The sequence below is a fragment of the Lissotriton vulgaris genome, chromosome 1_2, assembly GCF_964263255.1.
Source record: "Lissotriton vulgaris chromosome 1_2, aLisVul1.2, whole genome shotgun sequence".
Classification (NCBI taxonomy): Eukaryota; Metazoa; Chordata; class Amphibia; order Caudata; family Salamandridae; genus Lissotriton; species Lissotriton vulgaris.
In genome coordinates this window covers 201,589,366-201,661,454 of record NC_141686.1, presented here as the reverse complement: position 1 = coordinate 201,661,454, position 72,089 = coordinate 201,589,366, and the positions used below count along the sequence as shown (strand labels likewise).

General features: G+C 44.3%; 2 protein-coding genes across 2 annotated transcripts; both read left to right on the top strand.

Moving 5' to 3' along the window:
* Positions 1-43,767: 43,767 nt before the first annotated feature.
* Positions 43,768-45,075, top strand: LOC147734933 (proto-oncogene Mas-like). The gene has a single exon (XM_086953691.1). It carries the CDS (start codon positions 43,776-43,778, stop codon positions 44,766-44,768), a length of 993 nt encoding a protein of 330 aa, XP_086809817.1. The 5' UTR covers positions 43,768-43,775; the 3' UTR covers positions 44,769-45,075.
* Positions 45,076-59,034: 13,959 nt separating this feature from the next.
* On the top strand, positions 59,035-60,027 carry LOC147734932 (proto-oncogene Mas-like). Its single transcript, XM_086953690.1, has one exon. The coding sequence runs from the start codon at positions 59,035-59,037 to the stop codon at positions 60,025-60,027; it is 993 nt and encodes a 330-aa protein (XP_086809816.1).
* Positions 60,028-72,089: the final 12,062 nt, after the last annotated feature.

The following is a 72,089-nucleotide window of genomic DNA, read 5'->3' as shown; positions in this document are numbered from 1 at the left end:
AGCTGATTTTTGAATATCCAATATTTCTGCTCTAGCATCGCTCCATCGCTCAGCCTGCGATTGTGTCACATACATGGGGGAGCTAGTCCGGGACATAGCCGTTTGTCTCGCTATGCTGTCTGCGAAAGCATTTCCTTGGACCACTGTATCCGTAATCTTTTTGTGGGCACTGCATTTTACTATCGCTACTTTCTTTGGGCAAAGCAACGCGTTTAGGAGATCACGCACTAGCTCTCCGTGCATAATGTGTTCTCCATGAGACGTCAAAAACCCACGTTCTCTCCAGAGTAGCCCGAAGTCATGCGCTACTCCGAAGGCGTATCGGCTGTCTGTGTATATGTTCACACATAGGCCAGCACTCAATTCACAGGCTCTTGTTAAGGCTATCAGCTCTGCTGCCTGAGCCGATTTCTGTGGTATCCTAGCTGTTTCTACCACTGTCTTAAGTGTCGTGATCGCATAGGCTGCGGAAGTCGTACCATCTGGCAGCCTTAAACACGATCCATCAACCCACAGTTCCCCATCCACATCTGGAAGTGGCACATCCTGTAAGTCGACACGACCCTTTGTCTGTTCCTCGGTCAGGAAAACACAGTCGTGATGTTTTTCTTCCTGACCCTCCTCGACCGGATAGGGCAATAAAGTGGCGGGGTTCAGGGTAGCGCATCTTTTCAGTGTAATATGTGGCGCCAAAAGTGTCAGCTCATATCCTGTTAGCCGCGCACTCGTAAGGTATTGGGTCTTTGTTTGATTTAGCAGAGCATCTACTGCGTGAGGAACTAACACCAGCAGTTTATGTGATAACACTATTCCCTTACTCTGCCGTATGGCTACTGCTGTTGCTGCTACCGCTCGAAAACACCCAGGCAACCCTCGTGCTACAGGATCAAGAATGGCAGAGAAGTATGCACATGGTCTCTGCTTGTCCCCGTGTACTTGTACTAACACTGACAACGCGCACTCATCATTCTCGTGCACGTACAATGTGAAAAGTTTCGTGTAGTCTGGTGTGCCTAACACGGGTGCAGAACAAAGGGCCTGTCTCAACTGTTCAAAAGCCTTCTGACATTCATCTGTCCATTCAAGGGGCATTGGTGTGGCTTTGGACAGTAACGCTAGCAAAGGTTTTATGATGTGTGAAAAACCCATGATCCACTGTCTACAAAAGGACGTCAACCCTATGAAGGCACGTACATCTCTCTGCGTGCGGGGGACTGGTGTGTCTAAAATTGCTTGAATTCGATCAGATGTTAATGCACGCCCCTCCTTAGACAACAGATGACCGAGGTAGGTCACCTGAGGTCTACAGTATTGGAGCTTTTTCTTCGAAACCATATGATTGTTCTGTGCCAAAAAGGAAAGCAACGCAATTGTACTTTCTTCACATTGTGCATAAGAGTCTGCAGCAAGCAGAAGGTCATCCACATACTGGATGAGGACAACGCCAGTCTGTAACTCAAAAGAATCTAGCTGTCTTTTCAAAGCCTGGCTGTAGATGCTCGGGCTCTCAGTATAACCTTGGGGAACACGACAAAATCTATACGATTTATTATTTAACGTGAAGCCAAACAAATATCTGCTATCAGGATGGACAGGAATGGAAAAGATCGCGTTTTTCAAATCAATAACACTAAAGGTTGTGGCCGTTGGTGGCACCAATGTAAGCAAGGTCGTAATGTCGGACACCACCGGGTATTGGGGGATGACAATTTTGTTGATCTCTCTCAAGTCAATAATAAACCGATAGACTTTGTCGTCAGTATCTCTCTTAAGGATCGGAAGAATAGGACTGTTACAAACATTATAAGGAACCTCCTCCACTACTCCTGCAGAGATCAAATCCTGAACAATATGTGTCAATGCAATTTCACCTTCTTTCGAAATCTTATACTGTGGCACTCGTGGTAGAGGGGCCCCCTCCTTAACAGTAATGTGTATTGGTGGAATACGCATCTCTCCCACATCCGTATCTGAGGTCGCCCATAACGTGTGCGGTAGAGAGGCCAAAGCTGGAATGTCTAAAATAGTGCAAAACCTATCTGGGTCAGGATAGTTGTCATTCAGGATAACCCGCACTCCCTCAGGAGCGCACCGTATCGTTGCTCGAAAATATTTAAGCAAATCAATGCCCAGGATATTGTCTGGTGTATGGGGCGATAACAAAAATTGACCAAAACTGAAAAATTTATCAAGATATAGTGCAAGGGGCTTTGACAATGGGCTAGGGGAGGGTGTGCCATCGAACCCTACACATGTTATCATTTCGCCAGACAGGGGAGCCCTCGGAACCAAGTTTTTCGACAAGGCGCTACGAGTAGCCCCTGTGTCGACTAGGAATTGATCAGTAGAACCCAGAATACCCGCTGTTACATATGGACCCTGCTGATCTACCGGCACTTCAATTGATTCCTTACCCCATCCTACGCAGTCCTATGCATGCACATAATCCTGGTGCTCCACATTCTCACCCTCCGAAATCTGATATTGATTCCGTCTATCAAACGTGTTTCGTTCATCCTGGTTCCTCCACCTCTCACTCCCGTATAACCTCCTCTCGACCTACCACCTCCTCGACCACGCTATCTACGCTGCTCACGAAGTACCGGACAATCATCAGCCCAATGCCCAAACTCCTTACAGTAGGCACACTGATCCTCCGCTATATCCGTACGACCATACGATGTATTCCCTCCACCTCGTCTACCTCTATCATTCCCTCTGCCCTGTGTTCCCCGAACCTGCGCCAGCATCACCTTCGTTTTCAATTCTTTTGCCTTTTTATCAACACTTTCTTTAGCCTCCAATTCCTGCCGCTCATAATACTGAGCCATAGTTAACAAAGACGCAGGGGTCGCCGTGGCCCAGGAACTTTCACTCGATTTCAATCGTTTTGCAATCTCCGGTAGGAGATTAGCCACATACTTATCTACGAACAAATGCCTACCCGTATCGTCTGTTAAAGATTGACCACTGTAATCATGGAATGCCTCCTCGAAGCGTGTAAAGAAATCTGAAACCGTTTCATCAGGCTTTTGTTTGCACGAAGCTAACATAGTCCAATCGATCTTTTTAGAAGGAACAAGCGTTTTTAATTTAATCAAGATAGCCGCCGGAAGATCTAGAATCAACTGACAAGGCTTACATGCCGGTTCCCTATCTAAATCGGCAGCATTTATTTCTTTCCATGTCCCCCCAAGTATTGTTTCATCATTATTTTTACGAATTTGCCTCCACATATCAGGTGGAAGAATTAACCCAAAAAACAAATCTATGTCAACAAGAGTCATCACACAAGACGAGATAGCCCCTTCCACCCCTTCATAAAATGTCGCCGGATTTTTCCGAAGGTCAGGTAGAGAATTTTTCAATGCCATAACATTTGCTCTATTCCAAGGCGTATACACCCAGTTATATATAAAATATCCCTTTGCATCCTTGGACAGTTTATCATCATCTGTACCGTCCCCTTTAGGAGGGACATACAAAGGTGCGGCTTCACGCATAGGCTTAACATGCAATGCAGAACTCTTATCTGAACCCCGGAGAGAACACTCCTTAATCTGCTCGTTAGGCTCCGGCTCGGACTCCTTTTGCCTCCTTTTCCGCTCCTCCCGCAATCTGGTTGTTTCATCCCACAGCTGGATCAGTTGCTTGAAAAGGTCGTCAACATCTGCAAGATCAAATAAACCTTTATCCAAATTCTCACGATGTACTGACACAGCTTTAGGTTCTAACGTGTCTGAAAGTTGACGATACGCGGCAACAACTTCATCCGCCAAATTAGACAGAAAATACAGTAATTCAAGATCCGTCCACCTACTCCTCTCCGCAACCACCTCACCACCTCAGCCTGAGAAACACAATTCTTATTTATTTTACGAGCCCAACTACGTAAATGTGCGGACCTCTCCGTAGTAAACCTGAGAGCGGATATACCCTTCTTTTCCGACTTATCCTGCCCATCATCTCCCGAATCTTCAGCTGGAGCCGTTGGCGAAACGTACGGAGGCGGTGACCGATCTAGCAATGAAAAATCATCAATTTCATTATTAAGGACAGGATAAAGCGGTCGGCGAATAGGAAATTGACCAGTCGTTTGCAATTTACGTTCCCGTTCCTCCCTCTCTCTTTTCTCCTGAGCCTCTTTTTCCTCAAGCTGTAAAGCCTTATCCCGAGCAGCCTTGCGCTGCTCTTTGTCCGCCAAGGCAACTTCACGTTTCATTCGCTCGCGCACCGCTTTCTCCCACATTCGCACACAATCTAACATGTTTTGTCTAGACCTGCGTTGAAACAAACATTGCTCCACAAACTGTACTTTACGTAAATCGAACGACCCATGTAGAGGCCATTGCAATTCAGGATCATTTTTCGTGTACTTATGCCATAATTTGCTGTACATAATAGGGGGAAAGCCAAATTTAATATACATCTCCCTGTTCGGTGTTCCTTCTAGGGGAGCCGGCTGTGCTTCTGCTAACCTAATTGTGGTACCATTTCCAAGACAGCACATCCCTCGGAGTGTGCTGAAAACAGGCATGTTCAAAAAGTATCACGAAAGCGTGGCACCGTATAAAATGGCACTTACAGTACTTCACACAAATGTGCCGCTCAGAGGAAAAAAACAAAGTTAGAGAAACATCTCTACATGCCTGCCTATGTGAAGTGCACTACACACATGAGTTCAAAGGTCACAAATTCACAAACGTTAGCTAACTCAAATCAAATCATAGATCATAGGACTTCGGCAAGCGTCCGAAGACTACCTTACCGATCACAAATCATAGAACTTCAGTAAGCGTCCGAAGACTACCTTACCGAACACAAATCTTACCCAAATTCTCAAATGTCCAGATTCCAACTGCCAAGGTCTTGTGATCAAATCAGCCAAACGGCACTTTCCCAGCAACGCAGACACTCGAAAACTCAGTCGGAGACCGGCGCCACCTCGAAGGTCAGATCGGAAGGAAAGTAAGAAACACCGTGGGAGCCAAGACTCGGGTCACTCAGTGGCAGCGCGCGTCCATGGCGAGTTTCCAGTACTAAAAATAGCCTGTTGCTGGGCAGACTGAAGTGGTCAGTGGTACGGACAACGGACTAAAGGGCACGCCAGCCACGAGGCCGCTTATGGTCTGAGATGGCCGCCGCAACATTTAAAATGGCGTTTTCATATATAGCCAAGTTAAGGAGGAAAACGTGTAGTTTCAGCTAATCGCTAACGCGGCCATGCCAATTACGACACTTCCAGGCAGAGGCCTCTACTGGGCTTGCTCGGGAATACAGAAAAAGGAAAAATTACCCCAGCACCCGTTAAGGATGTAGCTACCCGTGAGCATGAGGTACAGAGGCTCACCATTACAAATGGCAGGGCCCGTCACCACCGCTGCCCAGGGTTAAGCTAAAGAGGCTCAGCCCCACTCAACACTCCTTGGGGGCTCTGCAAGATAGGACGCAGCCTTCTACTGCAACTAGCGACCAGCTGTGACTGGCGGTATTCCGAAACCCTTTTCTCTGGTTGCTGCTGCAGCAGGAGTTGGGACATGGAGCAAGGTCTCCATCTGCTTCTTCCGAGGAAGGTGGACCGCTCACAACCAGGCTTTGCTTCTGCCTCGCTTCCAGGGAGTTGCTGGGCAATGCTGGGGAACTCCTTCCAGCCACACCTCGACCAGTCTGAGGTAACAACAGACAACAAGGCTCTGGTTCTCCTGCTGGCACCGCCCACAACCAGGCAACCGGCACCTGACTTCCGATGGCAGGGGTACGGCAACATGAGCCCACACCAGAGGCTTGCATACATGGGGCACCTAAGGAATCATGACGCACTCCCTGCACTCCACTGCAGTGGGGGGCTAACTCCTTCAAACAAGAGGTTTGTCAACGCCCCCAAAGCATGCTTATTGGAATGATGAAGTAAAAGCGCTTCGCCTGTACTAATTTTCAGAGTGCTCAACATTTCTCCCTCCTGAAGACCGCTCTTTTCCCAAGGCCACAGGGGCAGAGCTGGGCACAGGCAGGCCAGCACGTAGGGCCTCCCAGCAGAGGGCAGTTTTGTAAGTAATAACCACAGGAAGCAGATGTAGGTTGGTAGTTTATTTGTAGATTGGACCCTAAGATGTCACCAGTAAATGAGCTCAGCTGCAACTGACTCCTACATTCCTATGTACACACAGTGGTCACTAACATTCTACTGGAATTAAAGGAACAGTAATAAAGTAGGAGAATGTAACACATCCTTCTTCTTAAATAAAAAACAAAATAAAAAAAAAACTATGTACATTGCATTGACGCATTCTAAATATATGCAGAGTCACATAACATAATCTTTAAGCTTGACAGGTTTCACAATGATTCGTCCAGATAATCTTCTGGAACTGGAAACATCCACCTTTGGAAGATCAGATGACGTGGGTAGAACATGCGGAGAATGAATAGAACTTGGAACAGAACTGGAACCAGACCCCCTTTCTAACCAAAGATCACGTTCTAAATCATTGCACTTAACAACATTACAAATATTCCACTTTTGTCCATCATCCAGCAGGACGCAATTACCCAAAACCCTCAACACCTTCTTGGGACGAGACCATCTGGAAGAACCATCCTTGGATAACCCAAAACGAGAAGACCTTACCAAATCACCAATTTGGAAACCACATGCACGTTTCATAATTTTATCGTTATGCCTGTCCACATACTTCTTTTGGTAAAAACTCATCCTACTGTTGAGATTTTCTTTATAATTGCGACCAGCAGAAATCTTGAGCATCCAAGCAGGAGTCACCTTATTACCAGCAGAACGCCCCTTTAAAAGATGAAATGGAGATACCATGGTAGCAGAATGTGGAGTATTCCTATAACTCCAAACCAAGTTTTTGACAGCAACTTTACAATCATTGCCCCCAGAAACAGCTAATTGTATACAATCCTTTAAAACACGGTTGAACCTTTCTACCATGCCGTTCTCCCTTGGGCAATAAACAGCCGTAGTAATGTGTTTAATTCCACATGAATGCAAGTAACTTTGGAACTCTGAAGCAACGAACTGCGGACCATTATCAGTAGTAATGCTCTCAGGAAAACCTTCCCTATGAAAAACCTCCTCGCAAAAGTTAACAATGCTGGAAGCTTTAACCTCTTTAACAAATGCAACTTCAGGCCATTTGCTATAGTAATCCATCAATACAATGGCAAATTTACCAGTAATACTACCAACACTGAACGGGCCACAAATGTCTATAGCAAGTTTCTGCCATGGCCCATCCGGAAATGGAACAGCAGAGATTGTGGTTTCCTGAGAAACATGAGATTTATCACTACACGTGCAAGCAGCGCAGTTCCTTACACATCTATCAATATCTTTGTCCATACCTGGCCACCAGAAATCACACCTGCATCTTCTTTTCATCCCAGACATGCCTGAGTGCCCTTCGTGCATCAGATCCAGTAACCTATTTCGTAAGGAAGACGGTACGACAAGCTTGTCAGCTCTTCTAACCACACCCACCACAAGGTCATAAGAAAGTTCAGGCCAAACGGTTTTATATTCGGATAGGTCAGAATCACTCCAAGAAAAATTATTGTGTGGTGATGCTAAGCGTGCGATTACCTCCTTCAATATCACATCATCCTGAACAGCTTGTCTCCATACCTCCAAACCTATAGCACCACTGCAAGCTTCATCTACAGAAGCAATTGACCAGTCTTCATCTTGATCAACCATAACATCTTCACCTCCGATAGGAAGTCGAGATAGGCAGTCAGCATTGACATTTTTGATTCCAGGTACATATTCCATTGAAAAGTCATATTCTTGTAACTTATAGATCCACTTGGCAATTCTAGGCGTGGCTTTCCCTGCACCCTTAGTGGAAAAGATGTCAACAAGGGGTTTATGATCTGTTCTCAACTCAAAGTTAGTGCCCCAGACATAGTTCCTGAAATAATTAACACCCCAAAAGCATGCTAAAGCCTCTTTCTCGATGACAGAGTAAGATGATTCAGCACCCTTCAATGTTCGTGAGGCAAAAGCTACCACCCACTCAATTTGTCTTTCCCTTGCATCAAGACAGCTCCAAGCCCATATGCACTTGCATCCACCACAATGATCGACCTCTTGCTGGGATCATAAGGTTTAAGAGCAACAGCATTTGCAATTTCTTTTTTTACATCATCAAACACAGCTTGACACTCAGTGGACCACAAAAACTTCGCATCTTTTTTCATCAACAATCTTAAGCAGAAGACCTTAGAAGCAAAATTTGGTACAAATTTCGAGTAATACTCGGCAAGACCTAAAAAAGATCGGAGCTGGTCTTTATCAGATGGTGCCGGAGCGTTCTTGATGGCATCCAATAAATTCTTTTTAGGTTTAACACCATCTGCAGATAAAGTGTGCCCAAGATATTCTATTTCGTTGGTAGCAAATTTGCATTTCTCAGCAGCTACAGTCAAACCAGCCTTTTGAAGTTTACCCAATACATCATGCAGAATCATATCATGGTCACACTTATCAGCACCCCATACAAGTACATCATCTTGAAACACTAACATGTTAGGTATGCCTTCAAGGACTTTGCACATGACTCTTTGAAAAACGGCTGAAGCAGAGGATAGCCCAAAAGGCATTCTCAAAAACTGAAATGCACCCTCAGGAGTGATAAAGGAAGTCAGATGACGGGATTCTGGGTGTAACTTTATCTGATGATATGCATTTGACAGATCAATAGACGAGAACAATTTTGCATCTTTAACAGAAGCAACCATTTCATTAATCTTGGGTAAGGGAAAGCGATCTACCCAAATATTTTTGTTTAAATCTCTCAAATCAACACACATGCGCAATTTTCCGTTGGATTTGCGTGCCAAAACTACTGGACTAAGCCAATCAGATGCTTCGATTGGTTCAACAATGTTCAAGTTACAAAGGCGATCTAACTCCAATTTGAGTTGAGATCTTAACACTAACGGCACATTACGTACTTTATGAACAATAGGAGTACAATCAGGTTTAAGAACAATTCTGTGTTCAAATTTTTTGAGACATCCTAATTTGGGATTAAACAAATCAGGGAACTTTTTATGCAATTCTAACACATCATTGTCATCTTGAGTTACTAAAACTTCTTCAGAATTGTTTTTATGCCAATTAGGAGATAGTAAGACTTGGTCAGGATGATTTGGATCAAGGGTCAATCCTAAATTCCATACTTCTTTCCAGCCTAATAAGGCTCTTCCCTTTTCTACCACATAGACAGTTCCAAGAGTGCTCCTATCTTTAAAAATGATTTCAGATGAAAAACATCCAATCACAGGTAGTCTAATGCATAGTAATAACCACAGGAAGCAGATGTAGGTTGGTAGTTTATTTGTAGATTGGACCCTAAGATGCCACAGGTAGAGAAGCTCAGCTGCAACTGACTCTCTTACATTCCTATGTACACACAGTGGAGTCACCAACATTCCACCAGAATTAAAGGAACAGTAATAATATAGAAACAGGAGAATGTAACACATCCTTCTTCTTAATAAAAAAAACAAATAAAAAAAACTATATACATAACAATGACATACAGGATCATTCTATATATATATACAGAGTCACATCAAATAATCTTTAAGCTTGACAGGTTTCACAATGATTCGACCTGACAATCTTCTGGGCCTGGGAACATCCACCTTTGGAAGATCAGATGACGTGGATTGAACATGAGGGGAATGAATAGAACTCGGAACAGAACTTGAACCAGACCCCTTTTCCAACCAAAGATCACGTTCCAAATCATTGCACTTAACCACATTACATACATTCCATTTTTGTCCATCATCCAGCACAACACAATTACCCAATATTTTTAACACCTCCTTGGGACGAGACCATCTGGAAGAACCATCCTTGGATAACCCAAAACGAGAAGATCTCACCAAATCACCAACTTGAAAACTACATGCACGTTTCAAAATTTTACCATTATGCCTGTCCACATACTTCTTTTGGTAAGAGCTCATCCTACTGTTGAGATTTTCTTTATAATTGCGAGCAGCAGAAATCTTGAGCATCCATGCAGGAGTCACCTTATTACCAGCAGAACGCCCCTTCAAAAGATGAAATGGGGATACCATGGTAGCAGAATGTGGAGTATTCCTATAACTCCAAACCAAATTCTTGACGGCAACTTTGCAATCATTGCCACCTGAAACAGCTAATTGTATACAATCCTTTAAAACACGGTTGAACCTTTTTACCATGCCGTTCTCCCTTGGACAATAAACAGCTGTAGTAATGTGTTTTATACCACATGAATGTAGGTAACTTTGGAACTCAGACGCAACGAACTGCGGACCATTATCAGTCGTGATACTCTCAGGAAAACCCTCCCTATGAAAAACCTCTTCGCAAAAATTAACAATGCTAGAAGCTTTAACCTCCTTAACAAATGCAACCTCAGGCCATTTGCTATAATAGTCCATTAACACAATGGCAAATTTACCAGTAATGGTACCAACACTGAACGGACCACAAATGTCCATAGCAAGTTTCTGCCATGGTCCGTCAGGGAATGGAACAGCAGAGATTGTGGTTTCCTGAGAAACATGAGATTTATCACTGCATGTGCAAGCAGCGCAGTTCCTTACACACCTATCAACATCCTTGTCCATGCCCGGCCACCAAAAATCACACCTACATCTTCTTTTCATGCCAGACATGCCTGAGTGCCCTTCGTGCATAAGATCCAGTAACTTGTTTCGTAACGAAGACGGTACGACAAGTTTGTCAGCTCTTCTAACCACACCAACCACAAGGTCATAAGAAAGTTCAGGCCAAACTGTTTTATATTCGGACAAGTCAGAATCACTCCAAGAAAAATTATTGCACGGTGATGCTAAGCGTGCAATTACCTCCTTCAATACCACATCATCCTGAACAGCTTGTCTCCATACTTCTAAACTTATAGCACCACTGCAAGCTTCATCCACAGAAGCAATTGACCAGTCTTCATCTTGTTCAACCACTACATCTTCACCACCAACAGGAAGTCGAGATAGGCAATCGGCATTGACATTTTTGATTCCAGGTACGTATTCCATTGAAAAGTCATATTCCTGATCCACTTGGCAATTCTAGGCGTGGCTTTGCCTGCACCCTTAGTGGAAAAAATATCAACAAGGGGTTTATGATCTGTTCTCAACTCAAAATTAGTGCCCCAGACATAGTTCCTGAAATAATTCACACCCCAAAAACAAGCTAAAGCCTCTTTCTCGATGACAGAGTAAGAAGGTTCAGCACCTTTCAATGTACGTGAGGCAAAGGCTACCACCCATTCAAATTTGTCTTTCCCTTGCATCAAAACAGCTCCAAGCCCATATGCACTCGCATCCACAACGATGATCGACCTTTTGCTGGGATCATAGGGTTTAAGTGCAACAGCATTAGCAATTTCTTTTTTTACATCATCAAATACAGCTTGACACTCTGTGGACCATAAAAACTTCGCACCTTTTTTCATCAACAATCTCAAGCAAAAGACTTTAGAAGCGAAATTTGGCACAAATTTTGAGTAGTACTCGGCAAGACCTAAAAAAGAACGGAGCTGGTCTTTATCGGATGGTGCCGGTGCGTTCTTGATGGCATCTAATAGATTCTTTTTTGGTTTAACACCATCTGCGGATAAAGTGTGCCCAAGATATTCTATTTCATTTGTCGCAAATTTGCATTTTTCAGCAGCTACAGTCAACCCAGCCTTTTGAAGTTTACCCAATACATCATGTAGAATCATATCATGGTCACTTTTATCTGCACCCCATACAAGTACATCATCCTGAAACACTAACATATTAGGTGTGCCTTCAAGAACTTTGCACATGACTCTTTGGAAAACCGCCGAGGCGGAAGATAACCCAAAAGGCATTCTCAAGAATTGAAATGCACCCTCAGGAGTGATGAAAGATGTTAGATGGCGGGACTCTGGATGTAACTTTATCTGATGGTATGCATTGGATAGATCAATGGACGAGAAAAAATTTTGCATTTTTAACAGAAGCAACCATTTCGTTAATTTTGGGCAAGGGGTAGCGATCTACCCAAATATTTTTGTTCAAATCTCTTAAATCCACACACATGCGCAATTTTCCGTTGGGTTTTCGTGCCAAAACCACTGGACTAAGCCAATCAGATGCTTCAATTGGTTCAATAATGTTTTGATTACAAAGGCGATCTAATTCTAATTTGAGTTGAGATCTTAACACTAATGGCACATTTCGTACTTTATGGACAATAGGAACACAATCTGGTTTAAGAACAATTCTATGTTCAAATTTTTTGAGACAACCTAATTTAGGATTAAACAAATCAGGGAACTTTTTATGCAATTCTAACACAGCATTGTCATCCTGAGTTACTAAAACTTCTCCAGAAGTTTTCTTTTGCCAATTGGGAGATAGCAAAACTTGGTCTGGATGATTTGGATCAAGGGTCAATCCCATCCTCGTCGCCACTTTTGTAAGTAATAACCACAGGAAGCAGATGTAGGTTGGTAGTTTATTTGTAGATTGGACCCTAAGATGTCACCAGTAAATGAGCTCAGCTGCAACTGACTCCTACATTCCTATGTACACACAGTGGTCACTAACATTCTACTGGAATTAAAGGAACAGTAATAAAGTAGGAGAATGTAACAGGCAGCATGGTGGTTCCTCCTGGCAGAGTGCTCCTTCCAGTCCAAGAAAGTACAAAGCACAACACTTTCATGGGGTCACAGCCCCAATACTTATACAACATCAGGTCTTTGTTCTCCCCCTGACACAGGTCTCTGTGCCTGGTCCAAACCAGTTCTTGGGGGCACTTAATCATGTTATTTACAGTGCCCAACAACCTCATTTGTTAGTGTAGGGTCTAGCCCCAGACACACCACAGTGGGGCATAGCCAGCATTGTGGAAGGCAGGCACATACCTATTACGTCCCAGGTGCTACTCCTCCCACCACTCCAAATGCAGATTGGCCTATTCAGCCTAGCGCTGACTACCCCCACCCCTCTGGAGCCACTGCACCTCCCCTGTCTCTGTCACTCCAGAGCCAGACATGCAATACACAACAGGCAGGCACAAAGACACATAGCACACAGAAATGCCCACTTCTAAAAGTGGCATTTCTAAAATAGTGAACATAAATCTGCAAACACTATTGTGCAGCATTTACTGCCACTATTCAGCACGTACCAAACTTTAACATGCGACTCATCTCCTGTCAGGAATTACCACTGAAACACATATCAGGGAATACCCAATGCAGTCCTATGAGAGGGCAGCCTCACAGTAGTGAGAAACCAAAATGGATGTTTGTTACTACCAGGACATGACACACAGTTAGGGCACATGTCCTACCTTTTACCTACAGTGCAATGGCTAAAGGAAAAAAGATCTCCGCCAAAAGGTCCCATCATGGGTGCCGATTAGGTATTGCAGTGCCAACCCGTTAAGGAGCAGACCCAATGATGATTGAAGACACCTAGTTGTTTGGCTGTGAGGGTTTTTTTCCGAAAAGAGTAATCTTTTATCCTACCCTGAGTGAGTTCAGTTGTGCTTCTTGGATTTACTGTCACCTCCATCACTTAGTAGGAGCAGCATACCTTCCTTTGTTTTGTATCACGTGTTGGGCCTGTATGCTGGACCTAATAAACATTGGCCCTTGGTCTCCTATTATGTGGTAAAATATTTTGAGAAGCTCCTCACTATCTATTTTTATTCAGATTTTTATTATCTCTGCATATGCTAGGTGAGTCAATCAAATCAGTCCTGCTTCTATGCTGACTGCCTGAACCATCTTAAAATGGAGGAAGAGAGATAAATCTTTTTAAACACCTACCCTCTTCTAGGTCCCAGTTGGATTTCCCACTGATACTGTCCACCTTCATACCGCTCGGACAGGATCTGCAGCCTTATCATACTCTGGTAGGCTGCCAGCACCAGTCCTAGGGAGGGGCCTCCAATACAGTTATCGATTTTCTTAAGTTTCCCTACAGATGAGAGTGCCTTGGCTTCCAAGAAAGCAAGATGTTCCTTCCACAGTAGTTGTTTGAGAACCACGTCTCCAAATATTTATATTTACCGACTGTCTCAATTTTAACCTTATTTATAGTCCAAACTGACCGTGCCCTCTTTTGCCCTATTGGGAGCACATTAGTCTTTTAAGTATTGACTCTTAGTTTTTTATTCCTACAATAATCTCAGAAGGGATGTATGACGTTACAACGCGAACTTTTACATCGCATACCATTACAACGCGATTTTTACAACGCAGGATCTTTTACAACGCATGCCTTTACAACGCATGTCATTACATAGCAGATGCTATTACAACGCATGCCATTACAACGTAAGTATAGGTAAGTATATCTTTAAAAAAAAATTAATTAATTTAATTTAATTAATTAAATGTAATTAATTTAATTTAATTAATTTAATTTAATTAATTTAATTTATTTAAATTCGTTTTTTTTAAATTGAACCCTAAAAATACCCCTGTACCCCTTAACCCAAACCTAGCCCTGAACCCTAAAAATACCCCTGTACCCCTTAACCCAAACCTAGCCCTGAACCCTAAAAATACCCCTGTACCCCATAACCCAAACCTAGCCCTGAACCCTAAAAATACCCCTGTACCCCATAACCCAAACCTAGCCCTGAACCCTAAAAATACCCCTGTACCCCATAACCCAAACCTAGCCCTGAACCCTAAAAATACCCCTGTACCCCAAAACCCAAACCTAGCCCTGAACCCTAAAAATACCCCTGTACCCCATAACCCAAACCTAGCCCTGAACCCTAAAAACACCCCTGTACCCCAAAACCCAAACCTAGCCCTGAACCCTAAAAATACCCCTGTACCCCATAACCCAAACCTAGCCCTGAACCCTAAAAATTCCCCTGTACCCCAAAACCCAAACTTAGCCCTGAACCCTCAAAAAATACCCCTGTACCCCAAAACCCAAACCTAGCCCTGAACCCTAAAAATACCCCTGTACCCCATAACCCAAACCTAGCCCTTAACCCTAAAAATACCCAAAACATATACCTCAGTACCCCAAAACATATACTCCTATACTCATACTTATTTTTAAAAATTACTTAAATTAATATATTTAATTTATTTTATAAAAATACATAAATTAATATATTTATTTATTTTTAATATTAATTAAATGTATTAAATAAAGTTAAATAAAATATGAAATAAAATTATATACTTACCTATACTTACGTTGTAATGGCATGCGTTGTAATAGCATCTGCTATGAAATGTCATGCGTTGTGAAAGGCATGCGATGTAATGGATCCTGCGTTGTAAAAGTAGCGTTGTAATGGAAGCGCGTTGTAAAAGTTGCGTTGTAACGGGTGTTTCCCTCTCAGAAGACATCCAATTGCCTTTCAAGGCAGATTTCTGTCAAATCACAAATTACGACATCATCCGCATATAAGAGGCACCTTATATGAATGTCATTAATTTTGTGCTGAAGCTATTCGATTGGCTAAGTATTTTTGGTGATCGGCAAAGAATAAAGAAAACCGGATAGGTGCCACTGTCAGGCCATTTCCTGTATCGGTCCTCTTTGAAAAGCAATCGCTCTAGATCAGTGATGCTCAAAGTAAGGCCCAGGGAACGCATGCGGTCCTCCTGACCTTTACATGTGGCCCCCTGGGCAAAAGTACCTTTGGGCTCCTGTTCCCTCAACTCAGCACTAACATTTAAAAAAAAATGAAATAAACAGCAAGCATCTATTTAAAGGTTAATTGCATTTAAAAAAAGGGAAGTAGCTATGGTATACTGCACTACTTAACTGAAAGAACACCTTAATTCCTAAAGAAAGCAAACGTTAAACATTTCAAAATATGTATTTCATTAACCTACAGAACCGTTTTAACTTAGTAAATCAGATTTTAGTAGTGCATTCAGAAGAATTCTTTTTTAAAGTGATGGTTTTCAATATTTGTTTAGAAACGTCCATGTTTCCCAACTCTGAAAACAATGCCATTAGTGATTAAATCCAAACATAGGAGAAGATTTTGTACTGCACGTATCCTGAAGTCTTGTATTTAGAGGTCCTCTCATATGTGTTTTTAACAAATGACGGAAGGCGCACTCAATAAAAATATTTCAGAGACGGTGTTTTGAGTCTTTATTGTGGTAATTATACCAGGTAAAACAAGCAGCCAACGCGTTTCGTTCCTATGGCGGAACTTCGTCAGGGCTGAAACAACAATAAAAACATTGATTACATATAATGATTGTACACAGAACACACATAAAAATATACACATAACAGATGCAGCATAGGATGGAAAAAGCCTGATGTACATCAAACAATTAAGAATGTTTCATTAGAAAACACCCGATGTATGTGTACACATCTTGACATATAAAAACCCACTAAAAAGATATACAACACGTCCTCTCATATGTGATAATGAAGAAAATGGAGGTGTAATTAAGTAAAACAATTGCCCAGGATCACACAATTTGGTCAAGTGGGGAAGCCGAGATTCAACCCAGGTTCTCTGGTTCCACTTTGTGTGATTCAGTTCAGCAACTAGATGTCCATGCTTCCCCTACACTCACTATATGGCTCACCCTGCTGGCACCAGTGCGGCCCTCGGTCACCCCTAAGATCAAACTTACGGGCTATGGGAAAATGTTTGTGAGTACCCATGCGCTAGATCTAATTCCACCTGGGCTCAATCAGCTCTATGTAGTTCTGGTAAAATTAGTAGTAGACTGTCAGGGTTCCATAGCTTCTCAGTGCCGCACGTAGTAGGGCCCGAACAACTGAATCAAACGTGGCACCAAAGTCCATGAAACAACAGTATAATCCTCTACATTACTCTATTGATTTCTTTACAGAAAAAGCCCATAGACTAAAACAATAGTCAGTTGTTGAGTGCCCCCCTTTAAAACCTCCTGCTCTGATGTAATATTGTTTACTGGACTGGTGCCATGTGTTCTGTGATTGTTCTGCTTTCTTCTTATTGTACTCTAATATGGTTTTGTACTTCATATTTGTCGTGTGCTCGACGTTTCACTACTCACCTGAGTTGTAAAATCAATAAAATGTTTTTCCCCCCCAAAAAATTGTTCCTCGCTTTAGTGCAATCATTGAGCTTACTTCTGCCCAGTCCCTCAACATCTCCAAAAGGATTTTTGAAAAAAAATTCTTCTCACATCTAGAAGGTTTATTTGCAGATATTTTCCAGGAAGGGAATAATTGCCTTTTGCATACCTAGGTTTAATAATCGCTTCCTTCCAACTTTCCAGAAAACATTCTGTTAAGAGGAGTTTCTGGAAAAGGAAGTAGAACTAGCTGGGCCACCATGCAACATTGGTTTTTATTATTACTGCCAGTGGATTATCTGGTCCCGCCACCCTTGTGAGTTTTAGCATCTCAATGCTTTATTAATGATTGATGCTGAAAACCTCTACTTTATCTCCTTGGTAATATGAAATGTTATTGTACCCTGGATAATTACAGCATATTTGTTATAGACATTTTCCAGGAATTATACCCATTTATCTCCTCCCACTGAAACTGTCCGTTTCACCTGGGCTTTTCCTATCCCGTCTGGACCAGCCTCCAGAATTTCCTTACATTATTTGACTCTATTGTCTCAGGCATTACTTTCCAACATTCTGCTTTAAAAGCCCACTTCTTACTTGCTACCAGATTTTTTAACTCTTTTCTTAGATTGTGAATTTGTATTATACCCTCTTTATTTCTAGAGAACCTTGCATTTCTTTCAAGCTTCCTTATTCTTCTTTTTAAAAGTCTACATTTTATATCAAAGTAGCTGTTTCTACTATACTTCTTGAATTTGTTTTTATCTTGATTGGTATTAAAAACCTTCAATTCGAATTTCAGGCAAGCAACAACCACTTTAATTATGTTCTCATACCACATAATAAAGTCAGAGGGTATCTCTTCAACAATAAATTCTCTATAATTACTCTCTATAATTATTTTGGGGAGCCTTCAATGTTTTTGAATACTTCTCAGAGTTGCTTGTCCTTAACCATTTTAGACAGTGAACATTTACAGGGAGAACCTTCATCTTTTCTGGAGCAATATCCAGACTAAAGACTGTACTTAATGGATAGTGGTTGCTCCTCTTTATTTGAAGTACCTCAAATTTCCTAATACCTTAACTAATATGAAATCTTTGGGGAAATTTTGATTGCCATACAGGAACATTTTCCTTGCTGGGATATCCGCAAGCATGCAGCCGTTAACACACACAAGCCCATTCGATATAAGAAAATCTCATGAGGCTATATCCCTTCCTGTAGCTTCATTTAGCGGAAGCAATCATATTGTATATTAAAAGCAGATAGTAGGGGGGCATGGCTAAGATGGCAACCTGAACAGACGAGGCAAGCAGAGCCTCCCCGCCGCGGCCCTTCACCCCCAGCTCTCCCACGCACATGGTCCCAAAAAATATGCTGCAAATAGTGGCACTGTGAATGGAGACACAGAGGCAACAAGAAAAGAGGTTTGGCGAGCTAATAGACCTGTGAAACGCTCGTGAGCTGACCGTGCGGGCGATCCGGTGCTTCCAAGAAGAAATGGCACCCAAACGGTAACTCATCGCAAAGGGAGGCGGGCGTCCTCCTCACACGGGGAACTGGCAGAGAGGTGCAGACCCACAGCGTGTACACTGCAAACAGTGAGTGCCTCAAGCAACGAGGGAAGTAAGTGCCGATCCTCCAACTGGAACGCGCCTGGCAAATGCGTGGCTGGTCCTGAGGCGTGAAAATCGAGGGCGCTGCTTGCGGCTTAGCCGCGATGGCAATGGACTAGTAGGCTGGCCGAAGAGAGTGGACCCAGCGGTAGCTCCCCATAACGAATGATCTGTGAGCGGTGGGTGGCATCTGCGGCGAGGGAGGAGAGCACCGATCCCCTGACCGGAGCATCCAGACAGTTGCGTTGTGGAGGTAGGAGCGGCGCCCACTGAGAGCAAAGCAGCTGCAAACACTGACCCTGAGGTGGGACCTTAGTGGCGTCTCCCGGGGCCCCGCCAGGGCCCTTGCTGCCTTCACCTCCCGAACTTGGGAAGTCTCTACACGCTACATTTTTCGGGCGGAAGATACCCGATAATCGCCCAACAACAGCGCTTATCCGCCCCCCAAAAACACATAAGTGGAGCCAGCAGCGTGGTGGAGTTCAGAGGAAGCAGTGCGCCATGGGCCAAGCCTGCCCGGGGCCCCTGCATGACTGTGCCTCCCCGCAGCATAGCATAGCTGTCTCCCCGAGAAGCCACGAGACCGAGACTATACAACAGGGCAAGGGACGGAGGATAGCCGTAACCCTGTGTGGACCACAGATATCCCAGCAGTAAGATATATGTGGATTGGGATCACCCCTGTATTGCTTCAATGCTGGGGCGCTGGGGGGGCTGTAGTTGCCTGTTGCTGGGGCTGCTGTCTGTCTCAGGTCCCCGTTCACCGGCCTGGCAAACGGCTCGGGACGGTGGGGCCCTCACTGAAGCTCTTGCTCGCACCAACCCCTGAGTGACTTTCCCGGTGGCCAGGCCCCACCTGCGGCCCCCGCGGCGTCCCTCACTGGCCCCTACCCTTGTCCTCCCGACAGAGCCCAGCTCAGGTCCTTCCAAACCGGGTCCGCTTCAAGACTGGCCTCTATCAGCGGCAACATATACACGCCCTGAATAGACCCTGCACCTGATCAGAGATGCTGAGAAAGGAATACCCGGCTGAGATAACACATTGGATCGACCCTAAGACCTGCAAGCGACGCCTAAACTAAACAGCGAGTGGCATCATCATGCCCACCATGAGGAAAAAAGGAGATCGCACTCTGAAGGAAATGCTTGCAAGGGGCTCAGCAACAGGTGACAAAGGAAACCCCGCCTCCCGGCCATCGAGGCCACCCACTGGACAGGATGAAGGAGAGGTGCCTATCACCCGTATATTCCTCGAAACTCTCTTTAACAATCTCCGTGAAGACTTTCAAACGCTCAAACAGGAGGTGGCAGGAGAAGTTAGGGAAATATGCCGGGATGTAGACGAGTTGCGAGAGCGAGTGGCGGCCATAGAGAATGGGGAGCACTCTAAATCCGAAGAAGTGGAGCAACTACAACAAGAAGTCCTTCATCTTAAAGATCAGCAAGTAGACCTACAAGCCCATGCAGAGGACCTCGAAAACAGAACCCAACGAAACAACATCTCTGTTAGAGGGGTCCCATTAAAAGAAGAAGGAGCAGACGTGACCGGGTACCTCCAGGGCCTCTTCAGGGAGGTTTTGGGTGTAGGCCCAGACTTCGAAGTCCGCATTAACCGAGCCCATAGAGTAGGCCTCGGGAAAACTTGGCCTTCTTGCCAGACTTCCCCCTGAAGGAATGCATACTAAGAGAAGCTCGACTAAAACAACCGGTCATCTACCAAGGACATGCCATAGCTCTCTATCAGGACTTAGCCTCCATCACCCTACAGAAACATAAGGTATTCAAAGAAGTGACAACTTTCCTAAAAACCAACGGGGTGCCCTACTCCTGGGGCCACCCCTTTCGTATGATCTTCAAATGGAATGGCAGACTACACCAACTCCGCTCCCTCCAGGAGACATGCGACTTATTAGGCCTTACGCAGCGCAGTCCTGAGTCTTCCCCGGGGCCCTCGCAATGATCATCGAAGGGAGAATGGCAAAAAGCGAGCAGACAACGTTCACCTAAGACGGACACGAAACCGGATCTTGCCACCATAACCAACAAACGGGCCTCGGCTCTTGCAGCGGTATTGCAGGACACTTCCATACCAGAAACTCTTTAAACTGACCACGGGGACATCAATGCACACCATGCACTATGCACTAGCTATCTGGGGGGGGGGGGGGGGCAGGTCGCCTGGGCAACACGACCACCCTGCTCTTTTCCTACCATATGCACAGAGCCTGGGCTAAGAGCATTGGACATTGTTGGGTAAAGGGGAATGTTTTGTTGGGGTTAGGGTGGAGGGAGGGGAGGAAGAGAGGGGGGAATAGGGTTATAGGGGGAAGGGGGAGGGGGTGGAGAGGAATCGGTGTGTTGCCACAGGGAGGCCACTGAGGCAGATCACATCTGCAACGGGGGCTGGTGCGGTGCGGAGTCTCGAGTGAGCTTCTCTCCGACACAAATTCTTGTCACTAAGCGGACATGTACTTATTGAGATACTGTGTCGACCCTTACAACCCAAATTCTAACCCTTAATGTAAAAGGGTTGAACAATCCCATTAAGAGACGGGTGATACTGAGCTACCTGGAGAATTCCGGGGCTTCGATATGCCTGCTACAGGAAACGCATCTATTGTCCAAAGATTGCCACAAAATGAGATCCTGTGCATTTCCTCACCAATTCTATTCCTCTACATCAGATAAAAAAGGGGGCTGGCGATACTCTTGGCTCGGCCCTTCCACAGGAGAATTGGTGGCAAAATAGCAGAGATAAAAGGTTGGTTGCTGGTTTACAGGCTTTGGGTGGGTGATACCCCCTTAGTAGGATGTCTGTACGCCCCCAACTCTGGACAGGAATCCTTTCTTAAAGACTCCGTGTCAGAAGTCCTTCACCATCACGACAGACAGATTTTAATAGGCGGAGATCTCAACCTGGTCATGGATCCAGAATGTGAGTGGTCGGGCCATCGCTATGGTTCTACTGGGGGAATATCGAGGGCAGGGAGAGACTGGCTACAGAATAGAGGGTTGATAGATCTCTGGCGAGCAGCCCATCCCCACAGCACACAATACTCTTTATATTCCTATGTACATCACACATATATGCCCGACTTGATACTTTTATCGGGTTATCCGATCTCAACGCCCTGGTCCAAACCATCGATATTATCCTGGCAGCTCTATCTGATCATGATGTCGTGACAGTGACTATTGACATACGCCCCCTGGGTAAGGGAGGTGGTGACTTCGGGTGTCCCTACTACACTGACCAGACATATCCAAACAGATACATAAATGCATCACTGACTACCTGACGACTAACAATACCGACACACCTTTGACGGCAGTGTGGGGAGTTCTTATAGCAGTGGTGAGAGGGGAACTGATAGCTATCTCTGTGGCTGACAACAAAACCTGCAGAGAGAAAAGGGAGGAGCTAGCGGCTAAAGTAGCGGTTTTAGAGAGAGTACACAGTCGGACTGGCGCCCCGCAAATGTGGAGACAGCGGAAAGCGGCCAGAGTGCAGCTAGCCAGCTTTGACCTAGATAGAGTGGAATATGCCACCTTACGGCTAAAACACTCATACTATATAGGGGGAGACAAAACGGGGCGGCTCCTTGCGAGCAAACTCCGAGCCCGGACTCAACGCTCAAAAATTACGGCCCTCTACACCTCATCTGGTGAGAAGGTCGAAAGCAGTGAGCTGATTGCAGAGGCCCTTCGGGGCTTCTACGCATCCCTCTATAGCAAAGACCCAACAATTGACAAAGCGGGAGAGGCATATCTTAGTCAGGCGGCGACAGCGGCCATCAAAGCGTCGGGTGCTACAGCGTTAGACTCGCCAATTCGAGTGAAGGAAGTAATCGGTGCGATTTCCCATCTTAAACCTTTGAAATCGCCATGGCCGGAGGGCTTTACGGACGTTTTTTATAAAACCTTTTGCCAACTCCTAGCAGCGATAATAACCTGCCTGTTCAACTCCTTCCAGGGTCCGGGTTCCATCCCGGCAGATATGCTCGAAGCAGACATAGTCGTCATTCCCAAGCCCAGGAAAGATGCCACCCAGTGCGCTACGTACCTACCAATATCTCTACTCAATTTGGATCTGAAACTCTTTACAGGTGTCATAGCAGCCAGACTGGGCCCGCGCTTGCCTGGCATTATCGAACCCGACCAATCGGGTTTCATACCCAACAGGCAAAGCAGCGACAACACCAAACGGCTAATGCACCTCATAGACAAATCCCATTATATGTAATTAGACGCCCTACTACTCTCAGCTTTCGACAGAGTGGACTGGGGTTTTAAAGACAAAACGCTAGCGCACTTTGGTATAGGAGACCGCTTCCGGGCCTGGGTCGTGAGCTGCTATGATCGCCCCAGAGCGAAGATACGCGTTAACGGAACCAGCTCACAATCGTTTGATATCCGGCGAGGCACAAGACAGGGGGGACCCCTCTCACCCCTACTCTTTGCGCTTTACATCGAGCCCCTAGCTCAAAGAATTAGAGACTTCTCCGACATTTCAGGTATTCCCTTTGGTGGAGAAGAGCACACTATCAGCTTATATGCGGACGACATTCTAGCGACCCTTGACAAGCCCCTACGCTCTGTCCCAGCTTTCCTACGAGAGCTGGAAGAATTCGGTAAAGTCTCAGGCTTTAAAATCAATGTGGGAAAGTCCATGCTTAAGGCCCTTGGGTGTAAAAGAAAACACACCTGAAAGCACATTTCAAAGGATTGGGGGGTTACGATCCCAAGCCGAGATCCCATATTTGGGGATAACTCTGACACCCTCCACTGAACAGACCATCAAGCGGAACTACACCAACCTCATTTCCCAAATTATCTACGCAGGTGGCAGGCACATCCCTCAACCATGAGCTACATTTCCACATTACAAATGGAGATACAACACTTTATATGGACTGGGAAACGGCTGCGGATATGTAGAGATTTGTCCTACCAACCCCTACCAACCCCCGGGCGAGGGAGGACTGGGGATCCCCAACTTACTGAGCTATTACACGGCAACACATCTTTGCTACCTCATAGAGTGGAGCAGACCTGAGTCAGAAAAGAGGTGGGTCTTTCAGGACAGGGCGATGGTGCGACTCTCCCTGTGGAAAATACCATTCCTGAAACCTTCGGACAGACCAACATATCTAAACAAATCTCCCATTACCCTTTCGGTAATGCGAGTATAGGATACAGTGGCGACCAAACGGAAACTCACCTCCTTTCCCTCACCCCACATGCCCCTATTTGAGACCAGGTTTCCCACCAGGACTTGTTTCCACAATGGCGAACCTCGGCCTGCAAACCCGCAGGACACTTATTTGACCTTAACGGGTTCATTACTTACACCGATTTGCCTGACTGGTACGATATTAAAGACCTCAAACATTTCCAATACTTCCAACTCCGCCATTGGTTACTACAGCCCGAAACTCATCCCCTGGTCAGTAGACGACTCACGGCCTACGAGAAGTGGCTTTTATCCAAATACTCTGACCGCAAGCTCATCTCTGAATTATATCACTTGCTGCGCCCTCCAGTTCCCACAGGGCGATAGGCCGGGCAGCGAAGGTGGGAAACAGAATTAGGCAGAAGCCTCTCTCTGAATGAATTGCAACAGATCTATTTTTGGGCAAACCACACTGCCAAGAACACAGCAAGCCGAGAGCCAGCGGTTAAAGTGGCCATCTATTGGTACCTGACCCCAGCTAGACTACAACTCACCGCCCCAGATCATAGCCCTACCTGCTGGAGAGGTTGTGATGTAGTGGGCACGTTGACACACATACTCTGGGAATGCAGGGAGGTGACAGGGTACTGGACAGCGGTACTTAACGACATAGACACTCACTTTGAAACTGAGATACCCCGCTTTCCTGCATACACACTCTTAGGGCTGCCCAACGCGCTTACCTTCCCACTGAAATCCATACGAGGGAAATAAATGGGACTAGCGATGGGTGCAGCCGTACACCATATCTTATCTTTGTGGGGCACACCGACTCGCCCAACGCACACAGGATGGTTACACAAACTATGCTACATTATTGGTATGGAACGACTACACGCTAACCTCACATACTCATCGGCCACTTTTCACACCATCTGGCGCCCCATACTGTCGCTGCTGGCGCTCGAATTCAATGAAGTCACATGTCCCAAATACCTCTGCTTACTGGACTCACTGACCCTCCACAGACAACAGAACTCTCATAAGGGATGATACATCTCTATTCCCATAAATTGGCATACTGGTTCCGGGGAGGGCGGGAGGGGGAGTTGGGGCGTAGGGGGTTGGGCGTGGGGGTTCGTTGGCGGTTCTCAGTATCTAAAGAACTACATATCGCCTATCCAAAAGACTACAGCCTCATGCCCCACAGTTGGAGGCCTTTGTTCTTCGCGTAGAGATAAGTTGTTAGGCTCGGCTACGCAGAGACTGTGATTCGAAATTTAAGGAAGAGAAAGGGCCTGATGGGATGCAAAAGGGCGATTGTGGGTTTTCTTAACTGTAAGTTTGACTGCTTGGAAAACAAATAAAATAAAGTTATTAAAAAAAAAAGCAGATAGTAAATCCTCATACCTTTGGTCAGCCATCTTGGGCGGCAATTTATGGTTGCAGTACTCCAGTAGGACTAACAGATGTTGTGGGTACAATGCACATATATTAATCGGTAACTGGGCATAATATCGAATACAAAATATCGAATGGGCATAATATTGAGTCAAAAATATAGAGTGTAGTGAAATATCGAATGTTATTATATCGATGTTAAAAATATCGTTTTAGTTTTACTTAAGTAAATATCGAAGTAAATAATATCGAATCAAAAATATCGTGTAATGTAAATATCGATTTGTTAGTATTGTTAAAAATATCATTTTGACATATATAGAATGTAAAAAATATCGGGGAAAAAATATAGATAGTATAAAATATCGAAAAAAATTATATAATGTTTATAATATAAATATAAAAAATGTGTTAATATTGCAGATTATTTTCAGAATTGGAAATATTTCAAATGTAATTAATGTTTTAATTGTGTATTTTATGTTAATTTTTTAGGGACGGGATGTTGGGTTATTAGGGGATAAGGGTGGGGAATGTTTTAAAATAATTTGTTTTACATTTTTTAAAAATGTAAATTTAGGCTAGGGCAGCTCCAAAAATGAAGGGGAGGTAACACCTGGTCTTAGAATGGTGGTACGAGGATAAATTATTAATTTCTCCTTATTTTTTGCTCTTTCTATGTGTGCTGCATTCTGCAACACACATAGAAAGAGCAAATCGCAATTATTGTGTAGGAAGGTCTCCCTTCATAAACAATCACCCTAGCAGGGTGAATGTGATTAGTGCTAGGGAGCTTACAATCATAGGAAGATGCAATCTAATCAAAATGGTATATCTTCCTAGATTTTTATATTTTTTTAGAACCATTTGCTTGAATTTTGAACCACTTTTATTTAAGGAAATCGATAAAAAATTTTCTCGCTTCATATGGAACTATGGGAAAATACGAAGATCCAATAGATTTATTACCCTACCAAAAGAACGAGGAGGTTTGGCACTCCCAAACCTTAAAACCTACTGGTGGGCGACAATACTTAAGTATAGTAGCCAGCTGCTCAGGAATAATCAGGACGATCGCTTAGAAAGATCTGTTCCCAACCCTCAGGAACTTATTCTTGGCAATCAAGCAAGCGCACACTTGTGGCGACTGACTTATGACTGCCATTTTAAGAAAGTACGCTTCAAAACTTTAAAGGGTATCTACGCTGCCTGGAATGACATCCGTAAACATCTAGGGCTAGGCCGGTACTCGTACTATACTACTTTTATAGGCAACAACAACCTCCCAGATATCTTTTCTGACATGTGTATGACACGGTGGACCAGACTTGGTATAATCCAAGTCGGTTCTCTTTATGAGTCAGCTGGTCTGGCCTCATTCGAGTCTCTAAAACACAAATATGGCCTAGAAAATAGGGACTTCTTCAAATATTTACAGGTCAGGGACTATATCATGAAAATGGGGGGGGTAGGGTAGCTCTTCAGAAAAACGAGCTAATAGAATCTATTGTTCATTGTAGCAAAGTAAAAATTGGGGCAATATACACCAAGTTAACCACTGGATTGCCGGATGATATGGACAAACACATAGATAATTGGCAGAATAAACTCGGAATCTCAATTATACCCATCCAGAACGCATTCCAGCTATCCCAATCGATACTAATGTCCTCAAAACTGCAAGCACAATTCTACAAAACTTTCTTTCTTCTATACCATACCCCCTATATGCTAGCTAAATGGAGTACAGGTAAAGGGACATTTTGTCCGAGATGCATGATGCCTGAAGTAGGTCTAATACATATGTTTGCTACTTGCGGGCACTATGTACCATCAGACGTGAGATATCCACCTTTTTCTCTGAAATATTTGAAACAGAAATTGTCATTACAACACCGGAAATAATATTGGGGTTTGATAGTGCGAACCACCCAGACAACATGAAGGGACTTCTATTTGTCTCCATGGCGGTGCTTCGAATCTGTCTTGCCTCTTCTTGGCTGGATAATGTCCCCCCATCTTTCCAACAATGGCAGGCCAGATTACTCTCAGCCTATAGCTTGGAAAAAGCAATATACAGCAGGAAGGGTGTCAAAAAGAAAAAGAAGGGTTTAGAAATTTGGTACCCACTTACACAATGGATCGAAGGTCTTGGATAGTAACTTAACTCCATTTTTTATTTTTTATTTTTTTTATTCATTACTTAAATGCAAATGTTTATAGTCTTGTCTTAAGGGTATAGTTACTCTTCATGTTTAGTAAGTCGATGTTAGACGATATGATCAATAATATCGTGCAACCATGCCTGTATTTGAGTGGGGGGGGACTACTTAATGTTTTGAAAAATTATGTGTAATAAAAATTGTTTTAAAAATAAAAAGAAGAAAAGAGAAAAAGAGAAAAAAAAAAGGGAGCTTTTATTGTGCTAGGGGAAACACAGGGGTGAGACATCATTTTTAACTAAGGTGCATACCTGCATTTAGAAAATGTCAGAGCGTGGCGCTGCCAAATTTGGCGTAGCACTGCACTTCAGCATTTTCTTGTACTTATGCACCAAAGTGTAGATTTATCAAATGGAAAGTAAAACTACTGATAATCTTAAAGGAAAATTCAATCAATACAAACCACACAAAGACCTATATATTGAAAAACAATAACACTCACTTGCCAAGACAGCTTGACTCACCAGCACCTACCCTGTTCAGACGATAACCCCCTTGAAAGGTAGAACAAAAGAAAATTGTACACAAGACAACAAAATACACATTGTGCACAAATCCAAGGAGAATTTCCCACACAATAAAACAGAAGCTAAATATTCAGCTATTATTGCGTCATTTACAAAAATCACATACATGCAGGGAAATGATGCTCATTACAGTAAACAATACAAAAGGTTTTCTTACCAAACACATGCAACTACACATACTGCAGATCTACCAGTGATGAAACCGCAAGCAGGAGTCGCAGCACAGGAAATCAAAAGCTTTGCACTAGAATAAAAAGGAGAAATAAAACAGTACAACCACAAATTCAAATGATGACAAGAAATACAACGGTTAACATTATAAAACTCTATGTGTGCCCATCACCACCCAAATGCCAGCACAACCATCACCAGCCAGAAGTCAGATGACACACACAGTTAGAAAAATACCCAGTTCAAACACATCATCAGGTAAATGCCAATACACACACACCACCAGTTCAGCACTATTCCTCACACAATGTCAGCTACACACACACCACCAGCCAAATGGCAGTCTTAGTACATCGTCAGCCAATCGCCAGTCTACCCTCACCGTCAGGCAAGCACCAGTCCACACACACTGCCAGCCAAGCGCCAGTCCGCGCACACCACCAGCCAAGTGCCACTTCTTGCACACCACCAGCCAGAGCCTGCGCATGCACACTACAAGGCAAGCGCCAGTCCATGCACACTGGCAGCCAAGTGCCAGTCTAGGTACAACGCAAGTTCACACACACCACCAGGCAAGCGCCAGTTCAAACACACCACCAGCCAAGCACCAGTCTACACACACTGCCAGCCAAGCCCTAGCCCACACACATCAAGCACACGGAGACTGTCAGCCATACTGCATTTCACACACACATGCAAACACAAACTTTCCCTGGGGTCTAGTGTCTAATGGCTTTACTGCCCCCCCGGGGGGAATAAAATGAACAAAACATTGCCCTAATAAAAAGGAGAGCCATCTAGCCCAAGAGGCCGCGCCACGACATTTAAATGTAAAAATTCCTGGTTTCTAGTAGCTTTCTGCTTCCACGTGGGGAGATGGGTCTAATAATATGGCTAATCTGCTCCCAAAAGGGGTAGAAACTGGCCAAAACATTTCCCCAGTAAAGAGGAGTGACCCTTGCCCAAGGGGCCACTCCCTAACATATTGAACACGTAATCCCTGATCTCTAGTATGCTATCGCCCCCACCCACAGAAGGCAGATCGGCCTAAAAATGGGGGGTGGTATAACTTAAAAAAATGCCCCCAACAGCGAGCGACCCTTGCCTGAGGGGTTGCTCCCGGTAATCATAACAAGCAATTATTCAGTGGCTACTAATGGGTTTCAGGCCCCTGGGGGGCTGATCGGCATACAAAAAAGACCAAATCAGTCTCTGGGAGGGCGAAACATGGACCAAATATGGCCCCAGGGGAACAACCCCTGCCTGATGGGTTGCTCCCCCAAGAATATGCAAATAAATCCCTGATGGGCCAGTGGTGTGGATTCCTGCCCCACGATTGCAGCCCCACCCGCAATCGTGGAGCAGGAATCCACGATAAACAGGCACAGGGGAAAGGAAAAACTGTTTCTCTTCCCCCTGTGTCTGTTTTGACACAAACAACCCCCCACCCCCGGAGAAGGACTCACCATATATACGTCCTCTCTCTGGATGTGCTGGAAGCAAATGGCTTCCAACGCATCCCCGGCTTCATCTGATGACGTTGGTGCTCTGTGTGTATAAGTGTGGAAAGTCTCCCAGCAGGAAGCTGCTGAAAAACTGTAAGAGATTGACAGGGCTAATATAGAAAAGGCTTCAGCAGTTGTTGATAATGTTATGACAACCTTGTCCTCGATGTTATACTCTCTGGGTAACATAGCATCACCTACAATAGACATAATACAACATGATATGTCCGCAACACAACATGAACAATCACAACTTAGATCGATCATGCTATTGAGTTGGACACTTCAGACACTTCATTCTAGTCATGTACCATGGCGACATATTGAAGCCACAAGCCTGTTAACATACCACCTTATGAAGTAGCAAATACTCATGGCACGCAAAGATGCGACATACACTATGTTACACATGAAGAAGTTAGAGAAGTTACCATCACTGTTGCTGAAATGCCTTCCATGGATTGGATAATCCTTGGGTCCATTACTCTGCCGATTTTGACATTCCACTTCCAATACTGTGCACAACACGATCAACTGAGAAGATATGAAGCATTGGGGGAGGGGTACTCACATGAGTCTTGGGTTTTACCTTTTAGATTTCATTTTTGGACCAGACAGACTGAAGTTTTTCCTAGCAGGTCTGGCTGCAAGAGTGCTTTAAGTCATTCCTTAGTATGCAAGGAAGTTTAGCTTCATGGGGCTTGTAACATGTCCATGGCAAACTTATCTTGCTACTTGAAAGGTTCCCCAATGGCTGTGACCTGTGTGGCTCTCACACAGCACTCTAATGGAAGGTATTTGATGTTCGACGATCAATGATGCTGTGGCATGAGTTTGGGAAATGCCTTTCTTCTTACAGTTTCTGCCGTTGTGACATGTTGTACACAAGTACTATTTCCACCTGCCCGTACAGTTAGGGAAGCGACTCTTTGACCTTTGATAACACTTTTGAATGTGCACTTTGATGACCTGAGCAGACTGAAACACTTACTGTTTCAGAATGATGTGGCCTTAATATCTGCGATGGAGACGTTTGATATTCAAGTTGCGAGGTCCTCTTCAGAAATCCAGTTGCTACTCTGCACTGATTTCCCACTACATTCAACTAGTTCACCGCATTTTTTAAATGTCTAAGGCTGCGGGGGTAGCACACTTTTCTAAAGTATAGGTTCTGGTTTGGATAGCACCTTCCAGAAAGTCTTCAGAGTCATTCCATCATTTATATACTCCGTGCTCTGAAGCATTTTTGGAGATCTTCCATTGGTCCGATTCCTGATTGTCGAACTGTGCTAATATTTTTTTAACATTGTAATAGATGTCCTAATTCAAAATCAAATGAAACTGGCTCTACCACATGTGTTCCTGTGCCGTTAACACATTATACAGTGCTTTGAGTCACCCTTGCTTTGAGAACTCAATGAGCACTGGTTCTTGTCCTTTCTGCCTGTGTGGCCTACATTCTGCTGTCTGCTGTGCTCTCGTGAGTGTGCCCTGTACTTTTGCCTAGGAAAAAAACAGTTCAGCTTCTGGACATTGAAGTACTGGTGGACCCACTAAAGGCCCATTTGTATCGGTGTCCCTTGCGTTTTATGAACTTTCTTGGGATGCTTCTGCTCCTGGTGAATTGGATCCTGGCTCTGCGGATTTCCTACTGGCTGTAGTTCCTCCTTCAGCAGCTGCTGTGGGGCATGGATGGGAACTCCATAGACCTGCTCTGAGTGCCTCTGAAATCATCATCTGGGGTTGTTGGGAAAAGAAATGTTCTGTCTACTTCTCGGAACACATAAACACTTTGGCAGTTTCGATTGGTGGGAACTTTTAATTGGCCTGATTTTAACATTCTAAATTCCTTTTAAATTATGTTGCCTTTAAGTTTTGTTTATATTCACTTTTATATTTTTATTTATTGCTCTGGCTTCAAACCGTATGATTGCCTTTTATATGTTGAATCAGAGGAGCACATTGCTGTGACTATGAGGTTGCTGTGTGTCTGGCGTCTGATAAAAGCTCATAAACAGGATAACTTGCAGAAGGAGCTTTATTGATACAGCCATCAACAGCAGATCAAAGCAACTGACTCTCAGAAAGAAAACATAACATTCTGATAATGATGTCAAGAAGGTAGAGTTCCATTAAAGGGATAGTAACCACAACACATCCCCTAACCAACGTAAAAAGAAAAGAAAGGAAAGTAAAGGCAAAACACAACATAAAAGCATGGTAAATAATAGGTTAGGACATAACATAATCCTTAAACGTCCTAGGAACCTGTCTTGACCTAGGAAGAAATCTTGAATTGCCAAGGGCATTGCCTCGGCCAAAACCAGAAGAAGAAGATGTATGACTGGGACTGTCATCAGACACAGAAGTACTATTAGAAGGATGTTTTAACTCTGTGTACTTTGCCAATTTTGACATGTTCCAAGTACAACCATTGTTTAGAGTCACAACATTCTTCCTAATAGCAGTAATGATGAAAGGACCACTGAAATTTGAAGTACCCTTGTGTCAATATTTTGGCTTTTTCACAAGAACACTATCACCCACATTCCATTTCTTACATTTTACAGCCATCCTATCATCATAACATTGTTTATACTTCCGTTGATATTCAGCCAACGCATCTCTCCTCCTCAACTGACACTCAACACTGTCATCACAAACTCTCTCCGGAAGCCAAGCAGGATTGAGTTTGGAATTAGCCAATCTCCCCCTCAAAGCTTCAAAAGGAGATTTGTGCATGATGGCATTTGGAACTGTGCGATGTACCCACCAGGTCTCCCTCAACACACTACTGAAAGAAACCTTCGACTGCAAAGCCCTCTGCGCACAACTCTTTTTTTTTTTTAAACCTTTATTGATAAACATGAAAATACAATAGCAGTCATATAGCCACTTTGGGTCGGCTGGCAGCAATTCCAATATAATATCAGGATGAATGAATACACAGCCCTTCAGCCGACAACCCTAGGGCCCGGCGGGAATTAACCAGTCATAGTATGTCATACTTCACTGTACAGGAGGAAGAAGGTTTTGATTTTATATTTTGAGAAAACCCACCAACCAAAAAATATAAAGAAAATACCTGCAGAGGCTAAACGAAAGGCAGAAACATATGTGATCCTTCTGGGGAGGGGATACCACATCCACAACTGTACATAGTCAACAATAAGAGCATCCGGGAGGGGGAGAAAGAGGGAACAAGAGGTAGCCAGCAACACAAAGACAAGATCTAGACTAGAAGTAACGTCATACTAAGGGGATTGTAGCACCTCCGGTGGAGGCTCAAAAGGAGGGGTACAAATTTCACCACGATATTGATTCCACAGACTCCATACCCTCCCCCATTGCTTGGGCCTGCCCCGAGCAATGTAAACAGTTTTTTCGCGAAACATGCCCCAGTTCATGTTCCTAGACCAGGCCGACAGACTCGGTGCCCTAGCCGACCCCCATAATTGAGCAATGTCACGCTTGGCAATCATATTACCCAAAGTGGCCAGCTGCGTCTGGGCCACATTATAATCATTGGGCTCCCACACATTTAAGAGACACCTTCGGGCCTCCGGCAAAAGCAAAACACCTGTCACCTCAGACATAACACCATGCACACGAGTCCAAAAGGACGCCACCGCAGGACATTCCCACATAATATGAAGGAACATACCCACCATACCACAACCACGTTTACACAAATCATCTGAGACATACCCCATACGTAACAAGCGAGGACCCGTCATGTATACTCGGTGTAGGATTTTTAACTGCACCAATCTCAGCCGGGCCGAGATTGCCAGCTCCTTCGGGGAGGATATCGCCGCCTGCCAGTCTTCATCATCAAGTTCCAGTCCATCGCCGGTCCAAGCCACACGGAGCTGTAGAAGAAGGTCCGCTCGATCATTTATCAGCTTTTTCTATATGAGGGAGATTGTACTGTCCGGGACGTGTCCATCGAGTACTCTGTCCTCCAGGGGTGAGGATTCTGGAACGGGCGTGCCAGCCGGTAGAGCAGAGGAAAGGGCGTGACAGACTTGTAGGTATCGAAAGTATTCTCGGGGACCAAGTTTAAATTCTAGCTGCAACTCCTCAAAGGATTTTATCTTGTCCTTCCGCCAAAGCTCTCCCACCTTACTAATCCCAATAAGGTCCCATTTATCGAACCCCTTAGTCGTCCACAAATTGCCCAACCTCTCAGCAGCGTAGAGTGGAGTCGCTCGAGTGAGGGTATCGGACCAGCCCATTGCAGCATTAGCGTTGTACCAGACCAGCACCGCGACTCTGGTAGGCCCAGTCAGTGCCACATCGGACCGTTTAGAATAAAGCGCCCTATTATAATCTCCGCCCAGAAGCAGCTATTTATCCATAGCAAAAGCCGGGTTAGAAGCCTGACCGTACATCGTGTGATTAACCGAGCTCAGTTGAGAGGCCCAGTAATACCGTCGTATATCCGGCAACGCAATACCACCGTCATACCAAGGCAGCGTAAGCTTGGCCAAGGCAATCCGGGGACGTCCGGCCCACAGTAGTTTCCTTTGTAGGCACTCGATCTCGTGAAAATAGCTGGAAGGCACTAGATCTTAAGAATTCTGAAGGGCATACAAAAATCTGGGAAGGGACATCATTTTGAATAAGGCTGCCCTGCCCACCAGGGATAAAGGTAGTCTACTCCAGGCTTTCACATCTGCTTTTAGGCGAGTAAGCGGGGGGAGTAGGTTGAGTCGATACCTGACAGCCGAATCACAGGAAATATGGATCCCTAAATATTTAAACGCAGTGGATGATATTTGTATAGGAAAGTTGCGCGGTACGAGTGGTGCATCGTCCGTGAGCGAATACACACAAAACTTGGCCCAGTTAATGACCAGTCCCGAGTTCCTTCCAAAGGAATTAAGGGTGTCAAACAATACCCCCAATGATTTCCGAGGGGAGGTGAGGTAAAGGAGAATATCGTCCGCATAAAGGGAAATGCGATCTTCACAACCGGGGGCCCACCTAATACCCTTAAGGGATGGCTCCCATCGCAACCAAGCTGCCAAGGGCTCGAGTGCCAAGGCAAAAAGCAACGGAGAAAGGGGGCATCCCTGCTGCGTACCCCTTCCCAGAACAAAGAGAGCCGACACTCGACCGTTAATGACCACCTGGGCAAGGGGCTCCTCATACAGCAGTCGGACCCAGCCGATGAACACCGGTCCGAAGCCAAACTTCGCCAGAGCCGCCCACAGATATGGCCATTCCACTGTATCAAATGCCATGGTGGCATCCAACGAAACCAAAATGGCCGGCTCACGGAATGTCTCCGCCCTCGCCAGCACGCCATGAAGACGGCGTAAATTCAATGCGGTATTACGGGCTGGGATAAAGCCAGATTGGTCTGGATGCACCAAATCTCCGATCACCTTAATCAGACGGTTAGCTAATATTTTCGCTAAGACTTTAGGTTCCACATTCAGAAGTGAAATAGGTCTATAGGAGGTACAGGATTCACGGGGTTTACCTTCTTTAGGGATCATCATGATAGACACTAAGTGCTGATCACGGGGAAGCGAGCCCCTCTCCCTGGACTCCAAGAACATCGCGCGAAGATACGACGCCATTTTGTCCGGCCACAACTTGTACAGCTCGATGGGTATACTATTTGGGCCCTAAGCTTTTCCAGAGCGGATGGAGCGAATAGCGAGCGTTACTTCTTCAGTGGAAAAATTCGCCTCCATTACCTCTCTATCAGAATCGGACAGGCAAGGCAAAGCAATATCTCTAAGCAAAAGATGGGAGTCTTCCTCTGGCATGTCTAAGACCGGCGCATACACCGTTTGAAAGTGACAAGCAAACTCTTCCACAATCTCCAGCGGGTCTGTCACACGTACACCATCCACTTGCTCGATCACAGGCACCGCACGATTCAATCTCTCCCTTTTGTCCAACCAAGCTATCAACTTCCCTGCCTTATCGCCCACATCATACAGACGGCCCTGTTGTTCTCGACTCATAGCTTTCACAGCATTCGTAACCAAGGCTTTATAATCAGACTGCTTCAGTTGCAAAACAAGCAATTTTTCACGCGTGATCCCACTCTCAAGATCCCTCTCTAAAGCCACTATATCAGACTCCAACTGTTCAACCTCCCCATTGTGGCGCTTCTTAGAGCTGGCGATCAGCGACAGTGTCTGGCCCCTTATCACCGTTTTAAAGGCTTCCCAAAGGCACACGGATGAGGACACGGATCCCACATTGTCCGCAAAGTAGTGATCTATAGCTTTAATCACCCCCGCCCTAGTCTCTGAAATACGAAGGTGCAAGGGATTAATTGGGGCGACCCGGCCCCCTGCGTCCAAATGGAGATCTATATGGGTCCATAGCGGGGAGTGATCCGAAATGCCTCTAGGCAAATGTCGGGCCTCGCGCACCGTCGTGACCTGGGCTGCGGGCACAAGGAGATTATCAAGTCTGGCCAAGCTCCCATGAGCCCCGGAGTGGAAAGTAAATTGGGCCTGTCCTGGGTGAAGCATCCGCCAACAGTCCACCATACCAAACGTTTCCAAGAAACCACTAAGGCAGGACTGCGACGGTGTAAGCGCCCTGGGAGGATGTCTATCTACCAGGCCATCAACCACCGAGTTAAAGTCCCCACCAACCACCAGAAGCCCCTCAGGAAGCCTCAGTACCAATTTCCCCAGGTCGACAAATGTGGTGGCCTGCAAACCCGGGGGGACATATACTGAGATGATGGCTACCGTTTTCCCCTCCCACCTCCCAACAATCGCTGCATACCTACCCCTGTCATCCAATATCGTTTCATCAATCTCCAAGGGAAGGGAACTACGGATCATAACACCAGCCCCTCTAGAGCCCGAGGTGAACCCCGAGTGTGCCACCAACCTGTAGCCCCTCTGATTCATTGCTTGGAACGTGTTCCCCACCAGATGCGTTTCTTGCAGCAACACAATGTCGGGAGAGTGGCGCTTCACATATTGGAGTACAATTCCCCGTTTTATTTTATCCCCCAAGCCACTGAGCACAACTCTTGACGACCCTATTCATGCGTTCAGTAAGACCGTTCGCCTGAGGCGAATAAAGAGCTGTCTTCTGGTGAACAATCCCAAGATCCTTGAGAAAACAATCCATCTCATTGGAGGTAAATTGAACACCATTATCTGTAAGTAAATACTTAGGGACACCCTCTGAAACAAATACATCCTTCAGAAACTCAATAATGGCTCTAGAATTCACCATAATAATAATAATAATATTAATAATGAGTCTTGTAAGAGCGCGAACAGCTACCTCACATGGAGGTGTCCCGGCGCTATGAGAACATACTAGCCATAAGTCAGGTGGCAGATCTTAGCATAGTGTAGTAAATAGCCAGGTTTTTAGCAGTCGTTTAAAACAAGTTTCAGAAGGGGTCTGTTGTAATGCAGGAGGGAGAGAGTTCCATAGCCCCGCCACATTGGCCGAGAAGGTTCTTCCACCCAGCCGCACTCTTCGTGCTCGGGGGACCACAAGCTGCACCCGCCCATTGGAGTGGAGGGTCCTCGACTGGTGATACCTAGGTAGCCTGGCTCTCAGATAATTAGGACAGATGCCATACAGGGACCTGAAGGCCAGCGTCAAATGTTTTAAAATTGATCCTACTGGCCACTGGAAGCCAGTGCAGTGCCCGAAGATGCGGAGAGACAGGGTGCTTGAAGGGAATATACCATACTCATACATTTAGAAATCACCCACTTAGAAGTGTAGTCCACAAGTAATACAACAAACCTCTCCTGTGAAGGCATGAGCTCAAAAGGACCAGCTATGTCTAGCCCCACCTTTGTCCAAACTGTAGTAGGGACCTCTACCAGAGAGAGAGGAGAATGACTTGTGGTATGTGATTTATCATTAGCAGCACATAAATGGCAATCCTTCACAACAACTTCCACCATCCGATCCATATTAGGCCACCAGTACCTCTCTCTGATGCAAGCCTTGGTGAGATTCCTCCCAAGGTGTCCCTCATGAGCCACATTGACAACTTTCTCACGCAAATCATTTGGAGGTACTAATCTGTCTCCTCTTAACAAGTTACCTTGACAAAATGTCAAGTGATCTCTGACTGTCCAATAAGGTTTTAGATCAGCATCCAGTTGGTCAAATTTAGGCCACCCTTTTCTGATGATATCTCTCAAAGACTGAAAAACGATATCATTAGCAACACCACTTGACCATTCATCCTTAGACAAAGAAGACTCCAGTACCCAGTTTATGCACTCTAGATTACCAGAAAAACAATCCCCTTCAATTGGCAACCTGGATAAACAATCCGCAGGCTTGTTGTTCTGACCAGGAATATACTGTACAGTAAAATTAAATTCCTGTAGACCTTCACTCCATCTCTTCGATCTAGGCGTCCTATGATCACTTTGATGACAAGAAAATATCTGAACGAGAGGGCGATGATCCGATCTTACAATAAATGGAATGCCCAATAAAAAGAACTTAAAATGGTATATTGACCAAAATACAGCCAATGCATCTCTTTCAATGCAAGAGTAATTCAATTCTGCATCCTTCAAGGCTCTCGAAGCAAAAGCTACCACAACCTCCTCTCCATTCACAATTTGGGAAAATACAGCACCAAGACCTTTAAGGCTGGCATCGGTAGTGACAATAGTTTTAAGTTTAGCATCAAAATAACCTAAAGTGGGCATTTTGCCAATTTCAGTCTTTATCAAACAGAAAGCTTCCTCACAATCACTAGACCAAGTGAATCGTACACCCTTCTTTAAGAGAGATCTTATGGGTTCAACAATGGTAGCAAAACCTTTAACAAACTTGGAATAAAATTCCGCCATGCCCAAGACTTGGCCTGGTCCTTATCTTCTGGAGCTGGTGCTTTGACAATACTCTCAGCCGATTCTAACTTTGGTTGTATCCCTTTCCCAAGATAAGTAACTGAGTCCAAACCAATTTTGCATTTCTCTTTCTTAACTGTGAGTCCCTTGTCAGATAGTCTGTTTAACACCGATCTCAAAACAACATCATGCTCCTTGGCGTCCACTCCATACATCAAAATATCATCCTGGAAGAACATCACGTTATGAAGATCTCCAAGAACCATTTTCATAACCCTTTGAAAGCAGGCAGCAGCCGAGGCTAAGCCAAAAGGCATTCTCAAGAACCGATAAGCACCAAGGGGTGTGACAAAGGATGTTAAATGCCTAGACTCCTCATGTAATACAATCTGATGGTATGCAGAAGAGAGATCAAGAACACTAAACATGTTCGCTCCCTTCAAAATACTAATAGATTCAGAAATATTTGGTAAAGGTTGTCGATCAACCCAAATACACTGATTTAAACCACGCAAATCCACACACATTCTCACCGCTTTTCCACCATCCTTGGGTGTCAAAACTATAGGACTTAACCATTCTGAGGACTCAATTTCTTCAATTCCTCCTAATTTCAAAAGTTTCTCCATCTCTAATCTCAAAGGTTCAGCCATCATATTAGGGACTTTCCGAACTTTATGCATACACGGTTTAGCAGTTTTCTTGAGAACAATCTTGTGTTCAAATCCTTTTAAACATCCCAATGTGTCTGAAAAGACCTTAGGAAATTCAGAAACAATGTTGTTAGAATCAGAAATAGTGCTAATTTCTTGAGAAGAAGAAGAAGAAACTAAATCTTCCAAAAAAATGACTTGATAATGAGGATTTTTAGCACGAGGATTAAGGATTATACCAAAATCATGTTGATGTTTCCACCCAAGAAGATTGTCTCCTCTTACAGCCATATAAACTTTCCCAGTGATTTCTTTGCCTCTAAAAGAAATCTTTGCCACAGTATATCCTAAGATGTCAATTTTTGAACGACCATAACTTAAAGGAGCAATATCTGGAGGCAACAATGGAACATTTTCCAGGCCAACAACTTCATCCCAAATTTTGTTACCTATTAAAGTAAAAGGAGATCCTGTATCTGCCATAAGCTTGAACATATACTTGTCAATACCTATATCACAAAAAGGCATGATCACTCTTTCAGAATCAACATTTTGAGAATCAACACTCGCTCCAATTACATTAGAAACAACAACAGTGCGTACAATGTCAGATACATTTTCACTAGACTCTTTCTTTTTGTTGGATTTACAAACGCGAGCATAATGACCTTTACCCCCACAATTGTTACAAATACTATCTCTTGCAAAACAGTTGGGATAGTTGGAAGTGTGAGAAAAACTACCACATCTGAAACAACGCAATCTTTGATTAGGAAATGAGCGTTGTTGTCGAGACTCACGTTCTTTGGAAAAAGAAGTTTCTCTATTAAACAAAGGACGAGTCTCTTGAGAACTTTTCTGCAATGATAAGTTCTTTTGAGGCAATTTGTTCTTTACATTAGTCGAAACTTTGGCAATAGAATCAGGAAATTCCTCTAATAATTCATCTTCTTCAAGTCTATGTACAACATCTTGACTTTTCTTTTTAACTTCCACAGAAGTATGATTTGTCTCTTCTTTATTTTTTCTAATTTCTTTAACCCAAGTAGAAGTATTTTCCATGTCTTCTACAATAGCCATAGCCTCTTTTAAAGTAGGGTTCTTGGATAATAATTTTTCTTGAACTCTTGTGCTATTAGTACATCTTACAAGCTGATCCCTTACAAGAGATTCAGACAAATCTCCAAAATCACAAGTACGTGAGAGAGTCTTCAAAACTGCTACATAGGTACCTACACGTTCAACAGGACCCTGTACACGAGTAAAGAATCTATGACGTTCTAAAATAACATTAATTCTAGGCCCAAAATAACTTTCTAACATAGACATAGACATTTCAAAGATATCAAAAGGTTCACCATCAGCACCACCTACTGGTATTGTGTCCATACTATCATAACTATGCCTACCTTCAACTCCTAAATTATGTAACAAAATTGCCTGTTTTCTGGCAACTGAAAACTTTTCCCCACCAATTGCTACTAAATAGGAATCAAAAAGATTCCGCCACCTTTTCCAAGGAAGTAAAGGTTCACCTTCCTCAGAAAGAAAAGGAGGGGGTTGCCACATACTAGAAGTAGAAGTCATGTTGAAAACAATAAAAACAGAGTTGAACAAAACAAAAACAAGTCTTTGTGTTTTTTTTTTAAACTCACATCCCCAAAATGAAGAGAAAATCAATGTGTTGTCGTGCACATCGACGTTGAGAAATCCAAAGATGCAGTGCTGTGTGTATCAGCGTTGATATGTTCGTTGAAAATGCGTTGCTGTGAGTATCAGCGTTAAAATGATGTACAAAGATACACTGCCGTGTGTATCGGCGTTGTAGTTAGAATGCGCTGCTGTGCGCATCAAGGTTACTATAGAAACAAAGATTTTGCCGTGCGCATCAGCGCAAAGAGTTAAAAATATGTCCAAAATGGCCGCTGTTGTGACGTCACGACGTGATGGCGCTGTACATTGCGCACGTCGAGGTCAAAGTTAAAGGTATCGCGGAAGAGTGCGCAAGCTGGTATGAGCAGGAAGACGAGTGCGCAAGCCAGCCACAATGACAAACACGGGATGGAACACGTTGTTCGGTAACACGCAATACCTTGGTTACACGCGATGCCCTGGTTACACGCGATGCTTGTTTGCAGAAAAACAAAGTGCAACGACGGCAGTACAGGTACAATCCAAGCTAATTCAAAGCAGTTTTCCAAATTTCCGAAAATGTTGCTCCTTTACTCCTTGAAATGCCGGTAGTACCAATGCTTTTCAATGCAAACCAATAAGCAAGAAAAGGTACAAGATGAAAATGAACAGTTAGTCAATCCGAAATCAATAATCCAAGGAGTTAAAAGGCAATCCAAGTAAAATAAAATAAAAACATCCGCAATGTATCTTTGTAAAGTGTCCAAGTCCAAGTGTCCAAGTCCAATGTTCAGTATAACCAATCCAAATCCATCCAAACCAAGTCCAAATGTGTCCAAATTAAGTCCAATTGAAATCCAATTGTAGGGGAATTGATGGTTGAAAGTGCTTGTCCCCAATCAAGCCTTGACCCTCGTCGCCGGTGATAAAAGCTCATAAACAGGATAAGTTGCAGAAGGAGCTTTATTGATACAACCATCAACAGCAGATCACAGCAACTGACTCTCAGAAAGAAAACATAACATTCTGATAATGATGTCAAGAAGGTAGAGTTCCATTAAAGGGATAGTAACCACAACAGCGTCTCAGCCCAGCTGATTCATTTTTTAATCTGCAAGGAGGGATGTCCAACTTGTGACCATGACTGGGACCGGACCACATTTGTCTACAGGTAATGGAGAGTTATATCATCAATTAAGAAATTTGGCAGATCACCCGCCCAAGGCAACTAGGTTAGGGAGCGCATAGTAGATATACACTATTAAATGTTCTTACATGCCAGCATATATACACTGATTTAACACAATGGTGGAATAGTTCATCCTTTTCATTGTTCTCATATTACTAATCACTTTCCTCTGCTTCTGTCTATAAATCATTGCAGTGGATGTATTTTACACAAGAATCACAATGGTTCAATAAATATTGAAACGCCTCATTGTGTATTTCTTGTGAATCTCTTTGGGTATGCATGAGTGACTGAGGGAAAAGGATCTAAATCTGTCACCGCAATTGCTTGGGGAGTCAGGAGTGTTAAATTCTGAGGTTGCCCAATACGTTGTTACCTTCTCTGGTTCAGGAGTACTTATGGTGGCACTGTGAACTAGCAGGACTATAGGCCAACATACCCTGGAATCAGTTCAGCACAATCCCAATGTGTGTGCTGTCCAACAAATGCACAGTTCCTACTGGGGAAGTAGAAGCCGTACGACAGCAGTTCACAATTAAAATACAATCTTTAAATACAGGGATGCCGTTAGAAATGTGCTTCATTGCTTGCATTCTAGAAAAAATAAATGACAACTTCATAAAGGACAGTTTCTAGAGGACACAATTGGGGTATGTTGTGAAACTGCAGGGGTCAGATAAATTATAAAAAGGCCACTCCAAAAATAATTTACAACATCATCAGGAGGAGACAGGAACTGATAAAACTGGAATGTGCATCCTGCTTTTTCATTACACTCTAAACACTAAGGCAACACCAAAGTAATAAAGTAAACATAACCACTGGCACGGAAGAGAACTACATTGTGTAAAGATGTGCTCTTTGTGAATGAACAAAATGAAGACACTCAAAGTGAAGTTATCCCCTGGCTGAAGTGGGTTGAATCCCTGACCCATGCTACAGGCTGTAGTGGGCTGCAGCAAAATGTGAATGACACACCAGCAGACCAATAGATGAAGACAGATGTCTGAAAGCCCCTCTAACTAAGTATATGATGCATACATATTTATTTCTTTAAATCAAAAGGTCTCGGCTAACACCAGACCTAAAAACGTCATAGACCAACGTATTACTTTATATGCCTGATGATTATGCTGCACAAAAGGACTTCTTAGGTTTGGCCTGTCAGCATGATTGGTAGCATTAGGAATAATGAGATTGGGGGTGATTGAAATATATATCACAGCTTCAAAGTTTTTTGTAGTTTACTAACTGCTTCACAAACATTAGAACCTTTTGACGATCTCCCACAAGTTTGCTTCGAGATGAAAAGATATACAAAAATAATATTCGCAGAAAAGTTATGCCCCACAATTGTTTGCAGGACAGTGCTACCATTGACTTTTAGTTTTTGCCTAGATTTGTTCAGCAGGTCAAACATTTGGAGATTGTATACAAAGCAAGTTAAACTTTCAATCTTTGCAAAGTCTGTGAAACCTGCACAGTTTTGAAAATGATGTCACTATGTTTATGGGGAAAATTGATTGTGACAGCTTTAGACCAGCAGGAGTAAAATACTCATTGTTCTGACAGAGGATGATGATGTAAGAAAGGGAATAGCAATAATATTATTATGATAATATGCACACACAAGAAAAATAAATAAATGTATTTAGTGGTAGAACATAAATGTTGACAGTGATAAACAAATTAATATATTGTATTTTTATTTATGTTTGTATTTTTTACATTAGGGTTACCACCTAACGTGTTCATCATGATTCACCTAAACTCTTCGTCCTCTGACACTACAGGAAATGCCACAGAATGGAACAGCACCTACATAACTTTAGATGCAGATGATGTGGTCCTTGCTACATTCACTCTTCTTCTCTGCTTCTTTGGCGTAGCTGGCAATGGGATGGTCTTCTGGTACCTTTGCTTTAGGATTAAAAGGAACAAGTTTACTGTCTACATCCTCAACTTGTGTGTGGCAGACTTCATGTCTCTCATTGTTTACACGCTTCTCCTTGTTTGCATGATGGTTGACATGACTCAGTCTACTCAACCACCAGCTCATATAATCCCACTAGAAATCTTATTCATACTGGGGTACAATACTGACCTCTATCTCCTAACAGCCATCAGCTTTGAGAGATGTTTGTCTGTACTTCATCCCTTTTGGTACCAATGCAAGAGGCCAAAGCACCAGTCGCCCATTACCTGTGGGCTACTCTGGTCTCTCTCCTGCTTAGTCACTTTGCTTGAATACTTTGCATGCCCAGAAGACACCCCTGAAGCTCTTGGTATCACCAGTCCATGCAACCTTGGGATCTTTGTCTTTATGTGTCTACTACACTTCTCATTGTTTATTCCACTTATGGTCATCTCCAACCTGATCTTACTGATCCAGGTACAAAGGACCTCACTTAAGACTCACTCATCAAAGATTTATGTCGTCATTGCCATCACAGTGTTTCTTTTCCTCCTTTCCGCTGTACCACCAAGACTGATTTCCATGGTGAAATACAAAGATCTGATGGACAACAAGATCTTCAGATATATATATATCTTCTGCTCCTGCATCAACAGCAGCTCCAATCCATTCATTTACCTCTTTGTGGGAATTCAGAAGAAGCTGCAATGCCAGGGATCAGTGGCTGAGGTCTTACAGAAGGTTTTCAAGGACAATAGTGAGACATCGGAGCAAGGACAGGAGTCGGTACTCCCAACTGAACACCAAACTGGGTACAACAGCTCTGAACAATGAGATCAGAAGGTATCTAAAAGACAGTGAACAAGAAGCTTTAGACAGCACTACCTCTTGAAACTAACCATCTTGAGAGTAGCAAATGTCGCAACTGTAGTGGAATTGATATTGTGAAATTTGAAACAATATTTTAAGCAGATTGTTTCTACAGAGGAGCTATTTCTATAGACAGAACATCCTTGGTCAATGTACAATATAAATGTGTATGTAGTCATTGCAAGCTCTATGTGGCTCTATGTAACATGTGTCTCTCTCTGTCTGCTTCAGGAAAAGACATTGTCAAAGTGCCTCCTCCTTCCTTGTATTTAGGTTTCAATAATTTTTATTTGAACTGCTTTTTTTTAACATTCACTATACTTTCACCAGGAGTCTTGTATAGATATAACTGATGTTTTATGACTTCTATCCCACCATGTTTACCCTACTATATTCCAATGCTGCCATATTGGCTTTCAATACTTGGAAACAATTAGACAAAGTTTAACACTAACCTGCATAGGTGCCTGCGGTAGCCTACTTCCATCCATATAATTGCTACAAGTTGTTGGAAGTGCAGAATAGAATGCTGAAAGATATTCAGTTACTTAAGAGCAACTACTGGGCAGGTCTGTCGATTTGCCTATCCTTTTAAACAAAAAGAGCTCTCTCTACTACCAGCAGTAATTCTAATTCACCTGGAAAGTAGGCCTGGGCAAAATGTGGATTATGCCAGCGTAATTTCAGAAATATTTTTGTTAAATAAAAATCCTGTAATTATGTCATTGTGACACTTTGCATAGTTACGCACCATGCATGGGAAAAATGTACCACAAATGCGCAATTCATAGTAAAGATTCACCACAAATGAAACAGAATGCGAGTGGTTGTGGTTTGCAATGCTTTTATTTAAATAGGTCCATGTTATGATGTGTTATGTCAATTTATAGAGTGCTCTAATCACATGTGAGGGTATCCAGGCACTTAAAGCCAAAACCTGAAGTAAGTGCAAAAAGAACAGGGATCGAATACTCAAATTAATCTCAGCCACTGGCAATCCGCCACGGCCGCACTCGAGTCCATAATTCTTTGCCCACCATGCTACCACAGTTCGGATCCAGGCATATGCAAATCAGTTTTGACCCTGCTCCAATAAGAGCAGTCCAGGCCAAACTGCCAGAAATGTAAGAAACAACACATTTTGTGCAAAAATATAGAGCAAAATGATGCAGTTGCACTATACATAAATACACGTAATTTGTCTAATTTTGCCCGTAGAAAACAAAAGGCCTTGTAGCACTCAATAGGGGTCGAATGATATAAAGTATATTGCTTGGTTGAAGTTGTTTGTGTGCTCTAAATTGTTGAGTGGGGTGGCGTGACCAAGATGGCGGCGTGAGAGGACGCATTCTTCGGAGCTCACGCCGTCGGCCTTCCTCAGCACGGGCTCCGGCCTCACGGAGCCCCTTATCAGCGACCCCATCAGCCTGCCCGGTGTCCCCTGTGATACGAGTGACCAGCGGGGGCATTTCTTGAGTTCAGGGAGCGCCTGTATTGCCAGTTGCCGACGTGCCTGCGGCACAGCCTACGTTCGCGGCCGGCCTTGGTGGAGGAGCGGACGTTCGGAGAGGCAGCGGCCGAGCCGAAGGCTCGAGGTCTGGAGCAGCCCTCCACTGGGTCCGGTGAGTCCTCGGCGGGTCTGACCCGTGCCTATCTCGGCGCGAGGCATCGGCGGCCCCACCGCCCGATTGCTGCTGCGGACCCGCCACCCGGAGGAGAGAGTGGTGGCTGGTTGTAGAGCCCGCCGGGTCAGAGAGGTGAGGAGGCGGGGACGGCGGCCGCGAGCGGGGGCCCGCGCTGAACACAGAGGCCCACACGGAGGACAGTGGGATCCGCGGCAGGGTCCGGGGTCGGGAGTTGTCCGGGGGGGTCTTTCCAGGAACACCGGGGCTGGGAGCCCGAGGATTGAGACCTTTTAGTGCAGTCTAGGTCGGTTACGGCGGGCCCGGCCCACGCACGAGCATTGCGTGAGGCAACGGGCGGGAGACGCGTCTGTTGCTGCTGCGGGCCTGCCAGGAGGGCTGCTTAGAGGCGAGTGCGGACATTGGGCCCAGGCTCCGGTGGCGCAGAGAGGGCCACGCCGCCGCCCATAATATCTACCACCGGATTTGGCTGTAGACCCTGGACTGGGCCGCGCCTGAGGTGAAAGAGGGTCTGTGGTGGAGGCAACAGAGTTGAGTAGCGAGCGGCGAAAGCATCTATGGGCGCCGTGGTCGGTACGACCCAAGGAGCAGAGTGAGGACTGGGCCATGGTGGATGGTGGAGGGGACGCGGACCATACCCGGAGCGAACAGAGCTTTTTTGAACCTCGGGGAGTCTGGCTGATGGGGTTCACAACAAAAGGAGGTGTAGATCTAGCGCGATCCTCTGGGACGAGAGTCCGGTTTGGCACCATTTTCCTGAGCAGTGGGTGTCGGCCGTCGGTGCGCGGCTTAGTAGCTGGTGCAGCCTACTCATAGAGCTATCAGGGTGTCCACACGCCCGAAACCGGACTTGGTGACTTTCACGGAGGAGAGCCTGTTGCCACGTGGCAGCCATGTTGACGGGATCAATGGTCCGTAAGGACAAGACGGTGAAAGAGATGTTCGCCAAGGCCCAATCGCCCTCGACGGCTAAGGACGCTTCGAGCACTGACACGCGACGGGGCGCGACGGAGATGGAAGGCTCAGAACCCTTCACAAAGGCCTTCCTTGAGTCCCTCTTCACGTCTTTAAGGGAGGACATCCACACCCTCAAAAAAGAATTCGCGGACGAGATCCAAGCAGTGCGGTCGGATTTGGACGGCGTTGGAGAGCGAGTGGCAGAGCTCGAGACGAAAGAGGACAATCGCGATGTCGAAACGGAGGCGCTCCAGCAGGAAATTATACGATTGCACGACCAACAGGTGGATCTTCAGGCACACCTGGAAGATCTAGAAAATCGCTCCAGGCGGCACAACATACGTATTCGGGGAGTGGCTCGCTCGGACGAAGACAAAGACCTTTTTAAATTTACCAGGGAGCTCTTCAACCATGTCCTGGGCCGGCCGGAGGAAACAGCACTCCCGATCAACAGGGCACACAGGGTTGGACCCCAGCGAACTGGGTCGGCCTTTCCCGCGGACATTCTGGTGTGCGTCCAGGACTTCCGCACGAAGGAGGATATCCTTCAGAAGGAGAGGCAGATGCACCCCATCTCCTTTCGTGGCCACTCCCGACACTTTTCCAGGATCTTTCGGTACTTACTTTGCAGAAACGCCGCTGCTTCAAACCAGTCACGAGCTATCTCCAGCAGCAGGCTATACCTTACAGTTGGGGTCACCCGTTCAGGATCGTGTTCAAACTAAACAACAAACTCTACCAACTCCGCTCTCTAAAAGAAGCTTGCCAGGTGCTGGGCATAGATATGCCGAAAGAGGAGGATGAGCAGCCGCCACGCCAGGGAGGAGCAGGAGAATCCTCGTCTCAATGGCGCCAACAACGGGGTCGGCGCCGAGTCAAGACACCCCCGAAGACCGAAAATGGCCGCAGTGCAGCGGTGGAAGCAGTAGCTACAGACTTTGCAGCAGCCGGGCTGACTTTCCATCTAGGACTTGCATTGCTTGGGGTCTACTGTGTCCTTTTGGAGGTCGACGGAGGGGGGGACGGGAGAGAGTCTTTACTTCATATTCCCCGTAATACTTTGTGACCAGTGATCTGTGGGAGATGAGGGACAATTGTGTTGTTCTCTTTTTTTTTGTTTTCAAGTTGGTAGTTCAGGGGCATTGGCGAGGGGGTGGGGGAGGGGGGAGGGAGGGGTGTTGGGGACAGAATGGGGGTAGAGACATGTATGCACGACTTTGCAGGGGGGAAAGGGAGGGGTTCCAGGTCCTAGGGGGTCCACTGCGGAAGGTCGACAAGAGTTTCCAGAGTATTGGGGCAGGTCGCACCAGGTTACGACTCGAGCTGATAGGTGAGCCATTCATGAGGGGCGGTACAGTTTCAATGGTTGGCCTTGGGAATATGGAGCGGTCAAGGGAAAGAATGAATCATGGCCGCTACTGAATTACGCATCCTCTCCCTGAATGTGAGAAGGCTCAACAACCCGATCAAGCGAAGAGATGTCCTCTCATGTCTCGAACACGCGCAGGCTGATATTTGTCTCCTACAAGAAACGCATCTACTACAGAAGGACTGCTCGAGGATGAGGGCGCGTAGTTTCCCACAGCAATTTTTTTCATCCGCTTCGAATAAAACAGCTGGGGTCGCGATCTTAGTTGCGCAGCGGTTTAGAGGGCAAGTACTACGGAAGGAAGCAGAGATAAAGGGGAGGTTGCTATCTTACCATTTTTCTTTGGGAGGGTCCGAATTCAAGATCTGTTCGGTGTATGCCCCTAATGAGGGTCAGGAAAGGTTCTTTCACGAGGCGCTCAGCGTAGTGGCAGCTTCCGAAGATAGACACATCCTCATTGGCGGGGACCTCAACCTGGTACTAGACAACACTTTGGATAGATCAGCACAGCGCACCACACAGGCTGGGACCCTCTCCGAAGGGGGCTGACGAGACTTGGGGAACTAGGTATGGTAGACCTCTGGCGCAGCTTTCACCCAGGTACTAGAGCATACTCATATTTCTCGAGCGCACACTGCACATACGCAAGATTGGATCACTTTTTGGCTTCTACCTCTCTCCAGGCTCTGACATCCACTGTGGATATAGAGGTTGTGTCCCTCTCTGATCATGCCCCTATTTCCGCAACATTCCTTTTTCCCCCGGTGCTCCGACCTTCTCGCTGCTGGCGACTTCACGACACACTATTACACCGCAAAGACGTAATTGAGAAGATAATAGGCGCGATAAAAGACTACTTGCTCCATAACACCGCCTCTGATACTTCCCCGGCGACACAGTGGGCGGCTTTGAAGGCAGTGCTTAGGGGAGAGTTTATAGCTTTATCTGCGGCAGAGAACAGAGCGAGGGCAGAGAAAAGAGACAAGCTTACACAAAAGGTTAAGGAACTAGAATGCATGCAACAAAGGACATGTGCCCCCAGGATCTGGAGGCAACTGACAGTGGTTAGGAAACAGCTGAGTGCGCTGGACCAAGATAGGGCGGAATTCGCTGCTTTGAGGGTGCGTCACATGTATTACACTGGGGGGACAGATGCGGACGCTTACTGGGACGAGCGCTTAGAGAGATGCGGCAGCGTCACACGGTGAAGGAAATCAGGAAATCGGACGGAAGTCTGGCAACAGGGGATGGTGAGTTTGCAGCCGCTTTCAGTGACTCCTATACTTCCCTGTATGCGGGGTCCACACTAGACCTGGCAGCGAGCGAGGCCTTCCTGGATTCTTCCCAACTCCCGATGCTTACACCGGATCAAGCTGCAGCCTTGGAACGCAACATCAGGCCCGAGGAAGTTATCTCAGCCATCTCCATGCTCAAGCTGGGAAAGGCCCCGGGGCCTGACGGCTTTGCAGCCATTTTTTATAAAACATTTTGCGCACAGGTAGCGCCGTTGCTTACTACTCTCTTTAACTCCCTTTCGGAACCGGGCGCGATCTCGGAGGATCTTTTGGATGCCACCATTTCTGTGATCCCAAAAACCCGGGAAGGACCACTCGAAGTGCGCAGCATATCGACCCATTTTGCTGCTTAACATTGATCTGAAATTATATATGGACATCCTCGCGGCGAGACTAGAATCCGCTTATGCCGAGACTGATTGTTCCGGACCAAGCCGGATTCATCTCGGAGCGGCAAACCGTAGACAACGCCAAGAGGGCAGTACACTTAATCGAGAAAGCCACACGTACAAAAGGATAATATATGATGCTCGCAATTGACGCGGAGAAGGCGTTGGATCGAGTCCACTGGCCGTATATGGAGCAGGTCCTGGTGAGGGCCGGATTGGGAGACAGATTCCGCACTTGGATCTTGAATTGCTACTCGAGGCCATCTGCGACAGTCCGTGTAAACGGCTGCTCCTCGCCCTGCTTCCCCATCGAGCTGGGCACGAGACAGGAATGCCCATTGTCGCCCTTGCTCTTTTCCCTCTATATGGAGCCGCTAGCGCAAGCCGTGAGACTCGCCCCCGCGGTCCACGGGATCAAAATGGGAGCATTCGAACATACCACAAGTTTGTATGCTGACGATGTTCTGCTGTCGCTATCCTCCCCCAGAGAGTCGCTGCCGGCTTGTGTGGACATCCTTGACGCCTTCGCTGGGGTAGCAGGCTTTAAGGTCAATCTGAGCAAATCAGTGGCACTTGACCTCTCCCTGGAGGCGCCCACGTGGGCTTACTTGCAGGGGCTCTTTCCCTTTCCGTGGGCCTCGGAAGCTATCCCCTATTTAGGTATTCAGCTGGCGGCCACCTTACAGGGCACGGTTCGCCTCAACTATGCCCGGCTCCGGCAGATGATCTGGTCAGAACTGGGTAGATGGAGACACCTTCCGCTATCCTGGCTGGGCAGAGTGGCGACTATTAAAATGACGATCCTGCCGCAGGTCCTTTACTTGTTCCGAGCCATCCCTATGAGGCCCCCGGAGGGCTGAATCCGTCAGACCCAATCCAAATTAGCACAATTTATCTGGAACAGGCGCCGGGCGCGGATGAAGCTTTGCTTGGCGATGCTGCCTCCCGCTTTCCTGCATACACACTCTTAGGGCTGCCCAACGCGCTTACCTTCCCACTGAAATCCATACAAGGGAAATAAATGGGACTAGCGATGGGTGCAGCCGTACACCATATCTTATCTTTGTGGGGCACACCGACTCGCCCAACGCACACAGGATGGTTACACAAACTATGCTACATTATTGGTATGGAACGACTACACGCTAACCTCACATACTCATCGGCCACTTTTCACACCATCTGGCGCCCCATACTGTTGCTGCTGGCGCTCGAATTCAATGAAGTCACATGTCCCAAATACCTCTGCTTCCTGGACTCACTGACCCTCCACAGACAACAGAACTCTCATAAGGGATGATACATCTCTATTCCCATAAAGTGCATTGGCATACTGGTTCCGGGGAGGGCGGGAGGGGGAGTTGGGGTGTGGGGGGTTGGGCCTGGGGGTTCATTGGCGGTTCTCAGTATCTAAAGAACTACATATCGCCTATCCAAAAGACGACAGCCTCATGCCCCACAGTTGGAGGCCTTTGTTCTTCGCGTAGAGATAAGTTGTTAGGCTCGGCTACGCAGAGACTGTGATTCGAAATTTAAGGAAGAGAAAGGGCCTGATGGGATGCAAAAGGGCGATTGTGGGTTTTCTTAACTGTAAGTTTGACTGCTTGGAAAACAAATAAAATAAAGTTATTTAAAAAAAAAGCAGATAGTAAATCCTCATATCTTTGGTCAGTCATCTTGGGCGGCAATTTATGGTTGCAGTACTCCAGTAGGACTAACAGATGTTGTGGGTACAATGCACATATATTAATCGGTAACTGGGCATAATATCGAATACAAAATATCGAATGGGCATAATATTGAGTCAAAAATATAGAGTGTAGTGAAATATTGAATGTTATTATATCGATGTTAAAAATATCGTTTTAGTTTTACTTAAGTAAATATCGAAGTAAATAATATCGAATCAAAAATATTGTGTAATGTAAATATCGATTTGTTAGTATTGTTAAAAATATCATTTTGACATATATAGAATGTAAAAAATATCGGGAAAAAAATATAGATAGTATAAAATATCGAAAAAAATTATATAATGTTTATAATATCAATATAAAAAATGTGTTAATATTGCAGATTTTTTTCAGAATTGGAAATATTTGAAATGTAATTAATGTTTTAATTGTGTATTTTATGTTAATTTTTTACGGACGGGATGTTGGGTTATTAGGGGATAAGGGTGGGGAGTGTTTTAAAATAATTCGTTTTACATTTTTTAAAAATGTAAATTTAGGCTAGGGCATTCTGCAACACACATAGAAAGAGCAAATCGCAATTATTGTGTAGGAAGGTCTCCCTTCCTGCACATAAACAATCGCCCCTGCAGCGCAGGCCCCTTCCAACATGGCAGCAGGGTAACTGTGTTAGTGCTAGGGAGCTTTTATTGTGCTAGGGGAAACATAGGGGTGAGTCATCATTTTTAACTAAGGTGCATACCTGCATTTAGAAAATGTCAGAGCGTGGCGCTGCCAAATTTGGCGTAGCACTGCACTTCAGCATTTTCTTGTACTTATGCACCATTTCAATCAATCAATACAAACCACAGAAAGACCTATATATTGAAAAACAATAACACTCACTTGCCAAGACAGCTTGACTCACCAGCACCTACCCTGTTCAGACGATAACCCCCTTGAAAGGTAGAACAAAAGAAAATTGCACACAAGACAACAAAATACACATTGTGCACAAATCCAAGGAGAATTTCCCACATAATAAAACAGAAGCTAAATATTCAGCTATTATTGCGTCATTTACAAAAATCACATACATGCAGGGAAATGATGCTCATTACAGTAAACAATACAAAAGGTTTTCTTACCAAACACATGCAACTACACATACTGCAGATCTACCAGTGATGAAACTGCAAGCAGGAGTCGCAGCACAGGAAATCAAAAGCTTTGCACTAGAATAAAAAGGAGAAATAAAACAGTACAACCACAAATGCAAATGATGACAAGAAATACAACGGTTAACATTATAAAACTCTATGTGTGCCCATCACCACCCAAATGCCAGCACACCCATCACCAGCCAGAAGTCAGATGACACACACAGTTAGAAAAATACCCAGTTCAAACACATCATCAGGTAAATGCCAATGCACACACAGCACCAGCTCAGCACTATTCCTCACACAATGTCAGCTACACACACACCACCAGCCAAATGGCAGTCTTAGCACATCGTCAGCCAATCGCCAGTCTACCCTCACCGTCAGGCAAGCACCAGTCCACACACACTGCCAGCCAAGCGCCAGTCCACGCACACCACCAGCCAAGTGCCACTTCTTGCACACCACCAGCCAGAGCCTGCGCATGCACACTACAAGGCAAGCGCCAGTCCATGCACACTGGCAGCTAAGTGCCAGTCTAGGTCCAACGCAAGTTCACACACACCACCAGGCAAGCGCCAGTCCAAACACACCACCAGCCATGCGCCAGTCTACACACACTGCCAGCCAAGCCCTAGCCCACACACATCAAGCACACGGAGACTGTCAGCCATACTGCATTTCACACACACACACAAACACAAACTTTCCCTGGGGTCTAGTGTCTGATGGCTTTACTTGCCCCCCGGGGGGCATAAAATGAACAAAACATTGCCCTAATAAAAAGGAGAGCCATCTAGCCCAATGGGCCGCGCCACGACATTTAAATGTAAAAATTCCTGGTTTCTAGTACCTTTCTGCCTCCACGTGGGGAGATGGGTCTAAAAATATGGCTAATCTACTCCCAAAAGGGGTAGAAACTGGCCAAAACATTTCCCCAGTAAAGAGGAGTGACCCTTGCCCAAGGGGCCACTCCCTAACATATTGAACACGTAATCCCTGATCTCTAGTATGCTATCGCCTCCACCCACAGAAGGCAGATCGGCCTAAAAATGGGGGGTGGTATAACTTAAAAAAATGCCCACCACAGCGAGCGACCCTTGCCCGAGGGGTTGCTCCCCGTAATCATAACAAACAATTATTCAGTGGCTACTAGTGGGTTTCAGGCCCCTGGGGGGCTGATCGGCATACAAAAAAGACCAAATCAGTCTCTGGGAGGGCGAAACATGGACCAAATATGGCCCCAGGGGAACAACCCCTGCTTGACGGGTTGCTCCCCTAACAATATGCAAATAAATCCCTGATGGGCCAGTGGTGTGGATTCCTGCCCCACGATTGCAGCCCCACCCGCAATCGTGGAGCAGGAATCCACGATAAACAGGCACAGGGGAAAGGAAAAACTGTTTCTCTTCCCCCTGGGTCTGTTTTGACACAAACAACCCCCCACCCCCGGAGAAGGACTCCCCATATATACGTCCTCTCTCTGGATGTGCTGGAAGCAAATGGCTTCCAACGCATCCCCGGCTTCATCTGATGACGTTGGTGCTCTGTGTGTATAAGTGTGGAAAGTCTCCCAGCAGGAAGCTGCTGAAAAACTGTAAGAGATTGACAGGGCTAATATAGGAAATGCTCCAGCAGTTGTTGATAATGTTATGACAACCTTGTCTTCGATGTTACACTCTCTGGGTAACATAGCATCACCTACAATAGACATAATACAACATGACATGTCCGCAGCACAACATGATCAATCACAACTTAGATCGATCATGCTATTGAGTTGGAAACTTCAGACACTTCATTCTAGTCATGTACCATGGCGACATATTGAAGCCACAAGCCTGTTAACATACCACCTTATGAAGTAGCAAATACCCATGGCACGCAAAGATGCGACATACTCTATGTTACACATGAGGAAGTTAGAGAAGTTACCATCACTGTTGCTGAAATGCCTTCCATGGATTGGATAATCCACGGGTCCATTACTCTGCCGATTTTGACATTCCACTTCCAATACTGTGCACAACACCATCAACTGAGAAGATATGAAGCATTGGGGGAAGACTCACATGAGTCTTGGGTTTTACCTTTTAGATTTCATTTTTGGACCAGACAGACTGAAGTTTTTCCTAGCAGGTCTGGCTGCAAGAGTGCTTTAAGTCATTCCTTAGTATGCAAGGAAGTTTAGCTTCATGGGGCTTGTAACATGTCCATGGCAAACTTATCTTGCTACTTGAAAGGTTCCCCAATGGCTGTGACCTGTGCGGCTCTCACACAGCTTTCTAATGGAAGGTATTTGATGTTCGACGATCAATGTTGCTGTGGCATGAGTTTGGGAAATGCCTTTCTTCTTACAGTTTCTGCCGTTGTGACATGTTGTACACAAGTACTATTTCCACCTGCCCGTACAGTTAGGGAAGCGACTCTTTGACCTTTGATAACACTTTTGAATGTGCACTTTGATGACCTGAGCAGACTGAAACACTTACTGTTTCAGAATGATGTGGCCTTAACATCTGTGATGGAGACGTTTGATATTCAAGTTGCGAGGTCCTCTTCGGAAATCCAGTTGCTACTCTGCACTGATTTCCCACTACATTCAACTAGTTCACGCATTTTTTAAATGTCTAATGCCAAATGTCTAATGCTGCCGGGGTAGCACACTTTTCTAAAGGATAGGTTCTGGTTTGGATAGCGCCTTCCAGAAAGTCTACAGAGTCATTCCATCATTTATATACTCCGTGCTCCGAAGCATTTTTGGAGATCTTCCATTGGTCCTATTCCTGATTGTCGAACTGTGCTATTATTTTTTTAACATTGTAATAGATGTCCTAATTCAAAATCAAATGAAACTGGCTCTACCACATGTGGTCTTGTGCCGTTAACACATTATACAGTGCTTTGGTGCACCCTTGCTTCAAGAACTCAATGAGCACTGGTTCTTGTCCTTTCTGCCTGTGTGGCCTATATTCTGCTGTCTGCTGTGCTCTCATGAGTGTGCCCTGTACTTTTGGCTAGGAAAAAAAACAGTTCAGCTTCTGGACATTGAAGTACTGGTGGACCCACTAAAGGCCCATTTATATCGGTGTCCCTTGCGTTTTATGAACCTTCTTGGGATGCTTCTGCTCCTGGTGAATTGGATCCTGGCTCTGCGGATTTCCTACTGGCTGTGGTTCCTCCTTCAGCAGCTGCTGTGGGGCATGGATGGGAACTTGTGTGCTCCATAGACCTGCTCTGAGGTTTGCCTCTGAAATCATCATCTGGGGTTGTTGGGAAAAGAAATGTTCTGTCTACTTCTCGGAACACATAAACACGTTGGCAGTTTCGATTGGTGGGAACTTTTATTTGGCCTGTTTTTAACATTTTAAATTTCTTTTAAATTACGTTGCCTTTAAGTTTTGTTTATATTCACTTTTATATTTTTATTGATTGCTCTGACTTCAAACCGTATGATTGCCTTTTATATGTTGAATCAGAGGAGCACATTGCTGTGACTATGAGGTTGCTCTGTGTCGGGCGTCTCAGCCCAGCCGATTCATTTTTTACTCTGCAAGGAGGGATGTCCAACTTGTGACCATGACTGGGACCTGACCGCATTTGTCTACAGGTAATGGAAAGTTATATCATCAATTAAGAAATTTGGCAGATCACCCGCCCAAGGCAACTAGGTTAGGGAGCGCATAGTGGATATACACTCTTAAATGTTCTTACATGCCAGCATATATACACTGATTTAACACAATGGTGGAATTGTTCATCCTTTTCATTGTTCTCATATTACTAATCACTTTCCTCTGCTTCTGTCTATAAATCATTGCAGTGCATGTATTTTACACAAGAATCACAATGGTTCAATAAATATTGAAACGTCTCATTGTGTATTTCTTGTGTATCTCTTTGGGTATGCATGAGTGACTGAGGGAAAAGGATCTAAATCTGTTACCGCGATTGCTTGGGGAGTCAGGATTGTTAAATTCTCAGGTTGCCCAATACATTGTTACCTTCTCTAGTTCAAATGTAATTGTAAATGTATAGGCATTTATATAGCGCACTACTTACCCGGAGGGTCCCAAGGCGCTTCGACCGCTGCGAAACCCTTCCTGGCTTCCCTGAGAGATGGTCCCTTAATGGGTATCTCCAGGGTGAGACCAGGCATCCCCGGCGGTCTGGTGGGGCCGTTAGTGAAGATGAGGCAAGCTAATGCCCAGAGTTGCCGAGTGTGATTGCTGATCAGAGTGGGCACCGAGGCGAGAGAATTATCGAGTCCGCTGACCCTGGTCCAGAAACATGCCGCGCCGGGAATCGAACCCTGGTCCCGGGCCGTCCTCTGCTCTCGGGTCTGCCGCCTCTAACCAGTGAGCCAGTACTTATGGTGGCACTGTGAACTAGCAGGACTATAGGCCAACATATCCTGGAATCAGTTTAGCACAATCCCAATGTGTGTGTTGTCCAACAAATGCACAGTTCCTACTGGGGAAGTAGAAGCCGTACGACAGCAGTTCACAATTAAAATACACTCTTTAAATACAGGGGTGCAGTTAGAAATGTACTTCATTGCTTGCATTCTAGAAAAAATAAATGACAACTTCATTAAGGACAGTTTCCAGAGGACACAATTGGGGTATGTTGTGAAACAGCAGGGGTCAGATAAATTATAAAAAGGCCACTCCAAAAATAATTTACAACATCATCAGGAGACAGGAACTGATAAAACTGGAATGTGCATCCTGCTTTTTCATTACACTCTAAACACTAAGGCAACACCAAAGTAATAAAGCAAAAATAACCACTGGCACGGAAGAGAACTACATTGTGTGAAGATGTGCTCTTTGTGAATGAACAAAATGAAGACACTCAAAGTGAAGTTATCCCCTGGCTGAAGTGGGTTGAATCCCTGACCCATGCTACATACTGTAGTGGGCTGCAGCAAAATGTGAATGACACACCAGCAGACCAATAGATGAAGACAGATGTCTGAAAGCCCCTCTAACTAAGTATATGATGCATACATATTTATTTCTTTAAATCAAAAGGTCTCGGCTAACACCAGGCCTAAAAACGTCATAGACCAACTTATTACTTTATGTGCCTGATGATTATGCTGCATAAAAGGACTTCTTAGGTTTGGCCTGTCAGCATGATTGGTAGCATTAGGAATAATGAGATTGGGGGTGATTGAAATATATATCACAGCTTCAAAGTTTTTTGTAGTTTACTAACTGCTTCACAAACATTAGAACCTTTTGACGATCTCCCACAAGTTTGCTTCGAGATGAAAAGATATACAAAAATAATATTCGCAGAACAGTTATGCCCCACAATTGTTTGCAGGACAGTGCTCCCATTGACTTTTAGTTTTTGCCTAGATTTGTTCAGCAGATCAAAAATTTGGAGATTGTATACAAAGCAAGTTAAACTTTCAATCTTTGCAAAGTCTGTGAAACCTGCACAGTTGTGAAAATGATGTCACTATGTTTATGGGGAAAATTGATTATTGGAGCTAATGCTGCTGTGACAGCTTTAGTCCAGCAGGAGTAAAAGACTCATTGTTCTGACAGAGGATGATGATGTAAGAAAGGGAATAGCAATAATATTATTATGATAATATGCACACAAAAGAAAAATAAATGTATTTAGTGGTAGAACATAAATGTTGACAGTGATAAACAAATTAATATATTGTATTTTTATTTATGTTTGTATTTTTTACAGTAGGGTTACCACCTAACGTGTTCATCATGATTCACCTGAACTCTTCGTCCTCTGACACTACAGGAAATGCCACAGAATGGAATAGCACCAACATAATTTTAGATGCAGATGATGTGGTCCTTGCTACATTCTCTCTTCTTCTCTGCTTCTTTGGCGTAGCTGGCAATGGGATGGTCTTCTGGTACCTTTGCTTTAGGATTAAAAGGAACAAGTTTACTGTCTACATCCTCAACTTGTGTGTGGCAGACTTCATGTCTCTCATTGTTTACACGCTTCTCCTTGTTTGCATGATGGTTGACATGACTCAGTCTACTCAACCACCAGCTCATATAATCCCACTAGAAATCTTATTCATACTGGGGTACAATACTGACCTCTATCTCCTAACAGCCATCAGCTTTGAGAGATGTTTGTCTGTACTTCATCCCTTTTGGTACCAATGCAAGAGGCCAAAGCACCAGTCGTCCATTGCCTGTGGGCTACTCTGGTCTTTCTCTTGCTTTGTCACTTTGCTTGAACACTTTGCATGCCCAGAAGACACCCCTGAAGCTCTTGGTATCACCAGTCCATGCAACCTTGGGATCTTTGTCTTTATGTGTTTACTACACTTCTCATTGTTTATTCCACTTATGGTCATCTCCAACCTGATCTTACTGATCCAGGTACGAAGGACCTCACTTAAGACTCACTCATCAAAGCTTTATGTCGTCATTGCCATCACAGTGTTTCTTTTCCTCCTTTCCGCTGTACCACCAAGACTGATTTCCATGGTGAAATACAAAGATCTGATGGACAACAAGATCTTCAGATATATATATATCTTCTGCTCCTGCATCAACAGCAGCTCCAATCCATTCATTTACCTCTTTGTGGGAAGTCAGAAGAAGCTGCAATGCCAGGGATCAGTGGCTGAGGTCTTACAGAAGGTTTTCAAGGACAATAGTGAGACATCGGAGCAAGGACAGGAGTCGGTACTCCCAACTAAACACCAAACTGGATACAACACCTCCGAACAATGAGATCAGAAGATATCTAAAAGACAGTGAACAAGAAGCTTTAGACAGCACTACCTCTTGAAACTAACCATCTTGAGAGTAGCAAATGTCGCAACTGTAGTGGAATTGATATTGTAAAATTTGAAACAATATTTTAGGCAGATTGTTCCTACAGAGGAGCTATTTCTATAGACGGAGCATCCTTGGTCAATGTACAATATAAATGTGTATGTAGTCATTGCAAGCTCTATGTGGCTCTATGTAGCATGTGTCTCTCTCTGTCTGCTTCAGGAAAAGACATTGTCAAAGTGCCTCCTCCTTCCTTGTATTTAGGTTTCCATAATTTTTATTTGAACTGCTTTTTTTAACATTCACTATACTTTCACCAGGAGTCTTGTATAGATATAACTGATGTTTTATGACTTCTATCCCACCATGTTTACCCTACTATATTCCAATGCTGCCATATTGGCTTTCAATACTTGGAAACAATTAGACAAAGTTTAACACTAACCTGCATAGGTGCCTGCGGTAGCCTACTTCCATCCATATAATTGCTACAAGTTGTTGGAAGTGCAGAATAGATTGCTGAAAGATATTCAGTTACTGCAGAGCAACTACTGGGCAGGTCTGTCGATTTGCCTATACTTTTAAACAAAAAGAGCTCTCTCTACCTACCAGCAGTAATTCTAATTCACCTGGAAAGTAGGCCTGGGCAAAATGTGGATTATGCCAGCATAATTTCAGAAATCTTTTTGTTAAATAAAAATCCTGAAATTATGTCATTATGACACTTTGCATAGTTACGCACCATGCATGGGAAAAATGTACCACAAATGCGCAATTCATAGTAAAGATTCACCACAAATGAAACAGAATGCGAGTGGTTGTGGTTTGCAATGCTTTTATTGAAATAGGTCCATGTTATGATGTGTTATGTCAATTTATAGAGTGCTCTAATCACATGTGAGGGTATCCAGGCACTGAAAGCCAAAACCTGAAGTAAGTGCAAAAAGAACAGGGATTGAATACTCAAATTAATCTCAGCCACTGGCAATCCACCACAGCCGCACTCGAGCCATCGTTTTTTGCCCACTATGCTACCTCAGTTTGGACCCAGGCATATGCAAATCAGTTTGGACCCTGTTCTAATAAGAGCAGTCCAGGCCAAACTGCCAGAAATTGAAGCAACACATTTTGTGCAAAAATATAAAGCAAAATGATGCAGTTGCACTATACATAAATATATGTAATTTTGTCTAATTTTGCCTGTAGAAAACAGAAGGCCTTGTAGCACTCAATAAGGGTCGGATGATATAAAGTATACTGCTTGGTTGAAGTTGTTTGTGTGCTCTAAATTGTTGAGTAGCTGCTATTTAGTTGGTGGTGAATTGTACTTAGATAGTGTAGCTTTTTAGTGCCAATGATAACAGCCAGGTGTTCCTGACAATGGGCCCGATTCACAGAATGAACTTAAGACCCAATCCTAAACTTACTACTATTTTGGTATTCACAGAAGTTAGGATTTTGTCTTAAGTCTGTCTTAAGTCTGTCTTAAGTCTGTCTTAAGTCTGTCTTAAGTCTGTCTTAAGACAAACTTAAGACAAAATCCTAACTTCTGTGAATACCAAAAGTAGTAAGTTCGTTCTGTGAATGCCAAAAGTAGTAAGTTTAGGATTGAGTCTCAAGTTCATTCTGTGAATCAGGCCCAATATTTTTTCTACCTCTCTGTAGGGCATCCTACAGCCTTAACTGTGTTTGTGAAAATTAAAAAGCAACGTTTTCTATCTGAGATTACCTTTAATTTGATTTGGTTTGATTTATTGTTAACTGTTCAATTATTTAAAATCATTACATTGAAAAATCTAAAATTGAAGAATTGCCAGTCTCGCTGTGCCCAGTTTAGGTGGTACTAGACTTGCCTCTTTCAAAGCTCCCCCCATATTGGCTGTATAGAGATTGAATAATAGGGGGGCCAAGACACAGCCCTGTTTCAGTCCGTTGTTGGTCTCCACTCTTGCTGATAACACTGTGGGGATTATCTTGAGTTGTACCCAGGTCCCCTCATAAAAGGATATGATGGCTTTCAGTAGCTTGGATGGAACTCCCAGGCTGGCAGTTTTCCCCAGAGTTTGCCTCTGTCGACTCTATCAAAAGCTGTGCTGTAGTCGATAAAACAGCAAAACAGCGGCAAATGCCTGTCTTTCACCGCTCGTTTTGAGAGATAAGCCAGGGCCATGATGTTGGCCGTAGTTGTGCTGTTTGTCCTGAAGCATGTCTTATAGAATGGTAATATTTTGTTGTTAGCCCAGTCCTCTAATTCTCTCAATAGTAATTTGACGTAGGCTTTGGCTTCGACGTCCAGCACGGCCACTAGCCTGTAGTTGGCGGGGTTGGAGTGGTCACCTTTCTTGTGAATGGGAAAAATAATTGATCCTTTCCACGTTTGTAGGATTATTTCCGTTAAGTATGCAAAATTGTACAGAGGGGTAAGTATTGAGGCGAAGAGTGGTTGAACTGATTTGAATGCCGGGGCTGGAATGCCATTTGGGCTGGCGTCCCATCATTCCTCATTTTCCTTATCTCCCTTGTTATTTTGGTTTCTGTGAAGCCATTGCCCACAGTCGTCATTGTTCCTACTTCGTCTGTGTGCTTGGGGAGAGTGTCTATGTGAGTGCTTGTTTCCCAGGTGTTCTTAGGAGGGCTTACTTTGAAGTTGGTGTTCCTTTGGTATATAAGCCCCTTACATACACTTCTCATTCATTGTTTGCAATGTTATTCACCTTGCCTCTGGATGGAGAGCTCAGGCGGTTTATGTACCTCCATAATTTGGCATTGTTCTTTTCCTTTCACAAGGCGAATAATGCAAGCCATTTTTGTTCCCTTTCTTTCCTCTTGTGCTCGCCTACTTCCCCCTGTAAGCAGCTCTCAGTGCACTTATGGAGGCCCCTCTTCCGATGAGCCTCTATTTTTCCTTCTTCTAAGTGCCTTCATTAGAGCATTGGCTCAAGCTCCTCAGTAACTGTGGATTCTTTGAGAAAGGGGCCTTGTGGGAAGGTCTTTTCTTGCATTGTTCTTTGCCCAGCTTCCGCCACAGATCATCTGTTAGTGCTTCCCAGTGACCAATCGTCTCTTGGTTGGTCTCCCATGGTCCTCGAACTTCCCACGTTGCTGCCCACTCCTGCATTTTCCCTTCTAGTTTGATTGTCCATTTTATTCTTTTAATGGCTCTGAAGTGTTCCTCCCCTGTGGTTTCTCCCATCATTTTCTGGAGGTCTGCTGATCCCATTCTTAGGTACAATGTTCCACATGGAGGCCTGTGATCGCTTTCTCCTCTGTCATCGACCTGAAATTCTTTCAACTTATCAACAATTTTCTCGTTGATTAAAATATAGTCGATAGTAGATATGTTTCTAAATAATGGTTTTGGGCACCACGAGGGTGAACGTAGTTTCACCATGAAGTGAGTTGAGTTTGACATTTTTGAGAAGAGAGAGCAGTGGGCCGGCCTTGTGCCCTTTATTTTGTATGCCAGAGGCATCTTCCAGACTTCTCAAATTAAAATCTCCTTAAACGATTACCTGGTAATGTAGCGCGAAGAGACCAGACGGTGAACCTTAGCTATATAAAAACCCTATAACATAAAATAACATAACATAACATATTTAAGTATTATATCTTCCAGCATGTTGGTAAATGATTTAATGCTGGTAGCGGTCATTGCCAGGTTGATGTAACAGTTTATGAGCAGCATGTTGAGCGCCCAGTGGCCCTCCCTTAAACCGGCAATTGTCATTACTTGCAGGTATGGAAAGTTAACTCTTATTTCTGTGGGTCTGAGTTTATACTCATGGCTTATGAAGATTGAAAGACCCCCAGTTGGGGTTTTTTGATGCGTTTATCCGATGTTCATAGAAGCCCACTTTGGGTGTTGATGTCATTGACCAGTTTTCTTGGCAGCATATAATGTCCCCTTTAGCGAGATAATCCTTTACTTCCTTGATTCCCACTTTTTTGTTTAACTCAGCTATATTCCACCCTATGAGAGTTAGTTCTTGAGGGAAGTCGGAGTTTTGGCCTTGGTGTTGATCTTCCCACACCAACATTGCCCTTCCTTCATTAATGAGCACTTGATTTCAGCTAGGGGTGCTGGTGCCAGTTCTTGCCACTTGTAGCCTGTAGTAAATAGAAGAGACTTCTTGATGGTTGAATCAGTTTAATCCAAGGAGACAGCTTACACAACCACCACGAACAGATGCAGAGATGTAACTGATCTCAATAGAATATTACATTCCCAAGGATCCCTAAGAATCCCCAGGCAGTAAGAATCAAAACAATTCTGAATGGAACATAGGAAAGGAAGGAACATGGTTAAAGAGAGAGTGGAGCACAGAATGGAATACTACACACCATCCCCCTTAAAAAAAAACAAAAAAAAAACAGGAGAGAAAAAAAAAAAACTTAGAGGTAGTAATCATGTAACTTTACAGGAGTATGTTTTACACGAATGCTTTTCCTAAGAGAAGAAATATCATCGTTAGGAAATACATGACAAGATATGGGAACATTTTCACTAACAAAGTCATTGGCATGGCTAGGAGTTGATTCAGTGGTCAAGTTGCCATTGTCAGGCAAGGATGGACTACAGTTACCAGAAACAGGAACAACACGGTCAACAGACTGGTTCTCAGAGTCAAAAGAGTTAAACAAGGGAGAAAAAGATGTATCATCTTGATCACACAAAGGCTTAGCAGTGGGACAATCATTGGAGGATGGTGCAGAGAGGGATTCAGCATTGGAAGAATTTAGACCTTTACACAGAGAAATCCTTCTAAAATTCCAAATTTTCCCATCCTCAACTCTCACAGCCTTAGAAAATACTTCAATAACCTTGCAAGGGTCCGACCACTTACTCCACTTATTGTCAAAGGCTCTGCCTAATTTTACGCGGACAAAATCACCCACCCTGACTTTCTGACCAGAGTTTTTGGTAGAGAGGAAATTGGTTTTCATTCTTTCCTGATACTTCAAAACTCTGTCCTTAACACAAGCAGGATCTACAGAGGGATCGACTGGTATCTTAACTTTCATCCACCAAGGCAGAAGTTTGGAACCAGGCTTCCTGCCTCTAAGCAATTCGAAAGGTGAAAACCCTGTGACAGAATTGGGAGAAATCCGGTAAGACAGTAAGGTGGAACGCAGAGTTTTTTTCCAGTCTAGGTTGCTTTTAACAGCCAACTGAATAGACTCTTTGATGACACGGTTAAAGCGTTCCGTCTGACCATTGGCTTGGGGATTATAGTTCGACACCCTTTTGTGCACAATCCCACATCTCTGGATAAATGACGAGAATTCTTTGCTTATGAATTGTGGACCATTATCCGACACTATCTCCGCAGGAATTCCTTCCCTGCAGAAAACCTCATCAAGAAATTGAATAATTTGAGTGGAGCCAACTTTGTCGACAATTTTTAGTTCTGGCCACTTAGAAAAGTAATCGATAAGGACCAGACCAAACACATTTTGCTGAGGAGACAAGTTAAGGGGTCCGATTATGTCAATGCCTAATTTTTTCCAGGGGCAAGAGACAAATTCAATGGGAGAAGTGGCGACAGACAAGGGTTTAACGGTCTTGTCACTTTTGTCGCAAGGGGAGCATGAGCGGACCCATTTGTCGACCATTCTGTCTACACCAGGCCACCAGTAGAACTCACGTATGCGTCTTTTAGTGCCAGACATGCCCATATGGCCTTCATGGGCCATGGAAATAATTCTTTCTCTCAAAGAGGTGGGAGGAATGATTTTGTCACTACGAAACACAAAACCCTGGTTAAACATGAGTTCGTCATTTACCTTAAAAAAGGAAAGGATGTCCCCAGATAGGTATCGCTCATGAGGCCAACCATATTGTAAGTGCCTGGTTAAGGAAGCCAGATCAGAATCATTCGCCATAGCTTCCCTCCACTCAATTTCAGAGATGCTGGGAGAAACACCAGTCGGACCACAATCGTTGACATCATCGATGTTAGAAACAACATCAAAATCATTATTCCAACTAACAGAAAAAATGGAATTTACTAAAGGCAATCTGGACATGCAGTCAGCGTGCACATTTAACCGTCCAGGGACATATTCAACAGTACATTGAAATTCTTGCAATTTGGCTGCAAGACGTGCTAGGCGCGCTGTTAAGGTCCTGCCACCGCCAGCTGCCAGCATATTGATAAGGGGTTTATGGTCGGTTCTTAAACAAAACCTGGTTCCCCAAAGAAATTGCCTAAAATGTTCAGAGGCCCAGGTGCAAGCTAGTAGCTCTTTTTCAATTGTGGAGTAATTGAACTCAGCGCCCCGCAAGGTTCTTGAAGCATATGACACAACGTACTCTTCACCTTTGTCCTTTTGCATCAAGACTGAACCTAAACCAACATTGCTCGCATCAACACACACAATGCATTCTTTTTCTAGATCAAAAGGTCTTAGGAAGGGAGCACTAATAATTTCTTGTTTAAGCAACTCAAAAGCACGTTGCTGATCGCTATTCCACAAAAACTTCACATCTTTCTTCAATAACACCCTGAGAGGGTGAACCTTGGAAGCATAATCTTTAACAAATTTACTATAAAATTCTGTGAGACCCAGAAAGGAAACAAGTTGGTCTTTGTTCAAGGGAGCAGGGGCTTCAGATATACTCTTGATGTGATTAAGTTTAGGTTTGATTCCCAGGGCTGAAATCTCATGGCCGAGATATTCAACCTGACTTTGTCTGAATTTGCATTTTGATAATTTAAGGGTGAGACCAAAATCTTGTACACTTTTTAAAACTTTAGCCAAATTTTTATCATGCTCCTCAAAGTCTTTTCCATGTACCAGGATGTCGTCCTGGAAGGCGATAGCACCTTCGCATCCTTCCAGAAGTGTCTTCATGAGGCGTTGGAATACAGACGCTGCACTAGCTAGACCAAAGGGCATACGACAGTACTGAAACAAACCTTCAGGGGTAATAAAAGTGGTTAAGAATTTAGAGTCTTCATGTAAGATTACCTGATGGTAGGCGCTGGTGAGGTCAAGTGTGGAGAACACACAGGCGCCAGATAGAGTGGAAATGAGCTCATGTATGTTGGGTAAGGGATGTCTGTCGATCCAGATCTCCTTGTTTAAGCTGCGGAGATCTACACACAAACGAAGCTCACCGTTGCTTTTAAGGGATAAAACAACGGGCGAAACCCATGGGGATGACTCAACTGGTTCAATGATTTTTTTTGAAACTAAGTCAGATAAAATTAACTTTAATTTATCACGGTAAGCCAAGGGCACATTTCTGACTCTATGTCGGACAGGAACAGCTGATTCTTTGAGGATAATGCGGTGTTTGAAATTAGCGAAAACACCCAAGTTGTCATTAAAGATACATGGAAAGTCTTTTTTTAATTGGGAAATGAAGTCATTTTCCGGAGAAACCACATATACAGGAGGGGAGGCATTGGGATCAAGTTTGATCCCTAAGTCAAACTGATGGGGCCAGCATAAGATAGATGCTCCTTTCGAGGAGACGTAAACCTTCCCCCTGATAGTTCTATCTTTAAACCTGATCTCTGCCCACATAAAACCTTCAAGGCCTATCTTCTTCCCAGTATACCCTCCGGGATGTATATCAGGTGGTGACAGTTCTCTTGGGGACCAAAACTTGTCGAAAACATCTTTGCCTATTATGGTATACCAAGCACATGAGTCAATGAGCATGGAGATTTCTACACCATTAATAAGAATGATGTCACTGGGAAAACCTTTGCACTCGGTATCACCAACACACAACATCGTGTTAATTTCAGAAGGTTGTTCACAGTCATCATACTCATCCTGTGATAAAAAATTAACTTTCTGCGTGGATTTGCACATTTTTGTGAAATGACCTGACTTTTTGCATTTGACACAAATTTTGTTCCAAGCGGGACACCCTTTGTAATTTCCCACGTGGTCATTGGCGCCACATCTATAACAAATTATAGGGGACCTTCTTTGGAAAGATCTGTTGTCCCTGCTAAAGTTGTCCCTTCTAGTGAAATTGGAAGTAGGTTTTCTATAATTAGGGGGATTCCTGACTAATGAAACCTCAGGAATAGTTACTTTAGTTTTGACATCATGGCCTCTTATTTCGTTAACGAACAATTCCAATTGCTCAATTCCTTTTGCAATGTTCAGGACGGCGTTAAGAGAGGTCTCAGTGCCCATCCACAACCGTTCCTGTATCTTTTTACTTTTAGTACGCATCATGATTTGGTCCCTTAACACTTGGTCAAAATCAATGGATTCAAAGGAACAAGAACTAGCTAGAGTGCGTAGAGCAGCTACATATGTTTCTATGGATTCATCTTCTTTTTGAATTCTAGAGTAAAATTTAAAACGTTCCATCACAGTGTTGATTTTTCTACCAAATCTGATGCTTAATTGCTTGACAACAACCTCAAAAACATTTACATCACCGGCACCAGAATTGTCAATAGGTGGAAGACTTTCTAGTTCTTTAAGACCAGCGCCACCTAGACAATTTTTAAGTAAGGCAAGTTTCCTTTTAGGGGAACAGCCGTCTTCTTCTACCACATCAACATAAGCTAAAAAGGTAGGATACCAAAGATCCCATTCTACTTTGGGATCACCAGCAGAGGGTAGGAAATGTGCAGGTGAAATTATGTTATTTGACATTTTTCCTATGAAAAGGTATTAAAAAAAAACAGGCAGATAAAGGAAAATGTAAATAAAGGTCACAGTTATTAGGCTGGATAAATTGTCAAAATACAGTATATAACAATAGCATCAAAATTTGAGGTACCTTCTCTGTAAATAAAGATGTTAAAAACGATTTCCACGTACTTGAAACCACAACCAGGAAATAAATTACGAAGCACAGTGCTCAGGGATATACAGATAACTGTGGAAGATATCGATGTAGTGGAGTTAAATTACATAAATGTTTGTAGCGTTACACAGAAATGAATAAAGAGAATAATAAAAAAAAAAAAAAAACGGGACTCGGATCGGAGTCTGTTGCCATGACAATTTAAAATGGCCGCTGGAACGCAACGCTGTGCGTAGAAGGACGCTGTCAATGACGTAGGTGCACACGGAGGCAGCGTGTGAGAATAATGCGTCCGTTCCGGAAGGATGATGACAGGATTCTGGTAGCGAGTGGAGTGCACGCGGAGATATAGGTGAGTCTCGTGTGTCTTTTTTTTTTTAAAAGATGCGCTTCAGCAAAGAATCGTAGAAAATGTCAATAATTCCACGAAAACGCTGGTAGAAAGGAAAATTTCACACGGAGACAGACCAAAGCAAATGCAAGATGAAATTCTCTAGAATGTGAGCGCGGATCGCTCGAATTCCCAAATTTAGAAGCATACAACGCGGAGAAACAGCCGCAGGTGCAATCAAGGCACGTAATATAGGAAATACTGCCGCTGGTGTTATAATTTAACACATATAATTCTTTAAAACAGTACCTTAAAAAGATCCACACTGTAGGCGGTGAACGCTGTCTCAACTGGATTTTCTTTTTTTTTTTGAAGAAAAAAAAATAAATGAAGAATAACACGGGTCCTGTTGAGCTTCAGGCTTAATATCCCGATCGTCGCCAGAATATGTAGTAAATAGAAGAGACTTCTTGATGGTTGAATCAGTTTAATCCAAGGAGACAGCTTACACAACCACCACGAACAGATGCAGAGATGTAACTGATCTCAATAGAATATTACATTCCCAAGGATCCCTAAGAATCCCCAGGCAGTAAGAATCAAAACAATTCTGAATGGAACATAGGAAAGGAAGGAACATGGTTAAAGAGAGAGTGGAGCACAGAATGGAATACTACATAGCCCATTTAATTTGACCAATTAGCACTCACCGCAGATTGTCGCTTTGAAGGATAGAAATGTTTATTGGTGCATTAGGGCATTCATTGATGTGTTCCCCTTGTTTTCTGTTGTCGATGGTGCATTTCAGGATTGAGGTTGTCTGGGTTCTGATGCGTCTATGCCCCAACTTGCTAATTGTTGCTCTTCCCAAAGAACTGCCTGTTGGAGTGATTGATCGTTAAAGCCCAGGAGAGTTGAATCACCATGGCGGTCTCCTTGAAACCTTTTGAACTTTACCCACTCTATGTTTTCCGAAGTTATCTGAGACAAGGACTTGACGTGGCAAAAAAGTCAGAGAATGTTAATTCTATTTAGGATGTCATGGGGGCCTTCAATGTGGTACCTAGGGGTTAGCACCACCTCGTAAAATGAGGGTGATTCCATAAAATCTTTTGTTTGTGAGGTCCCCCCTCCCCCCGTTGCACTGGCTGCTTGATCTCAAACTGTGGGGGGTGGTTAATCAAGGATCGCCAATGTTGTTTATCTTCCGCCCTATTATTGTTTCCCAGCCAGCTTGCTATATGTTTTTGCTCCATTGGTCGAGATTTAGTTTTCTCCATAGGGCCTTTGTGAACCTCATGTTCCAATACATCATTGGGCCTTATTTGTGTGGAGGCGTCCTCCTTTCCCATTCCGACCCTGTTTGTTAACACCTGTGCGGCTGTTGATGATAACCCTGCTGGGTGTAATAGTTGCGCCTGGACCACCTGGTTCCCCTGATCCTTGTAGATCATGCCTGGTTGGGACGCGCCATCTCTTTCACTTTCTTCATCCTTTTCTTTTTCTGCCGGTGAGCGCTTGGTTCTTAATCTTCTGTTTAAAATTAAAAATCGGGTAGGGTGGCAGTGAGTTGCTTTTCTCATCAGTTCTATGGTTATTCAGCATTGCCGACAGGATGGATCTTCTTTTCAATTTTGATCTCTTCAGCTGTTTCTTCAGATTTTTCTTCGCCCTCTGTGTTAGGGGAGCTTCTGTTCTAGCTCCTGTTTCCCCTCCCGTGGTCACTTTCTGCCCTTCGACTACCTTTATGACTGGGCTTACCGAAAGTTCCTTAGCCTCACTCTTTATCGGGGGAGCCGGGGACTCTAAACTATTGTATTTGTTTTCTCTAGCTTTTATTTCCAAGTACCTCACTTGACTGTATTCTCCATTGGTCGCCACTTCTTTGTGATTACCCTTTGCCATTGATTCGATCAGTTTTTGTATCTTTGGTGATTCGCCTCTGCTCTTAGTTAGGGCCACTATATCCTCCAATATTACCGGCAATTCTGCCCACTTCTCTATAATATCGGCACATGAACTTGTACGAGCTATCATTGCCTGGTTGTGGTTAATTATTGACTCCAGTCCTTCCAGCTTGCGGCCCTGATTCACTAAGCATTGGGCTATTGTTTGGAGTAGGTCAACTTGGACCTCCATTTTAGTTGATTGCCATATCAGGGCCTTGGCTATTGACGCTTCTCTGATGGTTATCAAATGGGGGGTGTCGTCTCGTTCTAATCAATCCTTCTAGCCTGTTGGTGGGAGCATTCCTGCTCGGTCTGTGGCCTGATTTTTTGACACGACCCCTCTCCCAATGAGGTTGGGGGTAAGGTCCAAAGTTCTTTCAATTGTTCGCTCTAGTTTTTGTAAAAAGGAATCAGTGAGGTCTCCTGTCTCTGGCGAATCAAGTTGTTGGCGTCTAGTTGTAGAGGCTGTTATGCTTGTTCCTGAAAAGGCTTGCGGGCTAGTTCAGGCAGGTCTTTGCCCTCAATAACTTCTGGCTTGACAGGCATTTCCTTCTCCTTTTTTAAATTATTTTTTTTATTGTTTTTTACCAGGAAAAGCAGGAGTCACTTTACAAAAAATAAAAGAGAATAACATAACATAAATAAATAAACTATACAGCAGGTGATGCAAAATGGACAGTTAATCAAACAAAAGAAGAAGCATTAATTTAGACAGAATCAACGCAGGTACAACAGTAAGTACTTAGGACAAATGAAATGAATACATAGATTTTTTAGATCAACCAATACCGCTAGAAATGATGCCAGCTTTCCATCTAGTAATTGGACGCCAGAGTACTTCCCCGCACGCCCTAGATTTGACTCCCCTTGTTTCAAATATAGCAATTTCATATCTATAGACCGCTAGGAAACGCGCTAGCCACATCTGAAAACTTGGCGGGTCTGCTTCTTT

Coding starts and splice junctions, on each gene's coding strand:
- LOC147734932 (XM_086953690.1), top strand. CDS start 59,035: ATGATTCACCTGAACTCTTCGTCCTCTGACACTACAGGAAATGCCACA.
- LOC147734933 (XM_086953691.1), top strand. CDS start 43,776: ATGATTCACCTAAACTCTTCGTCCTCTGACACTACAGGAAATGCCACA.